Source organism: Taudactylus pleione, unplaced genomic scaffold (genome assembly GCF_031769625.1).
Source record: "Taudactylus pleione unplaced genomic scaffold, aTauple2 ptg000139l, whole genome shotgun sequence".
Classification (NCBI taxonomy): Eukaryota; Metazoa; Chordata; class Amphibia; order Anura; family Myobatrachidae; genus Taudactylus; species Taudactylus pleione.
Genome location: NW_028284541.1, coordinates 2,141,897 through 2,213,985, shown reverse-complemented (window position 1 = coordinate 2,213,985; position 72,089 = coordinate 2,141,897). Strand labels below are relative to the sequence as shown.

The window sequence follows — 72,089 nt, the reverse complement described above, 5'->3', positions numbered from 1 at the left end:
ATACACACTAGACGATATGCTCCCTGAGCGATATCGTCTAGTGTTTCCCCCGGCAGGCTGTGCTCAATGTCGTTTATGACATTGAGCACAGCCGCTGAACGATATCATTAACGATATCGTTCAGCGCCGGGCTCTCTCACCCATTCCCTGACATGCAGCAACCTGACGAGATCGTCAGGTTGGCCTGCATGTCAGCCCGATGAACGATGATGACGAACGACCCGCGGGAACGCGCGTCGTCGTCATCGTTCATCTTTTTGGGCTTAAAAATGGACGATAAAGTGGACGACTGAACGATAACGATATCGTTATCGTTCAGTCGTCCACTTTAATCGCCCAGTGTGTACGCACCATTACAGTAGCACTCTCGAGTACAGGTTAAGGTTAAACTGAGCTATGCCTTCTCCTTAGTGAAGCCTTAGAACAACTTGCTGAAATCGTTTCTCCTAGGGTCCAGCACTGGTGTAGTACAGCTGCAGTAAAAGCCAGTATTGCACGTACAGCCTATGAGGTTGGTGACTGCTGGAAGCTACAAGCAGGGAGCTAACCAAGAGCGCTGAATGTGGCCCGCTGCTCGATTTGTCCTTCCCGTGTATGTTTTTCTTTTCTTTTCCTCCACTGTCAAGAACATGTATATTAATCCAAACAGTATTTTGAGTGAAACTCGATAACTTGGGGTATATTTACTAAAGTGCGGGTTTTTCGAATTGGAGATGTTGCCCATTGCAACCAATTAGATTCTAGTAATTATCTTCTAGAAGGTGCTAGATAAATGTGAAGTAGAATCTGATTGGTTGCTATGGGCAACGTCTCCACTTCTAATAACTTGCACTATAGTAAATATTCCCCCTAGTCTCGGACACAATAACATGCAGCTATGTTTTGTTTACCTCCAAAATAAGGCTACGTGGCAGGGAATTATCAAGGTGCCTTAGTCTTCCGTACTATGTAAAGCCAGACATTAATCCAGTATCCGTCCATGAAATCTTGCAACTTAGCATATTTCTTTATTTTTTTGTAATGCAAGTAACTGTTTAGTATTCCATTTATGGTATGTGCACTTGGTCCTGGTCTGTCTGTATGTGTGCATGCATATGTATGTGCAATATAATTACATACCAATTATGTATGTAACTATATTGATTTTTTTTTTTTTTTGTACAAATAACTTGCTTGTAATGTGCATACATTTTTGCAGTGAATGTAGTTTAACTGTATGTTTAAGTATAACAGTTTTGTAATAAAGACCTTTCTCTGATCTTCTGTAACATTTATTCTTATACCTAAAATGTGTGGTTTGTTTTTTTTTTTCTTTCCCCAAGATTAAATATTTTGACCAGTTGGCTGATCTCCTACAACTGGTAATGTCAGTCCCCCTGTGTCCATTGTGGCATCCAGAGCAGGTGGTGCTTTTTACTCCTTTCTTTCTGTGAACTACTAAGTCCGACTTGCCTCCAATTTATATTACAACGGAGGGGAGGGATCCAATTCAAAGTGATGTTTCGCGGCTGGGCACATATTAACCATATATACGGCAGGGCTGACATCGCAAGCGGTCCAGTTTTCCAGTCATCCATAGAGGTGCGAGGAACACCTGCAGTGCTGGCAGGCACGATGCGCTGTTCTGGAGTGGCACATTGCGTCCTTCACACTGACTTGAACTCCCCCCCCCCCCCCCCCCCCCTAAACATCTGTGCAGTGGAAGTGTTCACATGACTTCCATTATAGTATTGCCCAAGTAAGCTGTACGGCACTCATAGGAGATACGGGCGTTCCGGCTGATACACATGTCAGCCGGACAACGCTCCCCGCCGGATGGAGACGTCAGTCTCATCAGACTGGGTGAACGGCATTGTCTGCATTCAGCACTGACCCGGGAGCGAGCCACAGCACCATCAGAACGGCTTCATACATCCACTGCTCATGCTGCATTGGTAAGTAGCGTCACACTATACTTGGGCAATACTATAATGGAATTCACGTGAACACTTCCACTGCACATTAACAGAGACATTGTTGCACATTTTCAGAAAAGTATTTACAATTTATCACTGTCTTGGCAGCAAATTTGGAACAGTATCAACAATTCCATACTAGAGGATTCATCTTTGGATTATTCATTTATGCTATTGGGACCTTCAGCATTTTGTATTTTTTCTCCCTCCCTAGGAAGGGTTGTCATTTTACAATTGTGTTTGCTAGGATTCCCAATGAGCTTATGCTAACATGTTTTAAATGTTTAATGCATGGGTCCCAGCATCATCTAAATGTTAGTATTATACCACTGGTGTAATACATTGTCTATACCTTTACTATAAACATGTGTATGTATTGAGTACATATTGTGATAGATATAGCGTAGTTCCTTGTATATACTGTATTTCTTGGGGGGGGGGAAGGTTACAAAGCATCAGACAGTGTTGGAGTGGGACACAGCAGCAGATAATGACATCTGTCTCCTCCCCTACATCTCGGCTGGCTCCCATTTTAGACGAGGGCCTGATGCAGATTTGGGAATCCAGTACAGCTGGATACACACTTATACAATATCGGCCTGGTTTGTCGTTTCCAGGCAAATCTGAACGTCAAATTAGGCATATATCGTTATGTGAGTATGCCCATAAGTGGATTGCCTGTCATTTACAGCATTTTTTTTTATTTATTGCGCACCCACAGCGGCTCTTTGAGCAAACAGCGCTGGGACTAAGGAATGAGTGTTTGAACCTGCCTGCACCCTTCCACAACCTCTGGTCACGAGTTAGAGACCCCGGCGTGACCTTACCTGGAAGGGCTCTGTGACACATACCACCTGCTGCTTAGCTCAGTCAGTTACTGCACCGAGTACACAGGCTGTGGTAGGACATGTCACAGCATTATTTACCTCTACAAGATGGGGCGGCGCTACCGTCTGTCAGCCCGCCTTCCCCTTTTACTCTTGTGCGGGAACCAACAAAAGCTGAAGGGATGAGGAGCCATATGGAGCACCTGTCAGCCTAGAAGACAGAAGGTAAGGAGTAGGGTGGTGCTGGAGGGAGAAGGGTAGGATGGTGAGGCTGAAAGGATGCAGGAGGTGAGGCTGGAAAGACATGGAGAGAAGGCAATTGAGAGTCACAGAGTGTATGGTGTTGAAGAGATGCAGGGGGATGACTACAGAGAAGAAGAGGATAATGCTGCTGAGATGCAGATAGGGATGAGGCTGGAGAGACCCAGGGGCTGGAGGTGACACGAAGTATGTCTGGTTGAACGATGTTGTATGATGATGACATTAGGTATAAATCTACACAAATATTGGTCTCTTCTGGGACTATGTGACCTACACGTCCTTGTCTTGTGAGACAGAGCTCCCCCTCTCACTCGCTGTTCTGTGAATAGATGCTGTGCACATGCACCTAGTGTATTCACTGCAGAAAAGGGACTGGTGGGACGTTCAGCAGTTCCTGGAGCGCTGGGTATGACAACCAAATGCCAAAAATGTGGGACATAACTTGCGAACATGGCTTTTTTTTTATGCAAAGCCACGTCCCTTTCCACAAGGACACAGCCCCTTTTACTTTGGATGCACACAAAGTTTCCAAACTCCAATGCTAGATAGCCTGCATAGGGCCACTTTAGGACATTTTCAAGGCCACTTTAAATTCCTAATCCGCCTTTGAGACAGCATCAACTAGCCCTTGCACGTGGATGCTGAGAGACTTGGGGGAGTATTCATGAAGGCTTGGAGTGAAATAAAATAATGAGAAATAAAGTACCATCCAATCCGCTCCTAATTGTCATTTTTCAAACAGCCTGTAAAGTGACAGGAACTAATTAGTTGGTACTTTATCTCAATTTTATCTCTCCGAGCTTTCATGAATACCCCCCTTGAGGTGAGGTGAGGTAGAAAGACTAAAGGAAGCACAGGTGAGGAGTAATGAAAAAAGCAGAAGTACGGTAGAAAAGTTAAAGGAGGAGCAGTGAGGATGAGTGTACAAATTATGGGTTCCTTTTTTTTGTTCTGGCTTTGAAATATACTGCAGTTTATCATGGCACAACTCTGTGCGGTTTTCGCCATATTTATGAATTGTTATGCCGAGACAGACCTTGCGCTAATGGTCTGTCTTAGCGAAGATTTGCCTGATATCCAAACGACATGACTTGTATAGCCCTTGTTCAGTTTATGTACATTTTATTTTCTCATTGTATGGTGGGTTTTTTTTATAGTTGCTTTATGGCAGTGTTATGGCCCCCATACATTTGCTACGGATCGTAGCGATGGTACTGTAAACGCCGATCCACCGGTCTTCGATGTTCCGCCATCCGTTGCAGGATCTGTGAAATTCTACATGTTAAATTTCACTGATCTGCCAATCACGATCATTTTTTGATTGTGATCGGCATATCTGTGAAATCCAACATGTTTTTGAATTCAGCAATCCTGCGATGCCGGGTTGCAGGATCGCTACATCGCGACGATCCATCGCAGATGTATGGGGGCCTTTACTCGGCCTCAAGTGTCAAGTACCCACCCACCAGGTCATGTTGAGGATTTCTGTCTGTGGAAGCAGATGGGATGATTACTGACCCATCAAAATAGATTACCTGTGCATGATGCAAGACATGCACAAAAAACGGCCAGTTATTGGTACTTGAGTTTTGGAATTGAGAATCCCAGTTTATATTGAAATCCAGTGTTTTTATATTCCCCTTCAGTATTATATATCGGTCATTGGGATGTACTCTGTGTTGCATATGAGTGACTGTGATGGTTTTTCTTTTATGGCGTAATCTATTTCTATTCAAGGAAAAAGGAGGAACCACTGCACTAGCCAGTAGAAATTCAAAAAGGACCCCAATATTAAATTAATGAAACAAAAGATCATTTATATAATGTGTGGGTGTGCTGCCACTAACAATATGGAAGACCATATGTATCAAATTCTAGAGACATTTTAAAGAAGAAATTGTACAATGTGGTGCACAAATGAGAATAATAACTTTTTAATATTTAACCATAAGAAAAAATACAAAAGTTGTGAAGAATAAATGATAAAAGTGAAAATTAAAAAATGTTGCTGGCACACCATATGCTGCTTACTTATAATGGTTTATTATATATTATAATTATTTCAATTCCTCATCAATGATTCACGTGTAAGGAGTATGTATAGACTGAAAAATGTCTGGTGTTTACCTCGTAAATTGTGTGTGTATGTATATATGTGTATGTATATGTATATGTATGTATATATATATATATATATATATATATATATATATATATATATATATATTGATAGGATCACTGGTAAAGTGGTCTGTGACGGGGACATTTATCCCAGATTCCTGTCCTATGTGTTTAAAATCCCCAGGAGAAAGTCTGCAGTGTAGCAGGCTTGAGTCTCGGCTTTTTGAAAAGCCGGTTTGGGACCTGGGGGTTGTGGGTGAGAGGAGAGGGAGGGCTCCACCCACGGCCACTCCAGGTTTTGGTTCTCGCAGCCTGGTAACAGGTTGTTAGGGTTTCCACCTGAGAGTGGCCAATATAAGCCTAGTGTGTTGAGGGCTGATTGTCTCACCTGGGAGAGCAGACAGGGAGTTTGCTCAGAGACTCTTGAAAACCTAACTGTAAGTGTTGTGCTGTGCTTTTGTTGCTGGTGAGGGCATTAGGCCCTGCCAGGTTCTGGTAGTGAGGGAACTACCTGTGAAGTTAGTGCCCCGACAGGGCTAGGATTTACGTTTGTTTTCTTTGTGTTATTTCTGACATTGCACAATAAAGACTGGCGCCGACCAGCTTGTACTTGCATCCAGTCTGGCGTACTGTTTCCTTGCTGCTGTGTGTGAAAGGAAGGAGTCCTCTACCCAGGAGAGGGACCCCCTAACCTAACTGTCACAATATGGTGGAGAATGCGGGCACCCACACACACTGAAGTTGCAGCAAGAGGAAAACTTTCCATTTAAAAATTAAAGGGACAGACACCCAATTTGTGAGTGTGGAAATAACACTGTGTCCTTGGAGTCCCATAGAGGAGGCGTCAGCCAATGCTCAGAGGCAAGGTTCAGCTTCCAACCTACACCCCAGGACAAAATGGAGGACATTATTAAGGCCTTGCTCCAAGCTACAGCAGCTCAGCAGGAAACAGGAGATCCTAACTCGCTTGGGAGTCACCACCTTTGTTCGTGCCCAACGGGTCCACCGCTGGGAGTTCCATATGGACAAGCCTCCACGTTCACAGATGCATGACCTCGTCCATCTGTCCTCAAAATGGCTACAGCCCGAGACGCTGACGGGACCACAGATCGTGGAAAGGGTCGTGATGGACCGGTACCTGCGATCATTACCCGCGACTCTGCGCAAGTGGGTGAGCCATGCAGACCCTAAATCCGCGGACCAGTTGGTCGAGCTAGTGGAGAGGTACGTGGCGGCTGAGGAGTATGCCCACCAAGCCCCGATGGCGCCCCGGCGAACTCCCACCGACACTGATAAGACTGTTCCAGGGGAGAAGGGTGCTGGGCGGTGGAATGTACCTAAGACTGAGGGTGTAGAACCTGGAGACAGGCCTGCCAGGCCAGGAAGGTTCTTGCCCCGTAAACGACTAGACATTAATATGATTCAGTGTTTCCGGTGTGGTGACTTCGGCCATATTTCCGCTAATTGTTCACTTACAACTGAACCTATGCAATGTGATACTGCTCATGTCTACCGCAGGGGGTCTTTCTTTGCACAGACAGCCTGTACGGCTGACCGGCAGGCTGAGACTGATAAGCACATGTGTGTACTCACTGTAGATGGTAACCGAGTAGAGGCACTGTTAGACTCTGGGAGCTTGGTGACACTTATAAAAGCTGAGCTGGTGAACCCCATGAGGCGTAAGGGGAAAACTGTTGGTGTGACCTGCATACATGGGGATACTAGATATTATGTTAATGCAGAGGTGAACATCGAGACACCATGTGGTTCTGCTATAGTTTCTGTGGGTTTGGTGCATGGTCTGGTGTACGATGCAATATTGGGGAGAGACTTTGCTCACTTCTGGAAGTTGTGGGAAAGCCGTTTTGTTCCAGAGGTGAACAACCCCGATCCATTTGAGAAGGTTGTCGATGTAGTGGAGGAGGGAGTTTCTTCTGAGTCAGAGTTATTCCCTTTTTCTACTATGATTGGCGAACTAGAGAATGCGGAGCGTGACGGTGGTCCGCCAACTGATGTGCCTCCTATTGAGGTGGGAAGTGTTGTTGGGCCAGGTGATCGTCTGCCTGATTTAGAGGTCAGAAGAGAGGTCTTTGCCGTAGAGCATTTGAATGACCCTACTTTGGCAAAAGCCAGGGAGAATGTAAAAGTATTTGATGGTAAACCCGTAGACCCTGATAGTCCTTTGTCCTAACCCCACATGGTAATGTGTCAGGATTTGTTATATCAGGTGACTAAGAAGGGGGAAGATGTTGTGGAACAACTAATAGTTCCCAAAGCCTACAGAAGAACAGTGTTGGATCTGGCCCATGGTCATATAACGGCAGGCCATCTAGGGGTAGAGAAAACCACTGAGTGAATAATGCAGAGGTTTTTCTGGCCCGGGCTTCATAAAGAGGTATCTGACTTTTGCGCATCCTGCCCTGAGTGTCAGTATCATGCTCCCAGAACACATTTTAAGGGTCCACTAGTTCCAGTGCCTATTATAGAGGTGCCGATGGTAAGAGAGCACCTGGAACCGGCTCAACAGGCACGGCAGAGGGTATACAACCGCAATGCTCGGTTACGCAGCTTTGCTCCTGGGGACAGAGTGTTAGTGTTGGTTCCCACTGTGGAAAATAAACTTTTGGCTAAATGGCAAGGGCCCTTTGAAATCTTAGAAAGAGTGGGGCAGGTCAATTACAAAGTTTACCAGCCGGGGAAAAGAAAGCCGGAACAGATATACCATATAAATCTGTTAAAGCCCTGGAAAGATAGAACGGTACTGTCGGCCGTCCGAGTCCCTCCAGTAAATCCAGGGCCCTTAGTTCCCGAAGTGACAGTGGCAAAAGCCCTGTCGGCAATTCAACAACGAGAGGTCAAGGAGTTTCTGGTCAGAAATAGGGTGCTGTTCTCTGACGTACCTGGGAGGACCTCGGTCGTTAAACATGACATCATCACTGACCCAGGGGTTAAAGTTAATCTAAAGCCCTATAGGTTACCAGAAGCACCATACCAAGAGCATCGGTGTCGAAAGAAATTAAAAATATGCTGGAGTTGGGGGTTATTGAAGTATCACATAGTGAGTGGTCAAGTCCCATTGTGTTGATTCCAGAGCCCGACGGGAGTGTGCGTTTCTGCAATGACTTCCGAAAGTTGAACAGTGTTTTCAAAATTCGATGCCTACCCGGTGCCACAGTGGAGAAGGAGGCGTTGGCCATAAAGTGGGCGTTAGAGGCTCTCAGGTACTACTTGGTTGGTAGAAAGTTCAAATTGATCACTGACCATGCCCCTTTGAAGTGGATGTCCGAAAATAAGGACAGTAATGCGAGAATTACGAGATGGTTCTTGGCGTTACAAACTTTTAAATTTTCAGTGGAACACATGCCAGGAGGGCCTGTTGTCTAAAGCAGACGCGTTGTCACGCATTCATTGTTTGGGGTTTTCAGTTGTTCCGCCCCATAGGTCGAAACAAAGGGGGGGGATATGTGATAGGATCACTGGTAAAGTGGTCTGTGACAGGGACATTTATCCCAGATTCCTGTCCTATGTGTTTAAAATCCCCAGGAGAAAGTCTGCAGTGTAGCAGGCTTGAGTCTCGGCTTTTTGAAAAACCGGTTTGGGACCTGGGGGTTGTGGGTGAGAGGAGAGGGAGGGCTCCACCCACGGCCACTCCAGGTTTTGGTTCTCGCAGCCTGGTAACAGGTTGTTAGGGTTTCCACCTGAGAGTGGCCAATATAAGCCTAGTGTGTTGAGGGCTGATTGTCTCACCTGGGAGAGCAGACAGGGAGTTTGCTCAAAGACACTTGAAAACCTAACTGTAAAGCTGGCCACACACTAGACCAACTTACATCCAACCAGCCAACTGAAAGCAAATGACAATCAGCAATTTGCTCCCAATTTGCTCTTAGTCATAAATAATGAACGTTTTCCAAATCATACAGTAAATACTTTTTTTTTTTTTTTTTTTTAAATGATTGCCCATATAATATACCTATAACTAGTAAAGGGACCCAGCATATGCCAGGTCACCTCAGTCTATACCCCTCCCCCACTGTCTGGCCCTGCCCCCTGCGGTCTGGCGCTTGTCCTGTCCTCCCCCCGCGCTATGCTCCATCCTTTCCACCACCCCTTCCTGCTTTCTGGTCCTCTGCTCTCATACTTACCAAGTTCCCGGCTCTTCTCCTAGGTTTGTCCCGTCTTCCTTACATTCGGAGCAGTTGGGGTTTGTGCACCTGTTTCACCCTAGGAACTATGGGGGGAGAGACGTCCTGACGTCTCTCCTCTCCCAACAGACGGAATTGGTATGATTTACCGCCGGACGCATGTCCGGTGGTTGAAATCCCGACAGCGGCTGCCCGACATGGATGAAAATCTCGATCGTCCTAAGGTAAGTACTGACTAACCTAATTCCCTCCCTAAGGGGTGCCTAACCATAACCTCCCCCCAGTGCCAAACCCTAATCCCCCCCTCTCAGTGTCTAAACCTAACCCGCCCATCCCCGCCGCCTAAACCTAAGTCCCCCCGAGGGGTGCCTAACCCCAACGCCCCCTTCCCCTAGCCTAAACCTAATTCCCCCCCCCCCCCCGGGAACCCTAAACGGCTATCCGCGCCCGGCATCCCTTTGATTAGGATGCCGGGCGCCGGTCTCCCGGCATTGGTAAAATGACAGGCGTCTAGATTTAGACGCCTGTCATTTAACCCTCGCCGGGATTAAGCAGTCGGGAAGCCGGCTGTCGGGATTAGGTCTGCTGGCTTCCCGACTTCATACCCAACAGACACTGCAGCACCTGGTTGTGAGGCAGAATCTGCAATAGTGACAAACCGGCTGCCGCATCAGAGTAAGAGCCGGGCGCCGCACACTGCACTTTTATTAATATTTATGGCAGCAGGCACCCAGCATACATTGATTGTGGTGGGCGGCCGGTTCTGCCCTCAGGGCTGTTGCGCTCTGTGCGGTGGCTCCGGCCACATATTATCAACCTTACAAAAGGGGACGGGTGTAGGTGTTCCCCAAAGCAATCATAATAGCTATCATTTATCTAGTATATTTTATAAAATGATAGCGAGAAGCTGATTGGTTGCTATGGGCAGCACCTCCACCTGCTGTCCCCTTTAGAAAGGGTGATATATCTCCCACCTAGGGCTGAGTGCTGAACACAGCGGCCACCACACTCACTGGCACAGAGACGACGACAGCAGCAAAAATAGAGGATTGTAACTCCGCCCAGCGTCCCTCTGACGTCACCTGACCCGCCCTCCCCCACCGCCATTGGTCACCTGATAAGCGCAACGTATTTCTCACAATGGCACCGCCCACTTGACCAATCAGAAAAGGGTTGCTGTGCTGCCCTGTCCTTTGTCATCCAATCAGAAGCGGCGCACCTGACAAGGTCCGTCAATCAGCCGGGCATCCTTCACGCACTTTTTTTTCTATGCCCGGTGCTGGTGGCAGAGCAGAGTGCAGTGTGTGCACCTTGGCGGCGGGGTGAGCCCGGCGGCCTGCGGGGCAGACGCGATGTGACGGGGTTCGGTGCCTGAAACGCTCATTCTTGTCTGAGGCAGCTCCGGAGCCGGGAGTGTCAACATCTGCCCTGTGAGAGGTGAGTGAGGGGGGAGCCCGGGGGTACGTGGTGTGGTACAGCTCAGCTAGGCGAGAGGGGACTCCCACTTCCTGGAGAGGGCACAGTCCGGAGTTACTAATGGGCGAAATCACACACAGCAGTGACTCAGGCTCTGTCACCTTCTAGCTGTCCCTCATACACATGGTCCTCCTACCTGTCACTGGGTTATTATATTTATTATTTTATATAATAATATTTTGTGTGTCCTGGGTCTGCAGATTATGAAGTGTGTATGTATGCTTGGAGATATATATATATATATATATATATATATATATATATATATATATATATATATATATATATATTATAATATAATTTTATTAGCATTATCGTCAAGGTGCCCCGATACTTTGGTATCTGACTGGCTGCAAATTGTGGGTACAACTGCTCCGTAAAACAGTAGTCCCCGCGATCCCTTTAGTTACTGGCAGCAGAACTTTACACTGCAGTGTTGATTAGGGAGCATGTGTGGACTGAGGGACTGATTCAGCAGTGAGCACAAATGCGATTATGGACGCACATGGAGTGTCTGTTTGCTATCGTGCATGTGTATAAGACACACTGGGGTCAGTCCTATTCCATGTGAAGGGTGCGAGTTGCCGCTGCAATAGCGTTAAAATGCCGGCAACACACCTCGCAGCCTGCTCTGAGGCCCTATTTGCTCAATTTTGCACGGCCCTTGTCCCATTGACTTGCACCCGCGAGTACATTGCGTACCATTGGATTGGCCCCACTGTACGAGTGCATTGCGATTACGGACGCACAGTGGAATCCATTGGAAAGTGAGTGACAGGCTGTCAGCGTCGGGGGTTGGTCAGAAAAACGCAGGCGTGTCTGTCCGTTTCGACACCGTTTCACAGGCGTGAATAAATTAGCCACTGCTATTCCATACGCAGCATGAGACCTCTCTGCGTGCGAGGAAAGTGTCTGCGGCTGGTCAGACCGGTATGCAGTCGGGAAGCCAGCGGACTTAATCACGACAGCCAGCTTCCTGACTGCTTTATCCCGGCGAGGGTTAAATAACAGGCATCTAAATCTAGACGCCTGTCATTTTACCGACGCTGGGAGACCGGCGCACGGCATCCCGATCGAAGTGATGCTGGGCGCCGCTGCGGACAGCCGCGGGGGGGGGGAGGGCTAGGTTTAGGGCTCCCAGGGGGGGGAATTAGGGTTAGGTACCCCCCAGGAGGTTAGGTTTAGGCTAGGGGGAGGGAGGGTTAGGGCTAGGCACCCCCGGGGTGGATTTAGGATTAGGCACCCCCTCGGGGGACTTAGGTTTAGGTGGCGGGGAAGGGGGGGTTAGGGTTAGGTACTGGGGGGGAAGGTTAGGGTTAGGCACCCTAAAGGAGGGTTAGGGGGTTAGAAATAGGTTAGCTAATACTTACCTTCGACGATCGGGATTTCCTCCTCTGCCGGCCTTCTGTTGTCGGGATTCCAACCGCCGGGCAGGGGTCTGGCGGTAAATCATACTGATTCCATCAGACCTGTTGTAAATGCTGCGTGACTGGCCGATGTGCGTCGATGGTACCGATGTTTACGCAGAAGATTGTTTCTTGTAGCTGGAAGGATGTTGAGGTGTTACAGGGCACCCACTAGGTCAGAGAGTTCCAAACGCGGTCCTCAAGGCACCCCAACAGTCCATGTACCTCATTCAATTTGATTTAACCACCTGTGCTCAACCAGGGGTATCTCGAAAACCTGAGCTGTAGGGGTGCCTTGAGGGCTGCGTTTGGGAACCTCCGCACTAGGATATCTGCTCCTTCTTATAGCTCAGTGCTATGGAGCAGACTAGGAACTGCAGACCAATTGTTACATAAGTGGGTGGAGTCATGCACAGCGCTGTGGGTGGTGGTAGTGATTCACATGATTTATGCACCATCAGAAGCCATGCTTTTACATGGAGAGGGGGGGTTCTGGGCAACAGGAACCCCCCAAAGTGCACCCATTACTGGATTATGCTCCTTTTACTTCATTAGTTCTTGACAGTACTTTTTTTGACTAGGTAAGAACCCCCCCACGGCACAACCAAAATAGCTGGATTCTTGCATGAAATCTATTTTACCAATAGCGAGTCAAACACTTGTGGCTCCCCTCTACTTTCTCTATGGCAGGGGTAGGGAACCTTTTTTCTGCTGAGGGCCATTTTGATATATATAACATTATTCGTGGGCCCAGTGCAGGCCATGACCCTCCGTGTGACATCACATGGTGGTGGGTCCACAATCTCCAGTGATTTATAGCAATTCGTGGAGCATCCTGAGGATGCTTCAGGGAGCTGTAAGAGCAGCAGTGTGACCATCTGAAGCGTCCGAAGGACGCTGCAGGCGGCACTGCTGCATAGATTCCAGCTGCCAGATGCCATTTTAGGCACCCTTCTAGCCAGATGAGGCTAGCAGAAAAAAAGCTTAGAGGGCCATACCAAATGACTCCGGGGGCCTTATACGGCCCCCGGGCCTGAGATTTCCCATCCCTGCTCTAGGGGGTGGTGTGGCCACATCCCTTTTAGAAGCTACCTCTTAGGAAGGAGTGAAAGAGGACTTTGGGTAAATTCCAGCAGAACTCTAGAATAAAACGTGATCACCAGTGTTTTCTGCATGAGAAATGGCGTGGGTCATAAGACTTGGCCTGATGGTATGCCAGACTGTGATGTTGCACATTAACACATCCTGTACTAGGTAAAAGTAAGACGAAAACTACTAAAGTAAGCAAAGTAAAAATAGATTCATAAAGTAAAATAATAACCCTTTTACATAGACATTTTCAGTATGACCCAGTAATGCACCTAACACGTACACATGTATGGTATTCCTGCAAACATTAGAAGTCACAGAATTCAATCGCTTGTGTTAAATTAATTTCACAAAAGGCAAGAATAGCAAAAAAGCCTATTTTTTTTTTTTGTTACCTTCTATACTCCCTATATATTGCCCAATAAATAAAAATGTTTGACTATGGTAGAAAGAAAACCCTGAATGTCCTACTGAGTTATCATTTTCTGTGGTCTCTGTATGAACAAATGGGTCTTTTATGGAAAACTGTTAATATCAGTCATTTATACTCTAATTAGCTTGTCCTGCCACTGGTATAGTATGTTTATGGCCCAGGGATACCACAGAGAATCAGAAGGGATAATAGAGCAAGAATATAGTTCTGACACTATATCTATACTCAGCTAATGTCTCTCATTAACACATTTAATGATAAAGAAGCTCTATGACCGTACTGGATCGGTATGAATGACCGCCGGCCATATGCCCGGCGGTTCAAATCCCAACAGCAGAAGACCGGCAGGCATCCAAATCCCAATCGGTAAATAACTGCTATCTAACCCTAAAGCCTCCCTTAGGGGTGCCTAACCCTAAATGAGCCCCCCCCCCCTCTCTTAGTGCCTAACTTTCCTCTAAGTGCCTAAACCTAAGCCCCCTGTTCACACAGCCTAAGTCTACCGGGGGGGTTTCCTAACCTTAACCCCCCTTTCCCTAGTCTAACCCTTCCGGGGGGGTGCCTAACCCTAAGTCCCCCCAGGCCGCTGTCCGCGTTTGCCGCCCGGCTTACCTTCGTTCAGTATGTCGGGCTCCCGGCGTTGGTAAAATGAGTCCCGACGCCTGTCATTAGACCCCTTCCGGTATTAAACAGTTTGGAAGCTGGCAGTCGGCATTTCGATCGTCGGCATCCTGACTGCATCCCGACCGTACACCTCTTGCCTACATGTGGAAGCAGCGGCTTTGTGGGCTGAGGCGCTGAGTAGGTGACTAGTACTATTTTCACTTTCAATCCAAAGCCAGGGCTCTGACACTGCTTTTTCCCAGGTTATACCCCTTTTACACCAAACAAATAACCCGGGTTATTGCCAGGTCAATCCAGGTTGAGGCTCTGTGTGAAGGCCTCCCAAAAACATAACCCGGGTCGATTTACCGGGCAATCTTACTCTGGTTGAGAGCAGGGTTGAAAACGGGTTGTTCCCGGGTCATGAGGCAGTGTAAACGGGTGCTACCCTGCTTATTTGACCTGGCTAGCTCCAAAAGATGCTGATTGGAGCTTCTGGGGCATCGGCAGATGATGTCATTTGTCAGTGCCCTGCAGAGAGAGACTCACATGAAGCCATCGCTTGCCTGCCTAACCTCCTGCACCACAGCAGCCTGACCAGCAGCCACAAAAGCAGGCAGGCACACAGCCTGCCACAGCCAGAACTGCAGCCTGACCAGCAGCCACAAATGCAGGCTGATACACAGCCTGCCACAGCCAGAACAGCAACCTGTAGCAATGCTGTAAGCAGTCCCCACCCCTCTCTTTTTTGTTGTCTTTTGTGACCATCTTTGTCAGACCTTAAAACAGACCATTTTTAATGACTTCTATAGAGAAAAGCAGGGATTACCCGGTTTCAGTGTAAACAGAGCAAACCCGGGAATAACCCGGGATGAGTTGCAGTGTAAACTGGGTCTGAAGCCGAGTTCGACCCGGGATTGACCAGTGTTCAAATTCCAGGGTCGGACGCGGGATTTTGGTGTAAAAGCAGTATTATTGAACACTGGTTGGACCTGGGTCACAGTTCCTATAACCCTTTCACACTGCAGCTTGGTCCCATGTTATTCCCGGGTCGATGCCTTTCACACAGAACCTGTGGCAGCCCTGCAAAATTAACTTTTTTGGGGGGCACACAAAGTTGAGGTAATAAAGTGGTGGATGACTGCTCCACAGCCACCAATCAGCTAATTTTAGTGATTTGACCCGGGTTGCACCTTTTAACATCGCAGGACCCAGGACGGTGACCAGGGTTGAGGCCCCAGCAATTTGGACCCGGGTGGACCTTTTCATACAGAGAAAGGACCCGGCTAGCCCTGGCAATATCCTGGGTCCAAACCTCCTATGTGAAAGGGGTATTTAAAAACAAAATTTGAACATCTGTGTCATTCATTAAGCACGTTTTATCAATCCTCATAGCCACGTTCGTGACTAACAGAACAAACTGCAGGTGCTGTTTTACTGAGATGAGGACAAAATTAATTTGAAGTATCCCATTAGTAAATCTGGCTTTTACGCAGGATATGACCATCCAAATTAGCCTTTATGCCCTGATCATGTAGTGTAAATGGAAAGATTACTTGATGTTGTCCCACTCTCTCTGCCCTATTTAAACATGTTTTCAATCCTTGAGACCAAACAAAGTACAAGTAATCCCTTCCATGATGCGTCTCTGAAGCCAAGTGAGAAATCTTTTATGCACCAAGTTTACCGAAGATCTGGAAGTTATTACAGAAGCATGCAGAGAGATGTAGCCCCTGCTTTTCCCACCCCCTTCAGCTCCAATGGTCGTTCCCAGCAGCCCAGATGTGTCATGCACACATGCTTTCAATTTAGGTAGCTATGGCTAATTATATGGAGAAGAATATCATCTTGGGGAACTATGTAAAAAATAGCAGGGTGTCCATACCGTGCCTTCCATTTCTCAAGTATAGTGGCTCCTGCTTTGAGAATGATCAGAAATACTGTAGCTGGAGAGATCACATCAGACTTTTGGGATATTTAGCCTAGAGCTAGGGGTGAAAAATTGATTATCACAATATGTCTGTTATGGTTGGTATGATTGGAATTTTTTTTGTTGTTCAATTATTTCTGCACCTAACAAACATTTTAGTTAGATTAATTGCATTGCTTTTGTTTTATTTTTTTCTTTCCCTCTGAGCCCAAGTTCTTGGGACAGTGCACCCTCCGGGTCCAGCTGCTTTTTCTTGAGAAGTGGGCTGTACTTGACGTTGTTCACAGTGATTACTGTAACCATAGCACCCTGCATGATGACACGTCACTGTAGCCCTTTAATAAAAAAATGGGTGGTTGGGCTATGCTGTTGCCTTTGGACCTCCCCTTTGGGATCCCCCAAAAAGTATGCCATTCCGTGTTGTATTGCATGTGTCCCTAATTCCTTAAAAGAAAATTATTTCCATGGAAGCCTCTACCAAATGTAGATATCATTTCATAAATGGGGGAGGCTCTATAAATCTTTCTGAAGCTAATGTTTGTATGCAGATGTGATGTAATCCATAGCACCCATAAGACATTTTCTAATTTTGCAAACAGAGCTAAAAGATGGGGGAAGTTGTGAATATAGCACTGTGTTTATATAAGCCCGAGATAGTCTTACATTGTGCTTGGAATAACAAATGTGCAACCGTTTTCTTTTAACAGACTTATGCTCTGTAGAGGACTTAAACGCAAGTTTTATGATTGTAAGGAGACCATGACTGACTTTCCTTGTGCCTATGAATCCAACCGAAATATGCCATACAGTCATCAAAGGCAGCTGGTGCTGAGCATGTGCCTGAACAAATTGCAAGGCTATAAAATGCTGGCTGAGCCTAACCTGCACCGATCTGTTCTCATAGCCAATACAGTGCGTCAAATTCAGGAGGAAACGAGGCAGGAGGCTAACCAGCTGCCGGGAATTGTGGGTAATGACCTTACCTCCAACAGCTTCCTGTATTCAGGAAGCGACTCCTTGGAGAGCTGTTTAAATTTGCCTTTTGGAATAAACACAGACTTCACTAGAGGCTCCTGGCCCATTGAGAATCCGGCGGACAACCTGATGGACGTTACAGACGATGACATGTCTTCTGCCATCTCATCAATACTCAAGGATCTAGACTTTGTCGAGGACATCAGCCCATCTCCGGCCCTGGGTCCTGCTGTGGAAGACCTGCCAAAACCTATAGAAAATGGATTCAAAATGGAAAAACCGGACACAAGAGGAGCAGAATGCGTGTTTGGTTCCTTTGAACTTACAAGTTCTACCAGTTATTTAAAGGACTTATCGGTGGATGATATTTTTGATGATATTGATACTTCTATGTATGACTCAGATTTTAGCTTTTCCTCCTTAATTACACCAAGAATGCAGCCTGCTGCCGAAGAGCCCCTCAAACTGTATACTCTGTGCAATAATTCGTCCAGCAACACCTTGCAGGTCTGTAGGACAGATTTGAATGACTTGGACCACATCATGGAGATTTTAGTTGGTTCCTGACATCGTGTTCACTACCAACCATTATTTGTATGCATCTAAATGCCGATTTATGCGGTTTTGAAGGGGCGATGTGGTTAAAATCTTAACTATTGATAGTAAGCGCAATTTGATATTCCTCTTGCACAAATGATCAACTTTTTTCTTTGGACTGGATAGAAATAAAATAAATCTCATACATATATATTATAAGTTGTAAATCACTTATGGGATCCCAAACTGCCTAGCAACAGACTCCTACAGTATTAATGCATATTCTTTGAACTGGAAGTTTTAAAGAAATATGTGATCTTATTTACCAAAACAGCTATTTTTGTATTCCTTACAATGTTTCTGAACTTTTTCATGTGGTACAATAACCTACAAGAGCCAATAGGGTCCCTTCTTGTATATAGCGGACGCTACCTCTGTTAAGACAAAGTGCAAAAACCTACTCTTGTGCTGTACATGGATTTTATTTTTATGGGCTGGTTTAGTATTTTTAGTAGACCTTTTCCAAATTAATATTGTGCGTTTTTGATTATTCTCTTCGCTTATGTTTAGCGTATAGATTTTTTTTTTGTAAGAATGATTTCAGTTATTATAATATTTTATCATTCTTCATTGTGGCTCAGTCATTGGTTTATTTTTAAGTGCATGTTGTCTACACATAGAGGCAGCCATTTTGTTGGCTGCACTAATGTTTAGGGGAACGCAGCCTATCATGTCACCAGGAGCCAGGGACATCACTTAAGGCATGAGGCATGAAGTGCCTCGAAGATGTCACTGTTCGTATCCTATAATTGTAGGATAATTTCACTGAGATTGGCTGCCTTCTCTATGTGCAGGCTATAGGTACACTTTATAGGCGTGCTGGCACTTTACTCCGGGGATCGTCCTTGGCGTCCTTTCATAGATCTGATCTTTTCACCTCTTTTCTACCTCAGATATATTACTATTATTGCGGCGATCTTCTAACTTCTCCTGCTGAGAAGATGCCTGCAGAATTGCGTGTGACTATTTATTGTGTTTATACATACATACATTTACTGAGCTATGCATTCAGATGTGCTGTGAGCATAATTGCAAGTAGTGCAGGATTTCCTGGACTCTTCATAAAGCACTTACCTATATGTTAGTCTATTTGGCAGTGAATATTGCCAGTACTGCTGTCTTTAGTGCTTGGGCCTTGAAAGCATTTTTCTATAAAGATAGTGTCACATACACACTATGTACCAGAGACTAAAACCCGTGCACAGCAAAATACTGTCCTGTCTGATGCACCCTCCCTCTCTCTTACGTTTGCTGAACCTTTTTATTTTTTTAGCTTATCTCAAATCTTTTCATTAATGTCAAAATGTACTGATCTATACAATCTGCTTGTAGCCGCTACAGCTATTGTGATGGCACTTATCGCACTGTGTAGTTCTTCTAATCTGGGTGCTCAAAAAGATTTGCTGAGGTGGGGGTGTTAAGGTGCCCCACACTGGACGATTTTAGGCACGATGTGCACGAAAACTACGCATCGGAACGATACATTGTTTAAAAACGTGCAGCTTCCAGGAATGATAACGATCCAGCACACCGTCCCGCGGGTCTTATGTTGTATCCTCAGATCTTACCTGCAGCAAGTAAGATCTGGCAATCTCGTTAACGAGATTATGGTCGTTGGTCAGATCGTTTGTCAGATTGCACAGTTTATGCAAGATATCGTTTGCCCAGGACTGCCAGGGGAGCTGGCCGGGGAGTTCAAAGGAAATCGTTAACGACATTGCATCGTTTGCGAGTCGTCCAGTGTGTGGGCACCTTTTAGGATTTCTGATCCTTAATTTGCAGATAAGATCACATACAGTTCTGAGAGTAGACCAATAATACAAATAGTATATCAATGGTTGTCAGCCATTTGAAAATGTACAACTGTTGCAAAAAAATAGGTCTAATTCCAGTACCTTAAAATCCTCAGCTGACACTACTGAATTGCAGAGAACTTGAGCAACCTCGCTGCCTAAAAGGGGTTTGTTAAATGTAACAATGTTTTCATTTTTTTTATTTTATTTAAACATTTTATTGAGAAATTTCAAAACACAAGTCATAATGTTTTGTTTTGATAACCTAGGCAAAAACAACAAAGCTATACAAAACTAATCATATGTTTATTATTTGAATGGATGTCGTCAAAAATAAAGAATGTCCATACAATTTTCTACACTCGTCTGTAGAATAAAACCATGTTTTTGTATTAGTCACTGGTACTTACTTCCCCTTGTTAGACACCTTTGGACTGATGCAGAGACTAAAACTGCATACACACGTAAACATTTTCTGTCCAACCATCCAGCTAGTTGATTGGTTGGAATGAAAATCTTGTAACGTATGGGAGTAACTGATGATCAGCAATTTGCTCCTAAATGCCAGAAAACATGAAAATGGCCGTCAGACAAGTTTGTTAAATGTTTGATGTAAACAATTTGTTCAAACAACAGTTTTTGTCAATTTTCCGGCGTTTGGGAGCAAATTGCTAATTGTAATTTGCTTTCATACCTTACTAGATATTCATTCCAACCAATCATCTAGTTGGATAGAAAATCTTTACATGTATATGCACCTTTACGCTCAGGTGTTATTGCTCCTGCATTGCGTGAACAGAAAAAATGAGTAGATTTACCCGTTGGCAGCTCTGCCCCATATGTGCGCTTGGTTTTGTAGATGACCTTTTCAGTGCAGCCCTATCCCTCGTGCGAAAGATCATCCTAAAAAACGCTATGTTATGTACATATCTGTTGTGTATTTCATATTATTGGCCCTTTAAATGCAGTGGCCAAAGATGTGGTGGCTTTGAAAAGCGATTCTTAGTAAATGTACCCCTACATGTATGTTGCTGCATTTCTTTATAGGTTATATTAAGATACTGCATGAATGAGAAGTACTTGCTATTAACGTGTCGATTAGACTCAAACTGATAGTAATGATCATACACTTAAAGTACCTGGCTGATTTACTTGAGGCTATAGTTGTACTGTGATAATAAAAGCATTTGGGTTTAGTAACACTGAGTGCTGCTAGTGCCTTGTAAACCAGTCTTTGTCTGCAAACCATCGTGTCGCAGACAGTGATAATCATGGGGGCAAAACTTATGCCACCAAAATGCATCAATTTATTTAAAATCCATTTTTCAGGCCGTAATGGTTCAGAGAAGATTCAGTCAGTACCTGATGATGGGTTTTTGTGCATAGTAAAATATATAGTACCTCAATATGTGCGTGCCAGCTGGTATTTATGTAAGAAGCCATTGGCTGGGTTTCAGTTTTTGTACTATTTAAAGCAATTTTATATATTTCACGATATTTAATATTTGGCTTTGTAACATGAAGTAGTGATGTAGGATGATCAGCCAGCGGCCTTCTGGAGCACTTGTTTTAACTTGGCTGAAGCCATGACTTTTTAGCAATGTAAGGTTGTTTAAATCAACTAATTGGAAATTCTGACGCGATATAAAACCATAAGGATCACTCATGGACTGGAAAGGAATGAAGCCCCTCAACTAGCTATTTGTACCAGTGCACTGATCTGTTCACCAAAAACATTTCAAGGAGTACACACACGCTGTGGTCCATGGATCTGCCACCATAAATGGGGGAATCTGTTGCCTTTTCTGGTGTCGTAAATCATGTGTTAATGCCCTTGATGGAAGTGGTGAAAAAAATAGTTGCTTTAAACTTCACCTAGCTTTAGGTCCACATCATTTCATTAACTTCATCTTTCTGTCATAACATTCTACAGTTTTTCTTCTCTTGTAAATGTTTTCCCAGCTCCAGTCCTCAGGGACCCCTAATAGTTCATGTTTTACAGATCTAGATCATCAGAGATGTACTCATTACTGGCTGACACATTTTAAATGATTCACAGGTAAAGCTAATTGTTTTACTTGTGATACTGAGCAGATCTGTAAAACCTGCACTGTTAGGGGTCCCTGAGGACTGGAGTTGGGGAAACACTGACTTGTGGGAGTACATCTTTTAGAGTTGTCACATTTTATGTATTTGAAGGTTATTACATTGGTCAAATTTCACTTAAGCATTTCTGTAGCAGGGAGACAGGTTGCCCTGTGCTGGCCTCTCCCCCCCCCCTAAACATGTGAAATCATGACATCACACTTAAAGGGCGGTGCCACTGACTCTGGGAAGTAGAGCACTACCCGGGACGTCCAAGTGTTGCTCCAGGCTGCTCTGCACTAGTGCTAATGGCTGCAAGGTAACATTCCAGGAACCCTGCAAACGGGAAGCAATCGGGAAGACGACTGCCTATATACCGGCAGCTGGTTCCCGACTGTCTTATCCCGGCATGGGTGAAATGACGGGCGTCTAGATGTAGATGCCCGCATTTCCCCGACACTGGGAGACCGGTGCCTGGCATCACGATCGTAGTGATGCCGGGCGCCGCGAGCGGACAGCCGCTGGGGGGGGGGGAGGGTTAGGTTTAGGGCTCCCGGGGAGGACTTAGGGTTAGGCACCCCCCCGGGAGGGTTAGGGTTAGGCTAGGGGGAGGGAGGGTTAGGGTTAGGCACCCCCGGGGGGGACTTAGGGTTAGGCACCCCACCGGGGGACTTAGGTTTAGGTAGCGGGGAAGGGGGTGATTAGGGTTAGGCACTTAGAGGGGGGATTAGGGTTAGGCACTTGGGGGGGGAAGTTAGGGTTAGGCACCCCTAAGGAGGGTTAGGGGGGTTAGGTTAGTGGATACTTACCTATCCACGATCGGGATTTCCAGCGCTGTCGGGCTTCCGCTGCGTTGCACTCTGCTCCTGTCGGGCTGCCGCTGGCGGTCATACACATTCCCTGCAAGCCACATGTAGGTGCCGTGGAGCAGCGAAGGTGCCCCCCCAAGGGCCCTGTTGCACACCCCTAGGTACATCTCTGTCTATAAATATATATATTGTGGAAGTTACAAACTATGTTGCATTGAAAGTAAAGGACGAGGCCAATCTCCAACATGTCAAGAGATGTGGAAAAAATGCTATCTGCTCTCCTGGAAAGCAGGGAGTGTCCCTTCAATGCACCTTTCTCACATTCTTTGCTTGTGCAAATAATCTCGTTCTCTGGTACATAACTAGCCATATGTATGTGCCTAGTACGCCTACCAGTTTATTTAGATCCTCCCATGAAAACTTTGCCACCACTGCAGACTCTAGTTCCAATCGCCCTTACCAATTACAGTTGTGTATACCAAAAGTAGACCCATGATGTCAATAAACATTTGCACTGCATTTTCCAATGGGTTTTTTTTTCTTTTTCAAATGATCCACACCGTAATCGGGATACAAAAGTAGATTTTTGGGAGGGCAAAGGACAGCACGGATGGGTAATGGTTAGCAGTACTGCCTCACAGCTCTGATGTCTTCTGTTCGATTTCCACCACGTCCCTAACTGTGTGGAGTTAGTATATTCTCCCTGTGCTTGCGTGGGTCACCTTCAGGAATCCTGATTTTCTCCCACACCCCAAAAATACCCACTACTGGTAGGTTAATATTGATGAAAACCTTATCTCTAATGTGTGGCAGGGAATATATTTGAAGCTCCATTGGGGCAGGGACTGATGTGAATGGCCAAATATTCTCTGTAAAACTCAGAAGAATATGTGTGCGCTATAGAAATAACTGATATTAAATTAAGTTTTAAGCCTTTTTCTATTCCATTATATTTGGTCTTTTGCTAAAGTGAATCTTACCCTCACAGGAGCTGTAGTCGCATCACATAGAAATTTACTGCTGGCACCAAAGTTCTTCTTGTAGAGTGTGATATGTTTTGTTTTTTTTTGCTTTCATATATCTGAAAAAATATGTTCATCTGCCTAAAATGTGTCTGACTGGTTTCTAAATACGACATTATTTAATTCAGCAATATTATAAGGCATGAGTTGTGTTATTTGGCACATGCTTTCTTATTACTGTGGGTTTTGTAATTTCATTCACCAACTGTATGACTTCAGCTTTCTATTAAATAAACACCAACAACATTGTATTACTTAAATGTTACTATTGTTTCTTCCTGTACAGCTGTTAGTAATCATGGAAAATTTTGAATCCATATGATAGTCATTTAGCATGTTTGTATACAATTCAGTTTTATTGAACATTGCCATTGTGTTTCCTTAAAAAAACAAAACCTAAATATATATAGATTGGTTATGATACACCTCATTAGTTTCTGTTGCTATATTCTTTATATGATGTAGATGTCACTGTTGCTATTGCTGTTCATGGAGCAATTATCTCAGACAAGAGATTCTTCATGACTAAAGGTACCCATACATCTGCGACGAATCGTCACGATCCTGCAATCAGATGGGAAACGCCGATCCGTTAGTCGGAAATGCCAACTGTGGACCATCGATGTTCAGCGATCAGTCACAGGATCGCTGAAATTCCACATGTTAAATTTCACCGATTTGACAATCGCGATCATGTTTTGATCGTGATTGTCATATTTGTGAAATCCTATGTTGGATTTCTGCGATGCCGGGTCGCAGGATCGCGGCAATCCATCGCAGATGTATGGGGCCCTTAACAGCATACCAAAGTGAAAGTCTGTCAGAACAAATAAATCAATAAATAATTTTGAATCAAAGCCTAGTACTTTTTCTATTGAAATCAATTGCACTGTTCAATTGTTTAAATGTACACACAATATTAAGTGTAATTCTTGTGATTGCCGTTGTAAGCGTACCAGTTATCTATACGCAGTGATTGAACCCATCTTCATGAAAATGCAGCTATTTCATTCCCTAGGAGCATCCCTGAGACACAAGTCACAATTGATGGGCAGTAACCTAAGAAATACTGAATTAACCCACAAAATAGTGGCCTATGTTTTGTCAAGGTGATGCGTACTCTCTAACACACAATGCAGGAAATTTGTCACCTGGTTATAAGCCATCACAGCTGCTATCTGTATTAAAGCATGTACGGACTGAGGTGCGCCTGAGTGCTAAGCATCGCAAACTAATTGTACACTGCAGGAATTTTATATACTGCAATTTGCTAAACATGCTGTATGTATTTTTCACTCTGTAATACTAGTTATGCTTTTGTTAAGTTTCTCCTAAATGGACTTCTCTAATCGCTCGTTCTATCCAGCCAGCACTGTCCAAAGTGAGGAAGAAGGACTACATGCATTTTATCCAGCACTTGTTAATTACATGTATTTTCCATTAGATGGAGCTACCGACTTCTGATGGCTTTTTGTGTGTTTATGTATATTCTACTGGTATATACATAATTTCAATTATTTTTCATTACTATAGCATATAGGTGGTAAACTTCAATAAAATCCAGGCTGGCTTTTTGTTTTGTTTTTTGTGCAAAAATAACTATTCATTTATGTGCTGATAATGACATTTGTAAATCAGGTTTCCTATGGAAATATACTGCTAAAGAACAGAATTACAACAGATTGTTGCTGACTGTTATTTAAATAAAGTTCTATGATTAAAACTTGTGGCCTCCCTGAATTTGTGTATGGTTAAGGCACACTCCACTCTGGCTATGGGCTTACATACATTGTGGTGTGTATGTATTCTGTATATATGACATTAATGGGTTAGGTTTGGGTTGCCAGCAGTCAGAATCCCGACGCTGGGACCCTGACAGGGTTAACATACCGACACTTGTTGGTTGGTATGCTAACCCTCCGTTCATGGTACCTAACCTCCCCTAGTGCCTGAACCTAACCCCATCGCACCCTGTGCCTAACCCCCGATACTTACCGTCGGCATCCCATCAGCCGGGATGCTGACTACATCCCGATGTTAATATACTATATGCATTCCCTGTGTTTCCTGTAAATGTCTGTAAAAACCAGTGTTTTCCAACTCCAGTCATCAGGGAACCCTAGCAGTGCATGTTTTCCAGATCTCCTAGCCAGTGCACAGGTGGTGTTACTCTCTGACACATTTTAAAAGATACACAAGTGGAGCTCATTTATTTTAATTGTGATACTGAGTTATCTGGAAAACATACCCTGTTAGGGTTCCCTAGGGACTGGAGTTGGGAAATACTGGTATAAACAGTGACTTCTAATGTCATTGCTAGAAAACCTGTGTATTGCTAGGAATCATGCACCTCCTAATAAGAATTCTGAATATTAGAAGTCCCCTTAGATTTATGTGACCTCTATGGTCAAAGAACACTTTGTTCTACCCCCGGGACTGCACTCCCTCCTGCACGAACTTGTATGGGTATTACAATTCACCCATCAGAATGTAGTTATAATTTTCTAGAATGTACTATGGGCAACACGTCCACTTTTTCCCTTTTAGACATTTTGGTAAATCGACCTGATATAAAAATATTGCTGGAGCACAATATGCACTTGCGTCCTGAATATGTATAATACTATACATATAACACTTTGTAGTAGCATTTACCCAGCACAACAAGAAAAGTTATGAATGTATCCACAAAATAACAGTGCATTACCTACTGATAGGTATTGATCTAGTGTGGTTTATCCCTGTATACATTGGATACTTACTCTATAGTCTGCTACTTAAATTGCTGAGTGTATGATTGATACAATTTGTGAAAGCCATATTATATGTATTTTTTTGTTTGTTACTGCTGCTTTAAATATTGGCCTATTCAAGCTTGGGCATAAGTCAATCACTAAAGGTTCCCATCCACTTAAAGACATGAAAACGACTGCACGATTACGACATTGTAATCGTGCAGTCGTTTGTCAGTCTGTGATGAGCCTGCACTGACCGAGCAGTCGTTCAGTACAGGCTCATCAATCATCTGCAAATATGCTCAACCTGACGATATCATCAGGTTGTCCAGCATGTTTACACGATGATAGATGTGTAAAACGACCAGTGATGCGCATGCCCGCTGGTTGTTTAGACATTTTTGCAAACTATTGTTATCGTTCAACCGCTCAACTCAATCGTCTAGTGGATGGGCACCTTAACTCTTAGCATATTACCTACTGATAGGTATTGTGATGTCTGTTATTTTGTTTCAAGTTAGTTTCATTGTAAATCGCACACAGATTTGAGATAGCAGTTACAAGTGTTTTGTTTTTTTTCCTCTGATTAGCTCCCCAGGTATTTACGGTTTCTTCATATCCAACTTTCTTTCTGTACGAAGTAGTGGATTTTGATGAACTTTTTTTTTTTTTTTTCTTTTGCATGCCCGATTTAAAAGAGCAAAAATATTTACTGTAAGACCAGCCTGACTTTTGAATTTACTATTATTGCCCTTTTAAATAACGCAGATAATTTTTGTTTTCGAGAGATTGCACTATTTTCATCCACCATAGGATTTGATATGTGAATAAAACATCTTATCCAAAAACAATTTATATTGAGAACATGATTTTTTATTTATATTCCCTTCTCATTTAGTGGTCACAAAACATATATATATATATATATAACAACTGGTTGTTCATATATACAGACAAAAAGACAGATTAAAAATTAAGTTATGATCATAGTTATACCATCTGGAATTTCTTATAGCATAGATCTAAAAAATATTTGTCATAAAATTACCAACTGGTATCAAAAGCAATGTCCTGCTTTTCTGAGAGAGATATATACATATATATATATATATATATATATATCTCTCTCCATCTATTTATTATATATACACACATACACAGCACTTTAACGGACAGTTTACTTTCATGGTCTGGGAAAATCTGTGAAACCTGCCCTGCACAGCTACCTATTTGTATTTGAAGTCTATGTATAGAAATTGACTCTCCATGTTTCCTCATATACACATACATGGAGGTTTTTGAACTTACCAGTTTATAATAAAGTTCATCTTACTTAATACAAATTGTTGTTATTTCAAGCACGTGGAGGAGCTCTGTTTAGTATCTACACATGTTTGGGAGGACAAGGGGGACTATTTACATCCACCTGATTTAGAAGGAGACTGCTTTGATACCAGTTGGTGATTTGTGACAAATATTTAATAGTTATACCATCTGGAATTTCTTTTAGCATAGATCTATGATCATAACTTTACTTTTAATTTGTCTTATTGTGTGTATTTTGTATATATGAACAACCGGTTGTTTAATTGTATATGTGTTTTGTGACCACTAAATGAGAAGGGAATACAAATAAAAAAATCTTTTTCTCAATATACATTTTTTTTTTTGGATAAGATATGTGAATAAAACATCAAACCCTATGGTGGAAGAAAACACACGCGATGCAATTTCAATTCCTTTGTCACAACATGCTGAAATCGTTGGGCTGAGAAGCCAGGTGCAGCCAAAAGTACGCGTAAAGTTACCCTTCTGTCCTTTTTGCAACATCTCCGTAGCTTTGGCAATACTGACATATGTAACCGCGGTGGATGGTCTCCCAGAACGTGCTTCATTAGTCACTAGCACAGGGCTCGACAAATCCCGGGGGCCAGGTCGCCATGGCGACCAGATTTCTGAGAGGGATGATCCCAGGAAACAGGCGTCAGGATTTCGGCCTTGCCGGGATTAGACCGTCGGCATCCCGATTGCATACCATTCATTCTACAGCAGCCTTGCAATATCTGTATTTTCTATGACCTCTATTCTAAATGGTTCACCTCACGACCCTGTAGAGTAGGGTTTTCCAACCTCGGTTCTCAGTGCAACTAACAGTCCTGGATTTAGTGATCTCCATCCTTGAACACAGATGTGTGCCTGGAGGACTCTGTTTGGTAAACATTGCTGTAGTGGTTGATCTTTAATCATTGTTGAGTAGTGGTTCTCAACCTCAACCCTCACGGTTTCCCCACCAGGTCATGTGTTTAGGATGTCTCTCTGTGGAAGTAGGTGGGATAATTACTTATCCAGCAACATAGAATAACTCACCTGTGCATGATTAAAGTAATCCACAAATCATGGTAGTTGAGGACTGGAATTGAGAACTCCTGTTGTAGCGTACGTTGAGCCTTTACCTGGGTACACACTATATAATGCATCGGAAGCGGCTCGGAATGATGTATCATATAGTGCAGTGGTTCTCAAACTCGGTCCTCAGGACCCCACACAGTTCACGTTTTGCTCACTGGCACATTTTAAAAGATCCACAGGTGGAGCTAATTATGTCACTTGTGATTCTGTGAGGAGACATGGAAAACATGCACTGTTGGGTGTCCTGAGGACCGAATTTGAGAACCTGTGCTATAGTGTGCTTGCTCAATTTGTTGTTTGCGTCGGTCACTCCTTTCATTGTCCCAGCTGCTGCCCTGCATGTCAGATGGGACGATGCAATGAATAAAGCTGCACTGTTACATGGACTGTTTTTTGGAACCCGACAACCGGGATGTTGTCTGCCGGAACCCCGCCATAGGAATCCAGATCGGCAAGACCACTCCGGCGCCGAAATCCCGACATGACTCTGGATGCCAACGCCAGGATGCCGGCAGATGGCATCCCGATCGTAAGAACACTGGGGAAAGTTAAGTGTCAGCCCGGGGGGAGGAGGAGGAGAGAGTTAGGTTTAGGCAGCCGGGGGGACTTAGGTTTAGTCTGTGGGAGGGGAAAGGTTAGGGTTAGGCCCCGGGCCCCATTTATGTTGGGCTTACGCACTAAGGGGGGAGGGTTAGTATAAGGGTGCAGGAAAATAGGGTTAGGGGGTAAATAGGACAGTGGAGCATTACTTACTGTTCCCCTGGTGGGATTTGAAACATTGGGATCCCGCTGTCAGTGTACTGACAGCGGCATCCCATCCATCGGGATTTCATACCCATTCTCTGTTACATGCAGTATGTACCAATACATTGCGCCGTAGTACAGCGGATCGTGTAGTGTGTATAGTACGCGCGATATCATTCCATGGGTCGCACCGTTGTATGGTGTGTACAGTACCCAGCTTAAAACTGGCCATACACCTAAAGATTATCTTTATGACCAGCCAACTAGTTGTGCTCTAGGAAAGTGAAGAGCAGGTAGAATCTGTTGGTTACTGTCTGGTATTATGTTACTCATTCAGGGGAAGATGTATCAAGCTTTGGAGAGAGCTAAAGTACCAACCAATCCACTCCTGTAACTGTACAGGCTGCATTAAAATAAAATGTCAAGAGCTGATTGGTTGGTACTTTATCTTAGTCCACTTTAGCTCTCTCCAAGGCTTGATAAATCCCCCCCTCAGTGTTTAAGGTGTTCCTTTACTATACAGTAGGAGACCAGGTTCACCTAATGGTTGCATCAGCCCTGGTTACAGTATCTTTTAACTGCAGTAATTTCATTCTGCTTCCTGCAGGTTTTACACAATCACCAATTTTCCTTATTTGCTATGGGGAAGCTACTGCGCGGCCCAGGAGGAATCCTCTTACGGTTTATACACACGGGTGCTCTCTTTGTACCTATGGCATGTCCCATGCACAACTAGTAAATACAGACCACATTTCAAAAGTACATTTATATTTAATTTACACATTATATTACAGTACAAATGAAGTATACTATTTTAAAATATTAAATTAATAACTATAGTGTTTTGTTAAATAGTTTTCGTAAACATATTAAATATTTGTACATATAAGCTACCAGGTCTTCATATTTTATTCTTATTGATGTCTATAAAGCGGTTTAGTCAGGGACTAATGTTCTCTCTACAAAAAAAAAGTTTAGAAGAATCCAATCAAAACGGGATACATTCAGTATGACGGCGCTTAGAATACCAGCGCCGGTATTCTATGCGCAAGATTCCCCACAGACTCCCGGTCCTGGCATCCCAAAGGTAAGTAGCAGGGTTAGGGACTAGGGGGGGAGGTTAGGTTTAGGCACCAGGAGGGAGGGTTAGGATACCTGCTGGCAGGTGTCAGTATCCTAACCCTGTTGGGATGCCGGTGTCAGGATTTTGAATTTCGGGAACCTGAGCCCCAGCATCCCGTACCCAACAAAACATTTATAATGAAAAATTGTGCAAGATAAGCTCATTTATGTTAGACAACAGGTGAAGGCGGAAATCAGTTTAGTTGCTAAACCATATCCATGCTATGGCAGGCTTTATAAACTGCAGCTTCTTAGTGGGGTTCATACCGAAATTGAATATGGCACTGTTATTATAAGTGAAACACTGTTTTAGTTTTAATGTTAGTGGCATATAAAATGCTGGCGTTAAACTCACTTATGGGGCCTATCCATTAGCAGATAAAATGAAGGATTGAACTATATATCGTTCAATCGCTCATTATATCTGCTGATGGATAGGCCCTGAACGATGACAGATGCGCACTCCCGCGGCCGATAAATCACATCTATCATCTCTCCAACATGTTGGTCAATTATCTCATATAGCTGTACGATTAGTGCTGGAAGTGAGGCGGTATACAATGGTATGATATACCGCCTCTTCATTCACCCACTGAATTTTTATGAACGGGCCATTCTCCCTGCTCTGCTGTGAGTCTTACAGCTGTGTACTGCCGGCTTAGCAGCTCCGCTCAGTGCTTTCATTTCTGCACTGAGCGTCTGCAGCAGATTTTACTGACAATCCGTCTTCCTTCTCATTGGTGGACAGAGAGGAAGGGGGTGTGCAACAATTTTAAAGCAGCAGTTTGCAGCCAGGATGGGATGTGCTGGCCTGCTAAAGCTGCTGCATCATGTACTCAGTGTGCGGTGCAAATGCACATCCCCGGGCTGACAGGAGCTGGGACGTGTCGGGTGGAGCTGGAGAGGGTGCAGTGACGAGGAGCCGATGCGCACCGGACACGGGCGCCATTAAGGTGCGGGCAGCAAGAGGAGGGACTCGTGTGTCCAGCAGCGGCAGGGGGAGCAGTCTGTAGGTGGAACACGAGCAGGGAGCCTGGAATCGGGTGATAGTCCATATATCATCTTAATCCAAGCTCCCTGCTCGTGTCCCGCCCCATTGTGAATCACATCTGGAGGGTAACAGGACACAGGCTGTAGGGAAGTGCACGATGGCTGCCACCACCTGCGCTGCTGAGGGGACATTTCACTCGCAGCGCCGGGTAGAAGTTTTTAGGGGCGTGGCTACATCTCCCTAGATTTGGTCACGCCTCCTCTGTACCATACCCCCACTTCTAAAGGCTCACTTCGACCACTGTGTATGATATTAGCAATATCGTGCAGTTTATATGCGGTAAACGATGAAAGATATTAGCAGCAGCTACAGAGAAAAAAATCCACTCCCTGAATAATGTCATGCGATATCATTCATCGTTCGCCAAAATCTGTCATGTACATGACAGATATCGTTCAGCACAGCCACCGGAATTTTCAAGGGATAACTTTTGCCTTTCATTTCTCAGACATACATCTGCTAATGGATAGGCCCCTTTAGTCAATGTATCCCCTTGTCTAATAGAGCAGTTTCTCTCATTGTGTTAAAAACTTAAAAGCTGAACACAGTGCGAGGCATGTATACTGTAGGTAAAATAGAGAGGTGCTGGAGATCAGTTGATGTTAATGTAATTGCTTGGGGCATAGAGAGGGCAGAACACCTGGAGCACCGGGCACTGGCGGCAGTGGAGATGGCTGCACACCCAGGGCTGCCAACAGCTCTGTAGGGCCCTGGTACTGGAAGGGGATGTGGCTAACCCGGGGTGGTGTGGCCAGACCCCTCCTTACAAAGGGGGGCAAGTGTGATCATTCAACCCTGGTAGATCACCCAGGGAGGGAGAGGTCTCCCTGCCCGAAGTACCGTAGCGGAGGTGGGGCTGCAGAACCCAGGCCCCTCCAGCAGGCCCAGGCCTGGGTAAAAAGTACCTGCTTCCCCCCACCTCTCAGCATCCCTGCGCAGATAACCCACACACGTGTGCACACTGTCTGATGTAAGGTTACTTGATTAGTGCCACGGTTATCTCTGTGGGTGGCGTCAGACTCTACGTGGAAGGGAGGCTCGCGGCAGCTGCTCATGATCTCAGGCTCAGCAGGCACCTTGGGCCAGGACAGCTACTGATGTTAATAAGTGTGCCCTCCCGCCTCAGTGGAAACTAGTGAGTGAAGGCGGACCATGGATGACACACAGCAGTGTGCCCTGGGCAGAGAGGTGTGGGGTAAAGAAAGCTACGGGGAGGAGGAGCGGGGTGAAGGTGGCACGGGACGGTCGGACTCTATAATCCACATCTTTCCTGCTCCTCATGATCTGGATGTGAACCCCCCACTTTAGGCAATATTCAGTATGGGGGAGCAGCGCAGCGTAAGCATCATCCTGGCACCATACTACACCTCTGGTCATTGCACATGTACTGGAGTAGAACACTATGGGGTTGATTCAACTAGAGCCAATGTGCCATGTGATATTCCAATGACATCATATAGGCACACTGCATTGCCCCTAAATCCTGTGTTTTACTTTGCAGCCCCATAGGAGTGTGTATTACAATATACAAAGCTGGGGCTATGGTATATACGGTGGATGTGTGCAATACACATATCACACTTAATTGAAACGGCTCCTATATCTGCATCGTTTTATTGTGTAGCATGTATCATTCCATTATATTTTACTTACAATTGTCTGGCATTGTGTTCTGTTTGAAAAACAATAAGAGAAGCCCCTGATCTGAACAAGCCCTAAAAGACCACACAGTAAAAAAAAAAAAGAAAACAAAAATATAAATAAATATATATATATATATCACAAATAAATTGTGAAAGATAAAACTGCTATTCCACAACCTCTCATTTGAGGTAATATAATGCAGATCTTTGATCTTAATTTTCTTCAATCATGGTAAGGGAATCGGTATGTAACGCTGCCGGATGTGTTCCCCAGACGGACATAATACCGACGCGGGAAGCCCGAACAGTGGAGATCCCGACTGGGGCTGGTAAGTACCTTACCCCCCCCCCCTTCCGCACCCTAAACCTAACGCTTCCGGGGGGGTGCCTAACCCTAACCCCCAAGTGGTGCCTAACCCACCCTTCCCCCCCCCGGCTAACAGTCTCCGATTACCTTCGTTCGGAATGCTGGGCTTCGGGATTTTGCCATCTGGCTAAAGATAGATGTCGGGATTTAGACACCTATCTTTAGTACAAGGTGGGACTTGCAGTGTCGGGATAGCGACAGCCGGTATGCATCTCATGGGAGGGGAATGAGTATGTAATGCCTCCGGATGTGTTCCCGCCGGACGTAATACCGACACTGGAGCCCGAGTAGTAGAGATCCCGACTATATATTCTAAGTGTAAATACTATCCTTGGTGGAAGAGGTTTTTGTTATGACCAAGTTTCTGCCTTGAGCGTTGCATGCACCAGACCAGTTAGTGAGAGTGCTGTCTCCACCTTGGTTCCTTTACATTCTTCGGAGAAGGTGATGAGATGTGCAATGTTTGTGCCTCAGTCATTGGACTCTCTTGCAATGTCTTCCTTTGATTACTGGGATAGTCCCACAACAGTTGACTGAGTCATTGTTCAATTACCTGATTGCTCAGACCATCAGAAGAAATGTTGGTCTTATAATGAACTAAATTATTTCACCTTAAAGAAGTGATATATATTTTTGCCATACACATTTTAGAATTAAAAAAAAAGAAAAGAAAAAAAAATTCTTAGTTAAACAGTGATAGACACAATTCAGTGATGGCCATGTGACATGGTTATCAGCTCTGATAAACCTGTGAACGTGGAAATGTTAATGAAGACACGTGGTAGTTCTGTTCTGTGCAGCTCAAAAAGTTAAATATGTACATAAAATGTCATTGTGTAAATATGTTTTCTTACACAAATACTGGACCTGTTAAACAATTTGCACAAGGTTTCCTTCTACAAATAACAACGCCTAGAAATTAAAACGCAATTGGTTTGTACTGAAAAAACTTTTCTTCCCAGAAAAAGTGAGAAAATGCAAAGGGACATCAGCCGCCGACTTCTTCAAAAACAACTGGTATGAAAAAATATGTCCCTGTTTGGACCCTGGGGCCACGTCCAACTGAAATACAAGCGTTATAATTGTTTAGATATATATTATGCAGATAACATGAACACATCATATATTTGTTACAGTCCTCAAATGCTGAAGCACAAAGCGCTAATGGGACCAAGATTATTACAGATTGGAGCAGTAGCGGTTTTTAGTCAGTGAGTAAATATTTTTTTCAAGCTCTCCCAAACCTGTTTGCATGGAGGAGGAGCTCAGTGTCTACTGGTGATGACTCCATGGATGACCTAGTCATCGAGCTTAGAAGGACCCATGCCATGACTGTGGCCCTGGTTATACAGGAATCCAGCTGTGACAGAAATAGTAAGGGACCAGTGTTGACATCCCAATGTTGCACACCAGACTCTCCCCTGGGTATGGCACCTATGACTGAGCATGTCTTATTAAGACCTAGGGGTCTATGTACTAATAATCGTGGTACTGGCGCGATTATTATCAGTCCAACTCGCAGGGGATATTTTAATGAAAATGTCCCCACTATGTACAATGTGCACAGTGTCAGCTTCCAGGGGCCGGCCAAGGGCGGTATCCGGTCTAAAGATCTACAGTAAGAAGGTAGACAATGTCTAGATAGACACCAGATGTTAGACAGGCAGTAGGTAGACTTGGACAAAAGGTCGACACACTAAAGGTTGGCAGGTACAAATGGTCAATAGGGTCAAAAGGTCGACATGAAAATGGTTGACATGTTTTTTTTTGTGTGGTTAGGGTTAGACACTTACCGGAGTGTTATGGTTAGGCACCAGGAGGGAGGGTAAGGGTCAGGAACCTACCCCAATGGTTAGAGTCAGGCACCGGGAGGGAGGGTTAGGGTGAATATTAGGGTTAGAAAAAAAAAAAAAAAAGTGTTGACCATTTGCATGGCGACCTTTTGACACTGTCTACCATTTGTACCTGTCGACATTCTTACACGTCGACCTTTAGTGTGTCAACCTTTGTCCCTGTCGACCTACTGCCTGTCTAACATTGTCTACCTTTTTAATGTAGATCTATCAATCCACATCCCCAAGGGCTGCGAGAGAGAGAGATGGAAAGATCTCTCTCCTGCCCCTGGTGGCCCCATAGGCTTAGAGTAGTGTACACCATCTGAAGATGGTGTAAACTACCATGGCTAAACTCTTAAAAGCTTTGCTTTTTGGAGTTTAGTACATAGGGGTCAGATCGTAGTGCACTCCCCATTGATAATAACGGGGAGTGCGATCTGCAGTGCTAATCAGCACTTTGCCAGAGATTTCTGTAAAATCTCCTGCATTGTGCTTTTAGTACATCATTTTATGTAAAAGACAGCTTGATACATAGGCCCCTTAGTCTTTGTTGTGGGTCAAAAGAGAGTTACAGGTTACTGCTGGTATAGCTTTTGTAGTTGGAAACCTTGTAATATAGATATAATAACCCACTGATATCTGAGTGTTGCATATTGCTTATTTATGTGCGTATGTACTAAGCCTTGTAGAGAGATAAAGTACTAACCAATCAGCTCCTGTCATTTTTCAAACACAGCATTTAAAGTGACAGGAGCCGATTGGTTGGTACTTTATCTCCATCCACTTTACCGCTCTTTAAGGCTTAGTACATAGACCGGTCAGTCACATGAGGACTCCTGGCATAAAACATGGCATTTCTGGTATTGCAATAGCGCTCATTTTTGCATTCTTCTATTCATGGGAAACATCTGTGAATATGTAATATTGTGGGAATTGCTTGTATAGATTGGGAAGTGTACATCCCTGTTTTATGGGTATAATCACAGTGCGGACATTACTAGTATAACCTCATATGGAATACATTACTAATAGATAATAATTCTATACGTTTCCCCAAATATAAGGCACAGTATTAGTGTCATTCTGATTGGGGGAACTGGTGGTGTTACTACAGTTGTGGAGACATGCTGGCATAATAATTGTATACAGCAGGTACTGATAATATATGGTGGAGGGCACTGTGGAGATGGGGGTAGGGGGCCTAAAACCTCTCCCTGACCTAGGTCTTCATTTGGTTCTGGTAACGCTGTATAAATGGGCAGTAATGGACATTCGTGTAGCCAAGTGGTGAGAGAGTGAAAAATGTGAATGACCGACAGGGATTGGACTAAAAAAGAACAGATCTCACTGTATATATTATGACGACTCGCTCACTTGGCGATCTGGTTAAATGAACACTACTCTAAAGATTATCTCATGATGTATTGTAACCTGTACACGTTTCTATGGATAATTGCATCATTATATAATTGACCCCCATCATCTATTATTGCACGTACACACGTCTGCACACCTCCGTACACAAGCTGACAAACATTAAATAGATATTAAATGATAAATAGAAAATAGTGGCACTGAGCCCCCATTTACTGCTCTCTATTAGGGTACAATAATATTGAAAAGAAATGTTAATAAGTAGAAAAATGCTGTCTGTGAGAAGCAGCTCAGTATGGTTTGTATCATTCACAAGACACAAGGTTTACTTATGATAAGAAGCATACACACACATATATATATATATATATATAAAGATACAATGTAACATATAAAGCAGGGGTGGGCAATAAGCATCCCTCCAGCTGTTGTTGAACTACACATCAGAGCATGCCTTGCAACAGTTTTAGCATGGCCACATAGCAAAACTGTGGCAGGGCATGCTGAGATGTGTAGTTCAACAACAGCTGAGGGGGACGCTTAATGCTCATCCCTTTCTAAAGAGACCGCAAAATCACCAGCAGAGCTGCAGCCTCTGATTCAGGCCGATTTGCTGACTAGTGTCGGCCAAACAAAATAATTGGCTGTTTCTTCTACTCTGTGTCACTGTTTTGATCCCAAATTACACTGATCCTTTATCAAAAGTAAATATGGCTCATGTGCGCATGGACAGTGCATATATTATATACGGTGCATCGACAAGTGTGTACCCAGCATTAGCCCACATCCTAATCTGCCAGACCACATATCAGCTTAGGGATCGGTATGAAACACAGCCGGACGCATCCCGACTGGCAACAGAAGATCCCGACAGGTAAGTTTATTTCACTATTACTAACCCTCTCCACCCCCCCCAACCCTCCCTTACGGGTGCCTAATCCTAACCTCCCCCCCCAAGTGCCTAATCCTAACCCCCTCCCTTCCCCGCAGCCTAAACCCAAGTCTCCCGGGGGATACCTAACCCTAACCTCCCCCCGGAGGTGCCTCACCCCCCTTCCCCTAGCCTAACACTCCCGTCCATGCCCGGCTTACAATAGTTAGGTATGCTGGGCGTTGGGCTCCCGGCGTAGGGATAATGATAGGCGTTGGGATTTCGACGCCTATCATTTGTCCCCTGTCGGGATTGCACAGTCGGGAAGCCGCTGGTCAGCATTTCTACCGTTGGCTTCCTGACTGCATCCATCTGCTTCTCAATGGGCTCCTCCCACCTTGACCACTGAAAATCCATACTGTTGGGGTAATTTCTATATTCTGTATTTACAGGGAAAAAATGTGTTTAGTATTAAATACTTTTTTTTTGTAATGTCCCATTGGGCCCTTATAAATAGTTGTTGGCCCCTGAATACCACAGTCTCCATGATGCTGGAAAAACTATTTCCAGGATTACAAAGTAAATTCAAGTACTGCAGAGATCAAGATTTACAAAAGATTCTGCCACTTGCTATGGCATTTATAGGAAACACAGTAATAACAGTATATTTGGGGTCTAAGTTGTTTGATTTAAAAACAACAACATACATTTTTGTGGCAGTAACAAATACTCTACATGTTACACGGACAAGAAGAGCAGGATATCTCACCTTAGTCTGTATTAAACATTTATTGCCAGTAGGGGGAGTGCTATCATTTACAGAGAACCTTTCAATATTGGTAACCGTTACGCCATCATCTGTCTCCTCTCCATTGTCTGAAAACTAAATAACAAAGGAAAATTAACAGAACCACCAATCACGGGAGATCGTGTCTACACGCCCATTTCATTTTTTTTTTAAATAAACTTATACTTAAAATATGTTTAGTCTTATTCCCTTGATGCTTTGCAGCAGGAGTGAATGTATTATATAAAATAGAACCATATCTGTAACTGACTTTCAATTTAGGTTTTTCTTTATTTTTGTTTTTTAAGGTGAATTTGAATAAGATCTAATTTGTATTCACCTCAATTTTGAAGTGGGTGGAGATAGGACAACCTGTAAGCCAGTCAATATTTATCATTTCCCTCAGGTTAAGCCAGTCAGGCTGGCAGGGCTGCCATCAGAAATTATGGGGCCCTGGACTGTCAAAACAGGCAGGGCCACTCCAGGCCTCGGCCCCCACACAACCCCAGACACTTACCTTAGTTACATCCCTCCTTCTGCTGTTCTGGACTTCTGGCCGCCGCTGCTCGGCTCCTCATTCAGCAGTGTGTTGTGACGTCATGACATCACACTGCGCTGGCTAATGAGAAAAACTTTATTGCACGGGCCGGCCGCGACGTAGGTAGGAGGTGGTGCGGGAGGGCGGCTGAGTGAGAAGTGACTCATGAGTCACTTCACTTCTATTGTGCGGCGGGTGGGGTAGCAGCAGGGGGGCCCCCGAGCTTACGTGCCCGAGGCTCCAGTTCTGGCAGTCCCCCCCCTGATGGCCTTGCAGGCTGGCACACTGTGCCATAGGAAACGGACACATACGTCATGGATATTATCAGAGCCGTAACTAGACTTTTTGGTGCCCTGTGCCAGAAAGAGCATTGGCGCCCCCCTCATTTTTCAAAGGGACATAATGCACCCAAAAAAGGGCCATGGCTTCATGGGGAAAGGCCAGGGAAGAGATAGGAGAGGCCAGGAGATGCTGGGGATGAAATAAGAGGAAGCTACAAGCAAGAATGATAATAAACAGAAATTTGACATGCCCAAACAGCGCCCCCTGCCCTGTGGTGTCCTGTGCGATGGCACCGGCCGCACTACCCTAGCTACGGCCCTGGATATTTATAGAACTAAATGTTAAGTTCCCCACTCTTGCCTTTCTCTAGCTCCACTGATAGATTGGAAACCTAATAGGTGAAACTAGTTGTGTGGGACATACCCAGATATACCCAGCTCTAGCTAGACCTCTTACTGAAGTAGGAGTAAATTCTCATAAATAATATTTAAAAACATCTAAATGTTAAAAATTACATTTTCAGCTTCGGCTCCAAGCAGTAATAGGAGATCTCTGCATCCCTTGGAATTAGGCCAGTCACATCCAGATTTTCCAGGTAAGGTATCTCCATCTTGCTGTGAATGGTCACAATCCAGCCTGGAATTCATAAATATATTTTTAACAAATCTTTAAGAGCACTGTAGATACAAAACCTTAATCTACCAATCTCCTATATAATCCCACTAAAACGTGCGTCTATGACTTGCACGGTGAAAGTGGGATGGTGGTGCGCAATCACCATGCGTGATCCCTGCTGAGACCCCCACTGCCACTAATGAAGAAAAGACAATCATCCACATGAGCCCACCCTGGTCTAGCTTTTGCAGAGCACTCGCTCACCCACCCCTCCCAGTTACCCAAACATTTGCCACCATTGCTGTGTTTCAAAAGTAAATATGGCTCGTGCGCACATGGACACTGCACAATATAACTGCTCTCAGTATAAGATCGATGACATATGTCAGGGCGTTACAGGCAGTGGTGTCTAACCACATGCACATTTTATTGCTATATTGTAATTATTCATCTATTGATGGACTGAACCAGACATGACCCTGCTTATTTTTCCATCTCTATACAATGAATTGTATGAAAACTGAGGGAAAACGATGAATGCACTAAAATGTTTAGCATCATAGAGAATAATCCTGATTGTGGAAAACACCTCGGATTGACCATTACATTTAACAAAAGATCTGTTGAGCAAACCAAGGCTATGTGGCCAAGAGTTATTCTCTAAGAAGTCTTAAGACTAGTAACCATATTGGGGGGGGGGGGGGGGGAGAAGAGAGAGAGAGACAAAGAGAGAGAGAGGTGGGGGGGGGGGGGGGAGAAGAGAGAGACAAAGAGAGAGAGAAGTGGGGGGGGGGGGGGGAGAAAAATTAGATTTTATATGCAGTTATTGATAATCATCTCAAGTAATACATCTAGGTTTATATGGAATTTACATGGAATTATTGGTCACATTTGAAGGGCTAACTAGACATCACAACATAAAGAGTTATTGAAAAAAATTATATTTCTCTTACATGAAGTATATTGAAATATAAACTGATTAATTTACCATAAACGAGTCCTTATTAGTTTGGATAGGTGTTCTTCATTAGATGAATTCATCAGCGGTGACAGGCTCTTCACATCCTCACTGGTCTCTGACACAGGTATAACTGGAAAACTTAACCTAAATATAGATTCACACCCCTCTGTACGCTGCAGCAAGAGAGAGAACGGAAAGATTACAAAATATAGGATATAAAGCAAACTTTGAGTTATATACAGGTGTAGATTCAAATAGTTTCTCGGCTAACATTCCTTGAACAGTTTCCGAATAATCTTTTTAATAAGGGGCACATGGTCGGCTCTACAGATAGGCTGGCCGAGTAAGGCGCACACATAATTGAGGGCGCCCCAGCCTAGCCACAACCAGTGACATGCAAATTTAAGCTCGGGCAGTCAGACTGTGACACAGGCTGCTGCCTGCGCTGCACTGCGCCATTCTGTGACAAGGGGCGGCCGTGGCTCCTTTGGTTGGAATTGGACAGGACGGCCGATATGATTTCATGACATCACATCGCAGTGCGCAAAGAAGGCTGGGGTTGACCGCCAGCTGGATCGATGCTGCAGGCCGGGAGTTCGGGACCAGAGGAGACTGTGGGCGGTGGCGGCCATCGACAGGTCTCTCAGTCATAAATAAGTACTTAAGGCGGTTGCTGCCCTTTACTTAAATAACTGAGTTCCTGGCTCCTGGCCGGCCTGGTGGTCACTCACGCTCAGTGTCAGCACCACACTCCCCTTAGGGTCTTAGTTGCATTGTGCACAAGGTCACATTGAAAGTTTGTCAGTCAGTGTTGCACTCTGTACTCCCAGTGGAGGGGATTGGCAAGATTCTGTGAAGCACAAGTTATGGAGATTTTGCCCCTGACAAATAGTAATGTCAGCCCGTTTTGTAAGGAGCGCTGGGCATGCCCATAACGTGACAAAAATGGGGTGTGACCTTGCCCTCTTCATTTTTCAGGTGCGCATCTTCGCCCGTTGCAAAAGTACATCGGGGGGCACCAAAAAGTATATTCGGTTACCAAAGAATAAAAAACAGGGCTTGGACCAGCCATGGAGACACATAGGGAATATACAGGGTCTGTGGCTGCCTGAAATGGATTATGTGGGCCCTCCACACACACTTGGGGAAGAAGGGGGGGGGGGGGGGCAGTGAGTTTCAAGTATGATAGCAAATGCGGTTTTACTATGGATAGCAAAATACAGTATACATGCTATAAATGTTTGCACACCTGTCCCTCCCACCCGCCTGAGCCTCTTCTCCCTGTAGGCATCCTAGTTCTTTGTAAAATAAATAAACAAGAAAACCAGGCCCACGCAACAGGTAACAACCACGATGGTTGTTACCTCCCAAATGAAGAGCTCAGATGCGGCTTTTCCCTTTGTAGGGCAGTGTCTGAGCATTCATTGGCTAAGAGAGGTCAGGCCCCGCCTCTCAGCCAATGAACGTCTCCCACCATTAAAGTCAATTATGAGAGCTGCAGGGTTACTAAAGGTGTATTCTTTTTTTTACACTACACTTACACTATCAACCCACCACCGGGATAGCCTTGGGCAATCAGCCTAAACCTGAGGTGCCCTGGAGAGGGGGACCCCAACTCCCCAGGCATTCCCGGCCTGGGCTGACTAGCGGTCAGGAGTAATGTTTTTCGGCTGGGTGACCCTGTGATAGGGTGCTAGTTGTGGAAATTACAGGGGAACCCTACGCATTGTTTCCCCTGTAATTCCAAAACCCGGACCGGATCAGAGCCTGTTGCTGGTTGTGCTAAGTACAGGGGAACCCTATGCAATTTTTCCCCTGTACTTACAGTGCTTAGTTTTATTTTTTTTATATTAAATTTTCAAAAGTCTCAAAAAACATTTTACTCGTTATTATTGGGTGTTGTCTGTAGAATTTTTGAGGACAAAAAATTATTCCATTTTGGAATAAGGCTGTAACATAACAAAATGTGTAAAAAGTGGAGAGATGGGAATACTTTCCGGATGCACTGTACACAACCAGGACTGGCTATGAAAAGTTCGGGGCTGGTTGTGTATGTAGGGGGGGGGACCCCACGTCATTTAAAAAATATATACATACATTAACGCTTTACAAGCTTTTTATGTAAAGGTACATGCATGCATCTCACTGATGTATGCATGTATCTGTGTCAAAACGAACTGCTCATGCTGAAACTGAAAGCATGAAGCAGTTCTATTTATTTGGGGCTTTGAAATTCGTTTTGGACATGAACATGCAAAAATCGAACAGCAAATCCCTTCTTAAACTGAAACAAGATCAAATTTGAGTGAAAATCGAAAGCAAAATCCACTTGGCCGAACGCAGGTGTGCTAGTGCGTTGGATTTTGGGGGCGTGCATAAATTATCCACTTCAATACCAGATGCCACCTGAGGCCTCATAGCGTGCGCTTAGGTAAGCAATTCCTGAGTGAGGTCTGACCTGCATTAACTGTGCGTATGGGTCCGATGTTACCAATTGTTTCGCTATGTTGGCCAAGTAAACGGATGTGAGTAAGGGGAAGTGGGGGTCCTTATATCAGGCTGCGATCGCAATGCGAATGCAAACATTTACATCTCACTGCTGATCAGGGCCGGATTAACAATGGGGTGGGTGGAGCTACAGCTCCAGGCCTCCCATTGAAAATAGGCCCATTGGAAACTGACAGCCGTGCAGACAGGAAAAAAAAAAAAAAATTACCCAGTCACAACTAACAGCCCAGCTCACTCACCTCCTGGGCGGCCAAATCTTAGCCCTCACACCCCCCCTTGGTCCTCCTCTCCTCTCTGCTGGTGTGCACACACACACATGCCGGCTGAAGTCCCGCCCACCTCGGACCCGCTGAAGCTCCACCCCTAGTCACCCGAAGCTCCACCCCCTGGCCATCTTGCTCTAAAGCTGTGTGAATGCAGTAGCCTAGCACATAGGGAAGGCAGCCCTGAGCCCAGCATGATGGACTTTCAGCACAGCAGGTCAGTGTAACTCTAGCCCCCTGTGTACTTATGTTTCCATATCTATCTATCTATCTATCTATCTAGTTAATCAAGTAGTGGACCAGCACTCAATCTCCTCCTATTGTAAAGTCCCCAGGTGACCTCCTCTATATAAGCGACTACAAAGGTAAATAACAGGAAACTTCGGAAGTTATGTGTGACATACTTTAAATACAAGTGATTTATGAGGCCAGGAGTGCCGCCTGTTATTTACCTTTAAAATATGTGAATATGTGATAGATAGATATATATATATATATATATATATATATACACACACACACACACACACACACACACAGGACCGTATGGAGGGTGGTGTGGCCGGTGCCTCCACACAGGGCAGAATCCTGCAAAGTCATCGGCCTCTTCCTGCGGGGCTCCGGAGGTCTGCAGGAAGTGACCTCCTGGAGTGCTAAGCGAAAGAGCAGCACAACTCTAAAGAAATCCCCACCCTCCGCCCGACGGCCGGGTGAAAAGGCATGCACATACGGGAAGGAGGGGGCGGTGGGGGGAGTGAGAGGGGCAGCAGTACAGCACAGAGCGCACTGACGTCCTGCTACGGCGCTGTGTGTGTGTGTGTATATATATATATATATATATATATATATATATATACAGTCAGGTCCATAAATATTGGGACATTGACAGAATTTTCAGATTTTGGCCTCTATTCACCACCACAATGGTTTTGAAATGAAACAAACAAGATGTGCTTTAACTGCGGACTTTCAGATTTAATTTGAGGGTAATTGCATCCAAATCGGGTGAATGGTGTAGGAATTACAACAGTTTCAATATGTGCCTCCCACTTTTTAAGGGGCCAAAAGTAATGGGACTATCAACTCAAAAGCTATTTCAAGGACAGGTGTGGGCTATTCCCTCGTTATTTCATTATCAATTAAGCAGGTAAAAGGTCTGGAGTTGATTCTAGGTGTGACACTTGCCTTTGGAATCAGTTGCTGTCAACTCTCAATATGAGATCCAAAGAACTGTCACTATCAGTGAAGCAAGTAATCATTAGGCTGAAAAATCAAAACAAACCCATCAGAGAGATAGCAAACACATTAGGTGTGGCCAAATCAACTGTTTGGAATATTCTTAAAAAGAAAGAACGCACTGGAGAGCTCAGCAACACCAAAAGACCCGGAAGACCATGGAAAATAACTGTGGTGGATGACAGAAGAATTATATCCCTGGTGAAGAAAAACCCCTTCACAACAGTTGGCCAAATCAAGAACACTCTCCAGGAGGTAGATGTATATGTGTCAAAGTCAACAATCAAGAGAAGACTTCACAAGAGTGAATATAGAGGGTTCACCACAAGATGTAAACCATTGGTGAGCCACAAAAACAGGAAGACCAGATTAGAGTTTGCCAAACAACAATCTAAAAAAGCCATTACAGTTCTGGAACAACATCCTATGGACAGATGAGACAAAGATCAACTTGTACCAGAGTGATGGGAAAAGAAGAGAAGGAAAGGAACTGCTCATGATCCAAAACATACCACCTCATCAGTGAAGCATGGTGGTGGTAGTGTCGTGGCGTGGGCATGTATGGCTGCCAATGGAACTGGTTCCCTTGTATTTATTGATGATGTGACTGATGACAAAAGCAGCAGAATGAATTCTGAAGTGTTTCGGGCAATATTATATGCTCATATTCAGTCAAATGCTTCAGAACTCTTTGGACGGCGCTTCACAGTGCAGATGGACAATGACCCGAAGCATACTGCAAAAGCAACCAAAGAGTTTTTTAAGGCTAAAAAGTGGAATGTTTGCAATGGCCAAGTCAATCCCCTGACCTGAATCCGATTGAGCATGCATTTCACTTGATGAAGGCAAAACTGAAGGGAAAATGCCCCAAGAACAAGCAGCAACTGAAGACATTTGCAGTAGAGGCCTGGCAGAGCATCACCAGGGATGAAACCCAGCGTCTGGTGATGTCTATGCGTTCCAGACTTCAGGCTGTAATTGCCTGCAAAGGATTTGCAACAAAGTGTTAAAAAGTGAAAGGTAGATTTAGGATTGTTTAGTTTGTCCCATTACTTTTGGCCCCTTAAAAAGTGGGAGGCACATATAGAAACCATTGTAATTCCTACACCTTTCACCTGATTTGGATGTAATTACCCTCAAATTAAATCTGAAAGTCTGCAGTTAAATCACCACTTGTTTGTTCCATTTCAAAGCCATTGTGGTGGTGAATAGAGGCCAAAATATGAAAATTCTGTCAATGTCCCAATATTTATGGACCTGACTATATATATATATATATATATATATATATATATATATATATATATATATATATATATACACACACACACACATATACATATATACACACACACACACACACACAATTGGTAGGCCGGCACCCCTGTGCAAAGTATTGTGCCATGGTGCCTGGTGTCCTCCTAATTACCTTTTGCCTGTGAAAGGAGTGGACCATGCAGCAGTCGAATGGACTGCACTCAGGTCGGCTTGTATATAACACTAAAATTCAGTATCAAAATTGCAGAACCTGCACTCATTCTCTCTGTAATCCCTAACGAAAGTATGAAAACAGGTTCTGAAATATTTAAAATGTAAATGGATTTTAGTGTGCTTTATACAAGGTGTTCAGAGTGCCGTCCGTTCTACTGCTATATTATATATATACTGTGTATATATATATATATATATATATATATTACACACACAGTAAGCGGCCTGGCAGGTTACTGGTCCTGTCCCCCAAGCTCATGACGTCATGTCATCGCACGGGGGGGGGGGGGGGGGTAGTGTCATCACCTGAAAGTGCAAAGTGCAGCACTGCCGAGAGTGCCCTGAGGATGCTGCACAGACTGCAGGGTGTCTGTCTGAGCAGCACTGCATCAGCGATACTGGCAGCAGGATGCTGTTCCAAGCAACCTGTTTGCCAGTGTCAAGGGCGGCGGTTCTGCAAACAGCGCACACCACTAGATTGGCACTGTATACAGTCAGAAACGGTGGCACTCACTTTCGCCATGATTGAGAGATCAAAGGTCTATGATCAACATTTCAGTCCTCTGTGGACTTTTACCAAGAACACTCCAGAGGACTGAAACATTGATCGGGCCAATAATTAGTGTATATGCAGGAGGGCTAGCCAATAAACATCTTCAAATGCTCCTGCAATGGTCAGATAGCGTGTTCTGCACACACTATCTCGTTCCCGGAATGGTATTTAAATGCCGGCAGCTGTTTAGCCAGTTCAAATACCGACTGCGGATGCCCGACAGGATCCCAACTAAGGCAGGTAAGTACTATTATCCTCCCCTGTCCCCGCCCCCTAACCCTCTCTTAGGGGTGCCTAACCATAAAACTCCTGGGGTGGCAGCGGCACGCAATAGGTCCTTCATGAATTTCAGCTCCAGGCCCATGTGGACATTAATCTGGCACTGCTGCTGATATTAGCAACTGCGTTGCGTGTGTAGAAGCAGAATAGCGATCCTTGCCGAGTCAGGCCCTAAGTCCATTTCACGTTGATGATGCTGACTGGATGGTGCTTTCTGAATAGTATCTTGATGGACCAGTGTGTTCTTTAAGGCCCTCATACTCTTATGTTTACTTCCCTATAGCCATACTTTTGGGTCTACAGCATAAATAGCCTCTTCTTTTGCCATCCTGACTGTATCTCTCACATAAATACAACATTACAATACATACAAAAGTGTAGGGTGGGCGGTGCAGCCGAGGCTGGTACTTGCTCCTTTAACCCTGCGTCGGGCGCACCTCTGGGACTCCCAGGTTCGGGTGCAGTGCGCCTGACAGGCGCCTGTTATAAAATAGTCATTAGCAGCTAAATAACTCAATTCTAACGCTCTTAAAGTGATCAGTGACCTTCATTAGGATATACAAAGAGAGAATATATGGAAATCTGATTCACAAAACCACTTTTATTAACCTTAAAGCAATAAAACAAATAATACTAAATTTTAAGATGCGCAGTGTGCCTAAGAGGCCACCCTGGACAAACCTACATATTTCCACAAAATACCCACAACCTTTGTAATTTTCAGAAAATAAAAATAAAATACGTACCTTCAAAAGTCGGATGAGTTCAGGCACAATGAGCCTGAGAGGCCAGGAAGGTCACTACTGCACTCCACACAGGCGGCTGGAAAACCGACTAGGGGGGGTTTCAAACAGCACCTAGAGATAGGAAGGTACTACGAGGGGCAGGCCCCTGCGCCCCCTTGCGGTGGAGAGGTGAGCGAGAACAGCTTTGTGGCCCCCGTCAGGCCAGCTGCACCCGACGCAGGCTTAAGTGGAGCCATCCTGGGCACATCAGAACTAACACTGCCAGGGCTAGTTTTCCAATCCCCAGCTATACAGAGAAGAGGGCGACAGGGACACAAGTGGGAGTGCCCCCCCCATGTCAATGCAGAGCTGGCTGCAAACTGCCTGAAACTGTACATTGGGAGCATGCAGCCTATCCATGGTAGGTGCAGCTCTAGTAGATCCGTGTTCACATGCTGTGCCACCCTAACTTCTGCTCCTCCCCACTCAGTGATCCCTTCCTGCTCCTTCAGTGGCTGTGCGGTTCACATGCTGTGCCCCCCTAACCTCTGCTCCTCCCCCCTCAGTGATCCCTTCCTGCTCCTTCAGTGGCTGTGCGGTTCACATGCTGTGCCCCCCTTACCTCTGCTCCTCCCCCTCAGTGATCCCTTCCTGCTCCATCAGTGGCTGTGCGGTTCACTGTAATAGGCCGGCACCCCTTGGATTACATAGAAAACTCTGGGTTGTTTGGAGGTTTTTTTTTTATTTGACCCCGCCTCCTCTTGTTCGTAGGCTCCCAAATCACTTCCATCCCCCAGTAGAAATCGCCCCTCCAGTGGCAAGAGATCCCCAGCATTACCACCCCTACTGGTAATAGATCCCAGTGGCAGAGCCCAAATCCCCACTCCCAGTGCCAATGGGTCCCCACTGTATTAATGCACCCCCTACCCATGAGCCACTGTATGTACAATTGTACATTTTTAATATATCCCCCAACCCAGGCAAAAAAAAATTAACTTTTGTGGGGCACAAGCCACCACTACACCCCTGTGCCAAAAGATGACCCCCCCCATTACCCGCTCCCCCTACGGCATAGCCCAGCTCCATCACCTTATTGTAGAGCACAGCGGAGCGTAAGCCAAGAGAAACGGCTCATCAATCCTCCCAGCTGTAACTGATCTGAAAGGCCCCCTGTTATACTTAGCTGTGCAAAATAATCAGGGCCGTCAAAAGCTCTGACGGGCCCGTGTACTGGGGGCGTGGCCAAAACTGGGAGACTTGGCCACGTCCCCCTAAAAAAAAAAAACATGTGCACACACAGCACGGGGTGGCTCTAGGAGGTGGGGAGTGATCTATTAGCGAACATGGCTACTGTCTGGAAGACCAAAAAAATGTCAGACAGCAGGCAGAGAGGTGGGAGGCACTCGTTCTAGATTTGCTCATACACTGTATAGAATTACAATGACATGATAAAGATTACACATAGCAACTTATTTCCCTTTTAAAAAGCCATAATTAAGCAAAGAAAATATTTTTGTGCCTTTAAATCCAGATAGGTAAATAAGGAAAGCAGCAAGAATAGTACAAGTAAAGTAAATATTACTGAACACCAATTAAATTTTTCAAAACCATACCATATTTTCCAGAGTAAAGGCATCCCACTTGGCTTGGCCGTCGGTATTCTCAGTGCAGTCCTCTCCAGTTGAGGTAGTAGTGTCAAAAGAGTCCAAACATAGTGATTCATCTGCATAGTAAAATTGTTCCGATTGTGGCGTAAATTCATTAAAACTTTCAAAGTCTCCCCACGTACTGACGGACTCCAGCAATAGTTTATCGGTGTTAAAATCTTCATGTAGATCTTGGGAATTTAGAGGCTCATCCCTTAAGCAGACATTGTGCATACTAGATGGCACATGTAGAAAAGTCTCACTGCCATCCTTCATTATCCTTCATAGAATTTTAACGGACACAAATCTGAAACCAGCTGAGAAAAATGTATTGTCCAATTCAAAAATTATCTCAGTGTTTTTAGCAGGAACGTCCTTCAATTTCTAAATTCTTGACCTGCAATGAGAAAAACAGAAGCAAGGATGTAACTAGAAATATCTGGGCCACACACATAGATCGCAAAATTGTGATAGAGCTCCCTACGCGTTTCATAAGGTCATAGGCACCACAATGCCTGCTCCATCCCCAGTCAGTATCTAATAATGCAGAGTAAAAATGACAGTAGTAGCAGTCTGGCACATAATTCTGAATACAGATAATTGTTTTATCCTCAGTATTTTTCAAATCCTAGAACAGCCTGGGTAAATATATTAGAATGCCATATTGAGTTTGAACTTTAAAAGGAGCATTTTCCTCTGGGAGAGGGTTCCCTGTGCAGCCAGGCCTCGTGGCAGTCACAGGGTCAGCTATGGTTACAGTTACACCCTTGACGTGAATGATAGGTTCTCACCATAAGTGTGCAAATTCTCAAATACTTTTCAAGTTAACACATTTCCTTTACAATGTACACTTCAGTGGGGATCATTCTTTAGCATAAGTGGAAAGATACTTAGCATAGCATAATTGGGGAAATACTGGTGTTTTGAAAAACCTACAAACAGTCCCAGTACAGCAGCATACTTACTGTACTAACATTTGGGACTTTTACATCAGGAAAAGGGTATGGCTGTGGCGCACTGGGGGCATGACCACATTAGAGTGGCCCTTGTTTTTTGGGTAAAAAAAATAAAAATTGTCACATACACTGAAGGCACCTCCTTACACACAGATCACAGAGTGGGGTGGTGTGACAGCCCCCTTTAAATGGTCCCGTCCTGACAAAGGGCCTGATTCAGAGCCGGATGCTATTTGCGCTCGCTCGTTCATTAAAAAGGGGTGGCTATTCAAATGAACCGTTCGCACTTTGCGGTCTGTTCACGCCTCTATGTCTGAACGAGCGAACAAAACTTGCGGTCGTAATTTTGAAAAAGACGCCCCCTGGCCGCTCGCACCATACGTCATGTCCGCTATTTAATAGATTAATCGAGTACATCGAACAGCGTATGAACTGCTCGCTATTCTTGTGGTTGGTTTTTCCTACCACAATCTTGCGAGCAGTTCTGACTATAAATCAACCAAGTGACGTGGTTAATGAAGCTCCTGTATTAATTATGCACACCCATAAAACGCCCGTTTTCACCTTTAAGTACGCCTGCGTTCTGATTTCCACTCCCCGTTTTCAAGCACCTTCCCCTGTTACCACCCACATACGCCTCCTTCTGTCAATCAAAATAGAAGGCATTCGCTATTTAGCGAACAAACGATTTTCGGCCGCACTGACTGGTTCGTGCATGCGTATTAAAATCCGTACGCATGCGCAGTTGTGCGAACATCGGTCGGAACGAACGAGCGGCCGCTTACGAGCGGCTCTGAATCAGGCCCAAAGTCGGAACGATTGGAAAGTATGTAGTGGCTTTCAAGACATACTGCCTTCATTCTGCGTGAGGCTCCGATGTTACTCGATGGTACCGATGTTTTCTCAGACTTGCAAGGTATTATGGATGTGAGTTAAGGGAAGTGGGCGTCTTTATGTTGTGCTGCGGCGGCATTGCAACCTCAGTCATTTGCGTAATTTCACAGCAGAACTGCGTACTCGCTTGCTGCCGCGATCACATCTGTGATCCTTGTTCTTGCTGGGTACCTCCAAGGAGAAATGTTCTTTAGGCATTCAGCTAGATGGACTATGCCCAGGGCGTGCTATGCTCAAACAGAATCACATCTCTCCTCCATAGTAACACATGTAACTTATAATAAATAAAATGCATGTAGCAGTATAAACACAAAGCTTACTGTAAAGATCACTCACTCGTAGGGGGAGATCTATCAAATCTTGAAGAGAGATAAAGTACCAACCAATTAGCTTCTAACTCATTATTCTGGCACAGCCTGCTAAATGGCAGCTGATTGGTGGTTACTTTAAAAGCTCTTTCCAAGATTTGATAAATCTCACCAGTAATCTCTAGTTTGTCTCCCAACTAAGCTGTGGGAGGCCCCCTTCAAAAAATATGTGAAACCCATGCTCCACTCCATAGTGTCACCACCACTTTCATCACCCCTGCCCCTTGCGTGCCCCCATGTACTCAGCTCTCGTGACATGTCAAGCTCCACTTGACTGCATCCAATTCTTGTGTTTTGCATTCACAGTGACAGCGCCAACAGCACAGAGCGGCTCCCGTCCCGAATGAGAACCCTCATCATCAGCATCACTGACATAATGTGTCACGTGACGCTGATAAGGGGACTCGGCAGCACCTCTACGTTGTATGCACTCACTAACCTTGCAGAACACAGAGCCGTGGCAGCCTTTGTCCGTGAACAAGTGCCACCGGGCACCTGTTCCTGTCTATTGCAGGGTCAGTCTGACCCTGTGTGGGGCCCCCGGGGCGATTGCACCCGATCGCCGCCACCTTAATCCTGCCCCGTAACTATTGTGAAATGATACAATGTTGCCTGCATATTTTGGTGCCAAACAACCACACTAAAAAGAGAGAAACTCACTGTTGGTACCAACAGGAAAAAATGTACTTGCCAAGTTGCCAGTATATTAAAAATTATGTATTTTCAGTAAGTCAGGTGAAAACAAAATTGAGAGACACTTGTGACGCTACTCCTAATGAGTTGGTGAAAAATGGCCAGAGATGTGACTTGGGAATTTGCCTTGAAGATGACCTCAGGCAGGGCTGCCATCAGTACAGTAAAACAGTGGATTGTTTATTCACTTCAGCCTAGCAGTCACTGCACAACAAGCATCAAGTCTGGTATAACCGCAGGTCACAAACACCATATAAAATGAAGCTGTAACAGTACCAGGTTTGCCACTCTGGCTTACAGACAGCATGCATAAGATATGTGGATTTTCCAGGTCCTGGCACCCTAACACTAACCACTGCCCCCAGCCTATCGCCTGGCCAGCTTATCGGGCATCAGTACCACTGTGCTTTGCTTCCAGCAAAGCCTGAAGTCCAGCTCACAGGTGGTGCTGATTGCTTGGTTGTGAACCCTAGTACACTGCAAAACCTGGACTGGACCTGACAACCAGCCTACACCCAGGTAATTAAGTGGTGAGTATTGCCTCTGTCTTGTGGCACCGTGGCATCCCTGCCACAGTTTATTAGAATAATTTAGTTCTAACATGTGGGGTTCCCAACAATTATCTGAACACTATGGGGCTGACTGAGTTGGACGCAGGGAAAGTATCATGTGCAAGCATTTGAGGTTTTCCCTCTGTGTATGCATTGAAGGATCACTGCGCATATGTACCAATCAAATTGCATGTCGGTGACAGTGACTGCATCTAAATACTCAGTTGCACTGACACTGGAGGCCATGGTCATCTAATGGTGAGGCCGATGGTCCGCTGATAGTGCATCTTTGTTCGCACACGGGGTAAAGATATCGTTTTTGGTTTTTTTGCAGGGAGTGCCGGATATATGGACATATGTATATATACACACACACACACACACACACTATAAACCACACTTTATCAGTTAAGCATTATGCAATGCACCATAAAACTAGAACTCAGTCAATTAATCTAAATCATCTCGCCACATGAAAAAGGTTCTTCAGTTTTTTAAAGGGCCTGCCTTTGTGCAACAGCAAGTGACTGAGGTGAACTCTATATAACTCACATACTCAGTCAGGAGATTCGGCATCCTACTACTCCCGTTGATTGCGCGCCGCTCCGGCTCCTCTGCTCTTCTTCATGGGCATGCAGTCAGTGAGAAGAAAGTGCACAGGCGACATTGTCATGTCACGTGCGCGTCTTCAGGAAGCCCATTGATTTGAGGAAGCTGGCGGGCGGCGGAGCTCTCGTTAGGAGGGGGCAGCTGCTAGTCACTGTAGCCTCTACTTACTGAGTGCTCCTGGAAGGTCCTGACCGGGCGGGACCAGGACATGGAGGTTAATTCAATTTAATTAGGACTATCTAGTTAATGGGTGGTCCGGTGCACACTCGGGCCCCCTTCTTTCTGACGCGTGTCCGGGCCTGGGACTACAGTCCCGACAGTCCCCCCCCCCTCCCCCCCGATGGTGGCCCTGACCTCAGGTATGAAGTTCCTCACTCCCTAGTGGCCACTCTCCAATAGCCCTGTGGGTTAACTTTTTCTTTCTTATGGCAGAGAGGTGAGGACTCCCAACCCCCTGACACAGAATAAACACAAAGGGTTTCAAACGTAGCACTATTTTTATTGTAGACAGTACCTATGAGGAAAAAGACACTTCTTCATTAGTGATCGACGTGAGTGAACAATTGACTTGTACCAACTTGAATCTCATCTCCCTAGTGTCCTGTAATCAACTGTACCAATCACCAGGAGTAAGTTCTTAGGTGGTTTTCCTTACTGACAGTAGGCACCTATTGGCATCTGAGGACTTAAATAACATAGGACCTGATACAGAGATGTACGCAACCCCGATGGCGGGGGGGGGGGGGGGAATGACTGTTGGATGCACATGACCTGTTCTGCGCATGTGCAGAACAGGTCCTGCGAGATCACATGCAGTGCCCACAAGGCGTGGCAGCGCTGCCTGGGATGGTCACGGTTTTGATCTGATCCTGACGCAGGCATCGGATCTGAGATGCCGGCAGTAGGTGTCAATTCCTTACAGATGCCTCATACCTCCAAAGACGCTGCTGCCGTGCAAAAGCGTCCATCTGTGAATCAGGCCCAAGTTACAATAATAACATATAGAATAAAACTTACACTTTAGTTTAAATGAACTTCCCATATACAATATACCTTGCACTTAGTCAACTAAATATAAGCGAGTAGCTGATATACCCAGTTTCACCCGGGTAGACATTAGATATTTACTATATAGTGCATGCAGTAGTGTCCCTTATACAGTTCCCCTTATCACGGCCAGCTCTAGGCATGTTCCACCTGAGCAGCCGCACAAGGGCGCCACCCACAGTGGGCGCGCTGACTTACTGATGCCATTTTCCCTCTCTGACTGGTCCTTTAACTTAAGTACTGTCTGAATCCCTGTAACTTACAGAGCAAAGCGGCAACCCTAGTGCTGCACAATTGTATATACCAGTGACAGGGGGGGTGGTCCCTATGCCTCCCGGCTGTCAGTGTCAGGCTGCGGCAGTGCAACTAGCACTAGAAGGGGCCAGAAGACAGAAACAGGGCCTACAGGGGGTACAAGCACTACGGAGCGCCGTAGCCTCAGTATGGAGAGCCACGCTGGGTCCTAGTGCCGGGTTGCTAGCTCAGCAGTAATCAGGCAGTGTGTCGGCTCACCACACTGCCTGATTACTGCTGAGCTAGCAACCCGGCACTAGGACCCAACGTGGCTCTCCATACTGAGGCCCTGATTCAGAGCCGGTCGCTCTGAATCAGGGCTGGTCTTTTTTTTTTTTTTTTTAGAACGGCATCCTGGCCGCTCGCATAGCTGTGGGTGACCACCCACAGCTATAGCGAGTGGCCAGGAAGATGGTCGCGATGGTCAAGACCATCGCGACCATCGGGCTTGCGATGAGACCCTTGTAGTAGGGTCTCGTTGCCGCAAACCCCAGAGAGATTTTGGCACTAACAGCCGGAGTCTCTCCCACTGACATCACTCGTGATGTCAGTGGGGCCGCCCCCAAATGGAGGCATTCACATGGGAACGCCTCCATTTGGGCAGCCACTCCCCCGGCCCACCCACCAAAGGGGGCATGCTGTCACTCAACATCGACAGCCCGTCGCTATCCGGGTATCGCGCATGCGCACGACGATGTCAAATAGGTCTCTGCCTTCTCTTACACTGCTGGAGCTCACGCCATTCCACATGGCGCAGCATCAATTGCCAGGCCTAGACAGCAGGTCTCTGCTCCTCAGCAGGTACCTTCAACTGGCATTTAATGGCTCCCTTCTCTCCTGCCCACAGCTCGTGCTGGGTTATCATGTCACCCTCTGCACCTGATCAGCAGAGGCTGATCTAGAGGGATGGGCACTTTAGGGTGATCCTCCCAATGATTCATAAGGCACTTGGGGGGGGGGGTATAAATAGAATAATTTGGCCAAGAAAGACATGTCAGTTTTCAGGGGAATTTCTCTAAAAAGCTCAATAATGGATTAAATGATGTGGGTCAGGTATGTGGAGATGTAAATGATGTAGGACAGGCATTTGGGGGTGTAAATGATTTGGGGGCAGGTATGTGGAGGTGTAAATGATGTGGGACAGCTGTGCAGAGGTGTAAATGATGTGGGACAGGTATGTGGAGGTGTAAATGATGTGGGACAGATATGTGGAGGTGTAAATGATGTAGGACAGATATGTGGAGGTGTAAATAATGTGGGACAGGTATGCGGAGGTGTAAATGATGTAGGACAGGTATGTGGAGGTGTAAATTATGTGGGACAGGTATGTGGAGGTGTAAGTAATGTAGGACAGGTATGTGGAGGTGTAAATGATGTAGGACAGGTATGTGGAGGTGTAAATTATGTAGGACAGGTATGCAGAGGTGTAAATTATGTGGGACAGGTTTGTTGAGGTGTTTGATGGGAGAAGGGTTTCTGCACTTGCAGATGAGAGGTAAAAGTGTTTCAACACTGGAAAATTACTATACAGACATTTTCCTGAAAAACACTTGCTTGCCATCATTTTTCAACAATTAATAAAAAGTGCAAAAATCAGTATTTTGACACCTTTTAAAAGCCTCCAGTACTTTCATTATGGTTACTAACGGTCCTGCTATCTCAGCTGTCACTTTTCTGGGCTCCGGGTGGTTTCGCCACTTTTTCATGCACTTCTCCCAGGTCGCATTTTGTAAAAAGGTCGCTGTGACTACTGCAGGTTGGGCTTACTAATTGGATGTCGCATTTCATGGGTGCACCGTCTGCGAGTTTCATGAATCAAACTCGCATCTGCAAACTGGCACCTAAAGTCCTGTATTTGATGTTGATGTGACCACAAAGATACAATGTATCATAACCTAGACACTCTGGCTCTGTGTAGTTTACAAAATGTTGCAATGTGGCCACATGACTTGTTTACATTCACAACAAGACAGAATGCGGAGAGGTGACTATGAATACATGAGCATGAAATACAGCATAAATATGTCTATGTTAGTAAATCTTTAACCAGTTATCCTTTCCTGATACTCTTCTAAGCACAGGTAAAAGGCTACATAGTTGATTCTGGTGTGGGATGAATTGTCAGCTTTCAGGATGTTGACAGGGACGGGAGGTTGACATGTCAAATGTTGATATTCACAATGTTGACATTGCCAGAATGTTGACAGACGGCACAGTGCTGTAACAGGGCTTTAATGGGCCCTGTGCTGGTGCTGCCCCCTTTGCGCATGATTTGGCGCATAGGGGGAGGGGCCAGCCAGCAGCAAGTACTCCCAACCAAAGTCATATGATGGCAGAGTGGGGAAAAGCAGTGGGAGGATTTTACAGTACAGTCCGAGCTCAGAGGGGTGTTCTAAAGCCTAACTACACTGTGTGCCATGTAACTGTGGTTACCATGGTAGTCACATGACACTGCAGAAATATAAATCAAAAGCAGCAGAAGAAACAAACCAAGTAAAAATGGTATTTGCCAAGCTTCTCCTTATAGCTTCCTATATGGATTTAGGCAAAAATACAGCAACATTTGATTCATGGGTTTGATTTTCTGTTGCTAGGTTGTTCTCCTTTAAAAAAGTGTATATTTTACACAGAGAAGTGACTCTATAAAAAGAAAATAATTTGGTTACACAAAATGTATTTCTGTGATGCAAAACACTTTTTTTTTTTAATCAGAGAAGCCCATGCCCTAAAATGCACTCTTGGACCTAGAGTTGGCCTGTTCTGTAGCATTTTGCTTTTTCTGACGACATGACTCTGCGGTTTCAGGTTAAAAAAAAAAAAAAAAAAAACTCTCAGTGAAACCTTAGTGTTGGCATAAGCTGGAGAATTGCTTAGCAACCTGGGAACAGCTCTATAGTTAAGGAGAGACTCTGGGGAAATGTTTGCTGTCTAGAACTAATGAAGAAGCAGTTTTTAGATCAGATGGTTTCTTGGTCAGATACATTGTTCCATAGAGCCCAAGGCAAAATTCTGTACAGTAGCCTTTTGTATCACGTCTATTGAGATACATTATGTCTTTCATAATGGCTTCTCCTGCCTGTAAACCTTCAGTTGCTGGAGGTTTAAAAACCAGCCCTGCATGAATTATAGAAGGACATAATGACAGTTTAATGAGTGGTCGCCTTCACAAATCTTTTTTTAATTTTTTTTTAAGAGCACCACTGCAGCATTAATGTCATTTTATGGCCACAACCAATATTCATTAAAGCATTACGTCCTGGTATTGTGAAAAGTCACCTTACCCATGGTGCCTTTCAGTAGTGCTGTGTGGCATTACATATCGCAGAGACTGTTGATACTGATTGGTCCTCCTCACAGACATTGCTTCTCCAGCCATTTTGAAGCAGCAAACTGAAATGTTCTGCCACCTAGGTACTAACGTAGCTTTGAAATGTGGCCTTTGAATTTGGTACAAACCTGTGACATCTCAGAGTCACTTTATATATTGATGAGGTTATATTTTCTAATGAACAGATTGGCTTTTCTCTTAGTACTATTGATTCAGGAACACTATACGGGTTCGGTACAGGATCCTGGTGCTCATAATGCCGCCAGTCAGAATCCTTTGCTTGCCAGAGGTTACTATTCCCACTATGTACCCACGTGGATAGTAACTATGATGTTGGACAGTAACTGATGACAACAGAGTACATCTACTGAAGGGGATGTATCTGCTACCCTAACCCTCCCTTCCTGCAGCCTAAACCTAACCGGTTGGGGGGGCGCCAAAATTAAATTATATATCCCCCCCCCCTTAAAATCATTCCGACGCCCCTGTACTTGCCTATCGGGTGACAAATTTAAATGAAGATTTTATTTATGTATAAATGGTATAAAGGGCTACTTTTCCCCCTCAACCCATTATCATAAAAGAAAGACTTTAAGTTCTAACTAAACCTCATGATGTTACTTTGTAGAGCTGAAGCTGTGTGATATTAACATTTGTGTCATATCTAAAAAGAGACATTAGATTACAACTAGGGGTCTATGTATGAATAATTGTGATACTGCCGCAAATATTGGTCCAACTTGCAGGGGATATTTTCATTGTTAATGAAAATATCCCAGCTATGTACAATGGGGAACTTGCCGGGACAGTGGTTGCGGTCCCCGGCAAATTGTGGAAGTCTTTCACAGAAGTGAAAGATTTCCCCGGGGGAAGCCGACACTGCGCATGCACACAGTGTCAGCTTCCGGAGCCGGCCAGGGGCTGCGGGGGAGAGATCGAAAGATCTCTCCCCTGTCCCTGGAGCCTCCATAGGCTCAAAGCAGTTTACACCATCTGAAGATGGTGTAAACCACAGATTCTCAAACTCGGTCCTCAGGACCCCAAACAGTGCATGTTTTCCAGGTCTCCTTACAGAATCTCAAGTGAAATAATTAGCTCCACCTGTGGATCTTTTAAAATGTGTCAGTGAGTAATGAACACACTTGTGCACCTGCTGGGTGACCTGTGTGGGCTCCTGAGGGCCGAGTTTAAACTACTGTAGCTAAATTCCGAAAACTTCACCGTTTGGAGTTTAGTACATAGGGGTCAGATCGTAGACCCCATTGATAATAATGGGGATCGCGATCTGCAGCGCCAATTATCACTCAACTGGAGATTTCTGTGAAATTTCCTGCATTGTGGTTTTAGTATACCACTTTCAGACAGAAAATGGCAAAAAACACGGCTTTTACCCGGCATTTTCTGTTTGATACCCCTTTCACACTGAAAATGAAATTACCGGGTAATTCACTTTTACCCGGTAATTTGCTAAACAACCAGGGATTTTTCCCTGTGTGAAAGGGTCATCCTGGGACTAAATTCCTGGGTCTCCGACCCTGCAAAAAACTGCAGTTTCTGCATAATTTTATGTAAGAAATGATACCCTAGTCACTAGAGACTTTTTTTTTTAAATTAAAATACCTTTTTTTAATCTATTAAATTAGTGGTTCTCAAACTCAGTCCTCAAACAGTTCAAGTTTTCCAGATCACCTAGCAGGAGCACAGGTGTATTCAGGGCTGGATTATAGGCGGGGCGTTAGGGGGCGGTTGTCCCGGGGCCCCCACACACTGTCCCCAGACATGCCACATCTGCAAACATTAAATCAGAGAACAGCATTAGCTGTTCCCTAAACAGCGTCCTCCGAAGAGCATCGCAGACAGAGCCACTGAGATTCTTCTCTATGCTGCAGAAGCCTCGGCTCTGTCAGTCAAAGTCTCGCGAGATGATGACGTCACGTCTCACGAGAGTTTGACTGTTAGAAGACGAGGCTGCAGCATACTGAAGGTTCTCAGTGGCTCTTTCATCCTCAGCCTTCCCCCCAAGAAGCAGCTGACAGGCAGGTAGGAGTGCCAACCAATGCGCTTTTTTACATATACACACACAGTATATATAGCTATATATACACATATATTGTATGTGTGTGTGTATATATGTGTTTATCAATAAAATGTCAAATAGCTAGAACATCAAATATATATATATATATATATATATATATATATATATATATATATACATACACTGTGTTTATATACATACACACAGTATATATATATATATATATATATATATATATATTATATATATATATATATATGGGATGTGCAGGCTCAGATAGGTTCGAGTTTGCACGTTGAGTTCGGATTTTTCCATCCAAAAAAACGGAACTCAGAAAGAGGCTAAACATCATCTTACATGGACGAACATCATCATTCCTGGACAAAAGTCAAGGAATGATGATGTTCGTCCATGTAAGATGACGTTTAGCCTCTTTCTGAGTTCCGTTTTTTTGGATGGAAAAATCCGAACTCAACGTGCAAACTCGAACCTATCCGAGCCTGCACATCCCTAATATATATATATATATATATATATATATATATATATATATACACACATACACGGTGTTTATATACATACACACAGTATATATATATATATATATATATATATATATATATATATTTATACACACACACATACATACCATTTGGGGTTTGGTCCAATATATATATCAGTTTTATTGGGGCCCCCACAAGCTTGTTGCCCAGGGGCCCCCACAGACCTTAATCCGACCCTGGGTGAATTCATTACTTACTGACACATTTTATAAAAAGCCACAGATGGAGCTCATTATTTCACTTGTGATTCTTTGAGGAGACCTGGAAAAAATGCTCTGTTTGGGGTCCTGAGGACAGAGTTTGAGAACCTGTGTATTAAATGATCACAACACAGTACTCACTAGAGCACAGGTTCTCAAACTTGGTCCTCAGGACCCCAAACAGTGCACGTTTTCCATGTCTCCTCACAGAATCACAAGTGAAATAATTAGCACCACCTGTGGATCTTTTAAAATGTGTCAGTGAGTAATGAATACACCTGTGCACCTGCTAAGTGACCTGGAAAACGTGAACTGTGTGGGGTCCTGAGGACAGAGTTTAGAACCACTCGACTATATGATACATCATTCCGAGACGCTTCCGATGCATTATATAGTGTGTACCCAGGTAAAGGCTCAACATTCGCTACAACAGGAGTTCTCAATTCCAGTCCTCAACTACCATGACTTGTGGATTACTTTAATCATGCACACGTGAGTTATTCTATGTTGCTGGATAAGTAATTATCCCACCTGCTTCCACAGAGAGACATCCTATGGATCTTTTAAAATGTGTCAGTGAGTAATGAATACACCTGTGCACCTGCTAAGTGACCTGGAAAATGTGACCTGTGTATGGTCCTGAGGAACGAGTTTGAGAACCACTGCACTAGAGCTTCCCAACCTCGGTCCTCATGGCCCACTCACAGTCCAGACATTCAGGATAACCCTGCTTCAGCACAGGTGGGTAAATCAAACTGACTGAGGTAATAATTTAGCTACCAGTGTTCTTACATGGTTCTCCTAAGTACCTAGACTGTGAATGTTTCATGAGAACTTGGTTTGGGAAACACTGCACTAGAGATTCCTTAGGTGTGTAGTGTACTCACTGGCATGTTTAAAGGCTAATTCTATTTCCCTTTTTTTTTAATCAATATCTGTAAAAAGCATTTACTCCCCCTCTCTGTCGGATCTGTAGGCAGTGCTCCATCCCTCTGCACTGTGGTGGTCCCTTATGAAATTGGGCCCATACAAAGTAAGGCTCTGCAGCAGGGGTGGGTAATAAGCGGGCCCTCCCAACTGTTGTAGAACTGCACATCCCAGCATACCCTGCCACAGTTTTGCTATTTGGCCATGCTAAAACTGTGGCAGGACATGCTACAGCTGCATTAAAGTGTTAATGGTTTTTACTCTGGGCCGTATTCAATTAGAAGTGAAGAGTCCATTATCGGCCGATAATTTATCGCCGATGACGTCATTTTCACTTTTTCCCATAATCAATTTCAAAGACTTTTCACAAAAACAGGGATAAGTTTTCACCATAGAATAGGTGGCGAAAAAAAGTGCAGAATTGGGGTTTTGGGGTACAGACTTTAAAAAAGTATCCTGCAGCCTTTGGAATGTCCCCTAAAAGTTATCGGTGTCAAAAAAAATTCTAAAAAGTAGCATAGGACACCCCCAAAAAAAGGTTTGGTTTTGGGGGTGAAAAAAAAAAGTTGGGGGACAAACTTAAAAAATAGCGAAATAGACCCAAGTATGTGGCAGGTGTGTTCTAGAATGCGGTTGGTTTCGGCAGGTTGATTTTTTAAGAGTTTTTAAAGTTCACTTTAGGGACTTCAAAATATGCCTGCACCCATTTTCATGTACCTCAAATTTGATGGGACTAGTTATTTAAAAAAAAAAAAATGTTGCTAAATGCTATTCTTCACCATTTATTCAAAGACACATAATAGCACCTGCCGACACCGTTTAAAAACCCCAATTACCTTCAGCAGGTCAATTCGGGGGTACACATAGTGATCCCCCATGTCAGACCATCTTTTCGGGGGGTGACAGGCTGATTTCCCCAAAAGTGACAGGACTTTTCGATACTTACCTTTTCGCTGGATACCATTTTCGCCGATTCCTAATTGAATGCGGGGATACGCGGGCACGCGCCCGATACTTTATCCCCAGGAACAGCTGCGATGATGGCGAAAAGTCAGACCTCGGACTTGTCGCCTCTAATTGAATATCTCAGCTCCTTGGAGGCCTATTCACATATCAGACCTGTCTTTAATCTATGAACTTTAATTCATAGAGGAAAAACCTCACATGGTATCAACAGGTGCCAGATTAATTTTCTACTAGTATTGCTCAGATTTAAAGATTATTCTTTAATATCTGCTCATAGTGCACAGCCCAGGAGACAACACAAGTTGAGTGCTTTTCAAAATAGATATCAATGATTAAAGGGAAGATCAAACCATAGCAACCAGTCATTTATCTAGCACAGTCTACAAATATAAAATTACAGAAGCTGATTGGTTGCTATGGACAACTACTCCCCTTTATCTCTCTCTCTCTCTAAGGTTTGATACATCTGCCCCCCCCCCCTAAATATGAAAACACTGGTATAGTTTTTATAACGGGAATAACAAATGCTGGACATACCACAAATAGACATAATTACTTTTGTTACTAAATCTGTCTGAGATTCGTTAAAACCACAGAGAATATTGTAACTGTATTTGTAGACCTGTATTAACAGGGCACTGAAAAATGCATCCAAATATAGATTCAGATCATCGATCTATTCCGGCTGCCTGAGCATTTTCTGGGTTAATCTCCAACATTTATGGAAATAAACAAACACCCAAGGGAGCTGATTAAATCATACTATACGTCAGAGGTTCCCAAACTAGGTCCTCAAGGCACCCACAACGGTCCAGGTTTTAAGGATATCTATGGTTGAGCACAGATGGTTAAATCAAAACACTGAGTTAAGGCCCCCATACATCTGCGACGGATCATCACGATGTAGCGATGGGATCGGAAATGCCGACCGGCGGCCATCGATGCTCCGCCCTCCATCACAGGATCGGTGAAATTCTACGTGTTAAATTTCACAGATCTGCCAATCACAATCATTTTTGGATCGTTATCGACATATCTGTGAAATCCAACAGGTTGGATTTCAGCGATTCTGAGATGCCGGGTGGCAGGATCGATACATCGCGACGGAAATGCCGACCAGCGGCAATCGATGCTCCGCCCTCCATCACAGGATCTGTGAAATTCTATGTGTTAAATTTCACAGATCTGCCAATCACAATCATTTTTGGATCGTTATCGACATATCTGTGAAATCCAACATGTTGTATTTCAGCAATCCTGCGATGCCATACTGATTTTAAGGAAATCATGGTTTTCCTTAAAACCTGGACCGTTGGCGTGCCTTAAGGACTGAGTTTGGGTCTGCTGTACATGATTAATGAAAGTTTCTAAGGTGATAGTAACTAACAAGCATTTGCTAATTACTGGTGCTAGCAACAGCAGCAAGACTAAACCTTAATGAGATTTTGCTGTTACAGGAATTAAATCTGTGCGATTGTTACAGAAATTGTATTGTTCTAGTAGGAAATGGCTTACCTGGATCCCCGATTCTCCCAGGCAGCATCTGTATATGAGGATTAGAAGAAAGAAAGTGCTACCTCTGTGATTACTTCCTTTTAGATGAGTAAACTCTCAGCCACAAGTCAGAGAGGTGGGACTGTGTCTGGCAGGCAGGTGGAGTCTGTATGACTGTTCACCAGGGTGCACTGGAGGAATAGCTCTCCTGCAATGTAGGTTAATGACTACACACCCAGGGAATTTTGTGTGTGTGCTCTTGTTAAGCCTGTTTTTAACCTGCAGTAAGCCGGAGAGAAAACATGATCTTTGTACAAAGCTAAGAAGGCCGAGGTTTAGATGTCACTGTGGTGGTTCCATCTATGCTGATAGGATAAAGATTTATTTAACAGGTCAGGTCTGGTGGGGGTTAAAAGGCCTTGAAATCTGTAATAATAGACTGTGTTATATGAAAGAGATACTCGCTTTATATACAAATGAATATTCAAATTTCATATACATCAGATTCTTTATGTATGACTATTCCAGGAAACTGCAAAGGGAATTTTGTGAGGTTGTACAGAGTAAAATCCAGGAATAATAACTTGAGCTCTGCTGCCTAGTAAATGTAATGTTATTTACAAAACCACATGTTCTTTAAAGTTATGGAAATGTTTACATATATTCAGCCCTGCCAACAGAAATCTCAGGGCATAGTACATATATATTTTTTTTTTGGGAGGGGGCGCCCATCCCTCCCTGATAGGCATGTTACTAAAATATGGAAAAGTACAAAGTTTATGGAGACTAAAACATAAATATTAAATTACTCACTGTAATAATAAAGGTGCATACACACACAAAGATTTTTTGAACGATTATCGATAAACGATATTGATTATCAATCATAGTTGAAAAAATCGTTCACTTTCTAAGTTAAAACGATGAACGATTATCGTTCATGCGCGTTCACTTTTGTAGTTCAGTCAGACTGAGAAACTCAATGATTTTCATTAAGGGAATATGCAAAAATTGTTTGTAGTTCAAAAAAATCGTTCATTACATTTAGTAAATGAACGATTTTAGTAAACGATTTTCGTTCATTTTTCCCTTGCAGCTTAAGTCTTCTTAATTTCATGTTAGCAAAATTACTATATTATCAGCCACTCTGTGCCCCCTGTTCACAGGATTATATGCCACACTGGAACCTTATCACTTTCTTATCACTTTTCACTCTGTCTCCTAACACTGTTTAGTAAATAGACCTCATTGTATGATACTGTCTCCCAAGTTCACAGTATCTTCAAGCTAATGCTGAGCATACACAATATATGCCAGGCTCCGTCATATTATTGTTCCCTCGCAGGGGAGGGACAAAGGAATTTGCATAGTGTGGTACGGGTCCTGCGTTGTCAGACTTAGGGCCTGAATTAGCATGGATCGCTATTGCAATCGCGGCACCGTAATCGCACGGAAGTCTGCTGTGAAAATATGCTAATGAATGCGATCGCAAAGCCATCGCACAGCCAGCATAGAGACGCCCACTACCACTATCTCACATCTGTAATACCTTGCAGTCCTGTGTACACATCGGTAACATCGGCCCCTCTCACACAATTACAACACGGCTGACCTGCCGTTGAAAATGCAAGTCTTGTTGCAGACAGTGAGTGCACAAGATGCATATGCCGTCTCCGTGGCTAATTTATGCACGCCCATGCAACGGCGTTCAAATGGACACACGCCAGTGTTTCTCCGACCACTCCCCCGTCACCACCCCCAAAAGCTCACAGTCTGTCACTCACTCTGCGATGACTTTTATTCTGCTTGAGTGATCGCAAAGCGATCACAATGCTAACGCACGCGTACTGCGCTGCATGCGCAGTATGCACCATTGACCGATCTGCGTACATTGGGCCTGATTCAGAGCCGGACGCTCTGACCAGAGCGCTCGCTCTGAATCAGGGCCCTCCTACATGAAAATGGAGCGGCCTCTTGGACGCTCGCATAGCTGTGGGTGACCACCCACAGCTATAGCGAGTGTCCATGATGATGGTCGCGATGGTCAAGATCATCGCGACCATCGGGCTTGCGACGGAGACCCTGCGGTAGGGTCTTGCTGCCGCAAGCCCTGGAGTGATTTTGGCTCTATCAGAGCCAAAATCACTCCCACTGACATCACTAGTGATGTCAGTGGGGCCGGCTTCAGACGGTAGGCATTCCCATGGGAACGCCTCCGTCTGGCAGCCACTCCCCCGGCACGCCCACCAAAGGGGGCGTGCTGTCAATCAACATCGACAGCACGCCCCCTTTGGTGCGAGACCCGGAGCGACGGCTATAGCCGGGTCTCGCGCATGCGCACGGTGGAGCTCCCTCCGTCGTGTGCATGCGCAGTAGGGCACCATCGACCCGCTTGCGAGCGTCCTGGAGTTGGGTAGAGTGCAATGCTGGGCAGCATTCCCAAAAAGGAGGCATGTTGTCCCTGTTTCTTGAAAATACCAAGGCCAGGGTCTGCGTCTTCCAATGCAGATTTACTGGCCTTGGAACCCTGCAAAGCCTGAGAAACCTGTGCTTTACTCAGATGGCCAGTGTTCTCGCAAGTGATCCAATGCTGCATCTTTGCACACAGTAGAGCTTAACACAGGCCAGTAGGAGGCGTCTATTTAGAGAAGACGCCTCCTGCATCATTAGAATATTTTAGCTACTATTCAATTGCGTCCATTTCAGAATCGGGCCCTTATTTATGTGAATGGTTAACGAGGGCTCAGTGAACATTATATATTTGCAGCCTATTCCCTGAAAATAACAGTTTTCTGGGGATACCTGCAAATACTAAGTATAAATGTAAGAAGGCGGCTCTGTAGCAGATATCGGCTGCGGACCCTCGATTTACAACAGCAGCTGCAGCCTCTATAGGTTTCTATGGGGTATGGTCAATATCCCAACAGTCAGGATGCCGGTGCTAAGAATCCCGGAACCAGCATCCTGGCTGCCGGCATCCCAACGGTATGTAGTGGGGCTAGGGGGAGGGTTAGGGTTAGGTACTAGAGGGAGGGTTAGTTTTAGGCACTAGGGGGAGATGTTAGGTTTAGGGTGCAGGGCAGGAGGGTTAGGTTTAGTGGTTGGGTTACAGTACTTATCGGTCGTTGTCTGTATTTCAACCCTCTCGGGATGCCGGCATTGGGATTCTGGCCGCCAGCATCCCGTACCCAACCCGTTTCTAAGGGGGCTGCAAATGCAGTCATATTTACCAAGCTGCAGAATGCAAAGCATTCCGGAGATTGGCCCCCCCACAGCTTACGCCATCTGGAGATGGCGTTGTGCTGCTGTAGCCTGTGGGCTACACTTTGCAGATATCACTGGGGAAGGGTTCCAACATTCCCCTACCCAGCATTGGCCATTTGCACTTGTGGTCAGTAGTAGTAGTAATGCAGTTACTTCACTCCAAACATATCGCAGGGACGGACTCCTGCCCTTCGGGTGCTATTTGATACATTTGGGTGATATATGTCACATACATCAATGCGATTTTAGGTGCAAATATTACACCCAGATCGCATTGTGATTATTGATAAAGCATTAAATTATGCACATTTAGTTAAGAAATCTGTTAATGTGCTTTTTTACCAGATTTCCTAACTAATAATGTGCATAATTTAATGCTTTCACAAATAATGTTATTAAGGGGTCTATTTTCTACAATAGCAGGTGAAAATTAAAATTTTCACCTGCAATTGTAAAAATTAAGTTATCAGGCCATTCATCAAAAAGGTAAAGCAGGAGATATCACAGATATCTCCTGCTTACCTTTCTCTCCCAGAATGGTCTGCTGTCCCCATACACTAGTATCACAGATATCTCCTGCTTACCTTCCTCTGGCGGAATGGCCCGCTGTCCCCATACACTAGTATCACAGATATCTCCTGCTTACCTTTCTCTGGCGGAATGGTCTGCTGTCCCCATACACTAGTATCACAGATATCTCCTGCTTACCTTTCTCTCCCAGAATGGTCTGCTGTCCCCATACACTAGTATCACAGATATCTCCTGCTTACCTTCCTCTGGCAGAATGGCCCGCTGTCCCCATACCCTACTATCACAGATATCTCCTGCTTACCTTCCTCTGGCGGAATGGGCCGCTGTCCCCATAAACTAGAATCACAGATAATTCCTGCTTACCTTTCTCTGGTGGAATGGCCTGCTGTCCCCATACACTAGTATCACAGATATCACCTGCTTACCTTCCCCTGGCGGAATGGCCCACTGTCCCCATACAGTAGTATCACAGATATCTCCTGCTTACCTTCCTATGGCGGAATGGCCCGCTGTCCCCATACACTAGTATCACAGATATCTCCTGCTTACCTTCCTCTGGCGGAATGGCCCGCTGTCCCCATACACGATTATCACAGATATCTTCTGCTTAACTTCCTCTGGCGGAATGGCCCGCTGTCCCCATACACTAGTATCACAGATATCTCCTGCTTACCTTCCTCTGGCGGAATGGCCCGCTGTCCCCATACACTAGTATCACAGATATCTCCTGCTTACCTTTCTCTGGCGGAATGGTCTGCTGTCCCCATACACTAGTATCACAGATATCTCCTGCTTACCTTTCTCTCCCAGAATGGTCTGCTGTCCCCATACACTAGTATCACAGATATCTCCTGCTTACCTTCCTCTGGCAGAATGGCCCGCTGTCCCCATACCCTACTATCACAGATATCTCCTGCTTACCTTCCTCTGGCGGAATGGGCCGCTGTCCCCATAAACTAGAATCACAGATAATTCCTGCTTACCTTTCTCTGGTGGAATGGCCTGCTGTCCCCATACACTAGTATCACAGATATCACCTGCTTACCTTCCCCTGGCGGAATGGCCCACTGTCCCCATACAGTAGTATCACAGATATCTCCTGCTTACCTTCCTATGGCGGAATGGCCCGCTGTCCCCATACACTAGTATCACAGATATCTCCTGCTTACCTTCCTCTGGCGGAATAGCCCGCTGTCCCCATACACGATTATCACAGATATCTTCTGCTTAACTTCCTCTGGCGGAATGGCCCGCTGTCCCCATACACTAGTATCACAGATATCTCCTGCTTACCTTCCTCTGGCGGAATGGCCCCGCTGTCCCCATACACTAGTATCACAGATATCTCCTGCTTACCTTTCTCTGGCGGAATGGTCTGCTGTCCCCATACACTAGTATCACAGATATCTCCTGCTTACCTTTCTCTCCCAGAATGGTCTGCTGTCCCCATACACTAGTATCACAGATATCTCCTGCTTACCTTCCTCTGGCAGAATGGCCCGCTGTCCCCATACCCTACTATCACAGATATCTCCTGCTTACCTTCCTCTGGCGGAATGGGCCGCTGTCCCCATAAACTAGAATCACAGATAATTCCTGCTTACCTTTCTCTGGTGGAATGGCCTGCTGTCCCCATACACTAGTATCACAGATATCACCTGCTTACCTTCCCCTGGCGGAATGGCCCACTGTCCCCATACAGTAGTATCACAGATATCTCCTGCTTACCTTCCTATGGCGGAATGGCCCGCTGTCCCCATACACTAGTATCACAGATATCTCCTGCTTACCTTCCTCTGGCGGAATGGCCCGCTGTCCCCATACACTAGTATCAAAGATATCTCCTGCTTACCTTTCTCTGGCGGAATGGTCTGCTGTCCCCATACACTAGTATCACAGATATCTCCTGCTTACCTTTCTCTCCCAGAATGGTCTGCTGTCCCCATACACTAGTATCACAGATATCTCCTGCTTACCTTCCTCTGGCAGAATGGCCCGCTGTCCCCATACCCTACTATCACAGATATCTCCTGCTTACCTTCCTCTGGCGGAATGGGCCGCTGTCCCCATAAACTAGAATCACAGATAATTCCTGCTTACCTTTCTCTGGTGGAATGGCCTGCTGTCCCCATACACTAGTATCACAGATATCACCTGCTTACCTTCCCCTGGCGGAATGGCCCACTGTCCCCATACAGTAGTATCACAGATATCTCCTGCTTACCTTCCTATGGCGGAATGGCCCGCTGTCCCCATACACTAGTATCACAGATATCTCCTGCTTACCTTCCTCTGGCGGAATGGCCCGCTGTCCCCATACACTAGTATCACAGATATCTCCTGCTTACCTTTCTCTGGCGGAATGGTCTGCTGTCCCCATACACTAGTATCACAGATATCTCCTGCTTACCTTTCTCTCCCAGAATGGTCTGCTGTCCCCATACACTAGTATCACAGATATCTCCTGCTTACCTTCCTCTGGCAGAATGGCCCGCTGTCCCCATACCCTAGTATCACAGATATCTCCTGCTTACCTTCCTCTGGCGGAATAGCCCGCTGTCCCCATACACGATTATCACAGATATCTTCTGCTTAACTTCCTCTGGCGGAATGGCCCGCTGTCCCCATACACTAGTATCACAGATATCTCCTGCTTACCTTTCTCTCCCAGAATGGCCCGCTGTCCCCATACACTAGTATCACAGATATCTCCTGCTTACCTTTCTCTCCCAGAATGGTCTGCTGTCCCCATACACTAGTATCACAGATATCTCCTGCTTACCTTCCTCTGGCAGAATGGCCCGCTGTCCCCATACCCTAGTATCACAGATATCTCCTGCTTACCTTCCTCTGGCGGAATAGCCCGCTGTCCCCATACACGATTATCACAGATATCTTCTGCTTACCTTTCTCTGGCGGAATGGTCTGCTGTCCCCATACACTAGTATCACAGATATCTCCTGCTTACCTTTCTCTCCCAGAATGGCCCGCTGTCCCCATACACTAGTATCACAGATATCTCCTGCTTACCTTTCTCTGGCGGAATGGTCTGCTGTCCCCATACACTAGTATCACAGATATCTCCTGCTTACCTTTCTCTCCCAGAATGGTCTGCTGTCCCCATACACTAGTATCACAGATATCTCCTGCTTACCTTCCTCTGGCAGAATGGCCCGCTGTCCCCATACCCTACTATCACAGATATCTCCTGCTTACCTTCCTCTGGCGGAATGGGCCGCTGTCCCCATAAACTAGAATCACAGATAATTCCTGCTTACCTTTCTCTGGTGGAATGGCCTGCTGTCCCCATACACTAGTATCACAGATATCACCTGCTTACCTTCCCCTGGCGGAATGGCCCACTGTCCCCATACAGTAGTATCACAGATATCTCCTGCTTACCTTCCTATGGCGGAATGGCCCGCTGTCCCCATACACTAGTATCACAGATATCTCCTGCTTACCTTCCTCTGGCGGAATGGCCCGCTGTCCCCATACACGATTATCACAGATATCTTCTGCTTAACTTCCTCTGGCGGAATGGCCCGCTGTCCCCATACACTAGTATCACAGATATCTCCTGCTTACCTTCCTCTGGCGGAATGGCCCGCTGTCCCCATACACTAGTATCACAGATATCTCCTGCTTACCTTTCTCTGGCGGAATGGTCTGCTGTCCCCATACACTAGTATCACAGATATCTCCTGCTTACCTTTCTCTCCCAGAATGGTCTGCTGTCCCCATACACTAGTATCACAGATATCTCCTGCTTACCTTCCTCTGGCAGAATGGCCCGCTGTCCCCATA

At 44.9% G+C, this 72,089-nt stretch overlaps 3 protein-coding genes across 6 annotated transcripts in view; 2 read left to right on the top strand and 1 right to left on the bottom strand.

Moving 5' to 3' along the window:
* The window catches only part of CDCA4 (cell division cycle associated 4), an 11,437-nt gene extending 10,185 nt beyond the window's left edge, over window positions 1-1,252 (top strand). For all 4 annotated transcript variants that reach the window (XM_088473755.1, XM_088473756.1, XM_088473753.1 and 1 more), the window contains one exon: window positions 1-1,252. This exon is cut by the window's left edge and continues 2,434 nt beyond it. The gene's annotated coding sequence lies outside the window, so the exon portion shown is untranslated.
* Window positions 1,253-10,517: 9,265 nt separating this feature from the next.
* On the top strand, window positions 10,518-17,966 carry LOC148522771 (SERTA domain-containing protein 2-like). Its single transcript, XM_088473752.1, has 2 exons — window positions 10,518-10,743; window positions 16,951-17,966. The coding sequence occupies exon 2, from the start codon at window positions 16,955-16,957 to the stop codon at window positions 17,783-17,785; it is 831 nt and encodes a 276-aa protein (XP_088329878.1). The 5' UTR covers window positions 10,518-10,743; window positions 16,951-16,954; the 3' UTR covers window positions 17,786-17,966.
* Window positions 17,967-33,666: 15,700 nt separating this feature from the next.
* CLBA1 (clathrin binding box of aftiphilin containing 1) lies at window positions 33,667-64,693 on the bottom strand. The gene is made up of 6 exons (XM_088473750.1): window positions 64,509-64,693; window positions 49,527-49,956; window positions 40,886-41,031; window positions 39,798-39,918; window positions 38,445-38,558; window positions 33,667-34,657 (listed from the first exon to the last, which is right to left on the bottom strand). The coding sequence occupies exons 2-6, from the start codon at window positions 49,833-49,835 to the stop codon at window positions 34,508-34,510; spliced, it is 840 nt and encodes a 279-aa protein (XP_088329876.1). The 5' UTR covers window positions 49,836-49,956; window positions 64,509-64,693; the 3' UTR covers window positions 33,667-34,507.
* Between the last annotated feature and the right edge of the window lie 7,396 nt (window positions 64,694-72,089).

Coding starts and splice junctions, on each gene's coding strand:
- LOC148522771 (XM_088473752.1), top strand. CDS start 16,955: ATGCTCTGTAGAGGACTTAAACGCAAGTTTTATGATTGTAAGGAGACC.
- CLBA1 (XM_088473750.1), bottom strand. CDS start 49,835: ATGAAGGATGGCAGTGAGACTTTTCTACATGTGCCATCTAGTATGCAC. Junction 39,919..40,885: donor CTAATAAGGACTCGTTTATG/GTAAATTAATCA, acceptor TATGAATTCCAG/GCTGGATTGTGACCATTCAC. Junction 38,559..39,797: donor TTGGAGCCGAAGCTGAAAAT/GTAATTTTTAAC, acceptor TTTGTTATTTAG/TTTTCAGACAATGGAGAGGA.